Consider the following 72,089-nt stretch of genomic DNA (forward strand, 5'->3'; position numbering starts at 1 on the left):
AATTTCATTTATATATATATAGCATCCCATTAAATACAATTGCATAGATTTTACAATCATTTAAGCAATATCAAACATATGTGCTTAATGACTTACCTTGTGTTAGGTAAAACGGTTCCAACTCGGCTACTCGACGTTCTTCCCTTTGCTTTTGCTTGATTCGCCTCCTCTAACTCCTTGAGCTAAATCAATAAATTAACTAGTTTAACCATCTTGCCAAATATTAATATCAAAATACTAATGATTTCATAGCATAGGAGACACATGGCAAATTTATATCTTTCTACCTTATGATCTTAAGCTATTCGACTTATAGCCAATTATCTAAGTCAAGATAAAAATCATCGATTTGCCTAACTATAGCCGAATGTGCAACATCAATCTATCATTTCCACTTCATTTAACACTTAACATTTACCACATATCAATTAACCAAACTCTTCATCTAATCATGCTCTCATATTCGGTCATCCATAGCTATACTAACCATATAGCAAATTGATTCTAAGTCTAACACAAGTACCACATTTTTAACACCATGGTCAAGACTTCATGTCTCATCCACAACATCAAAACACCAACCGAATCCTTCCCATCACCGAGACTAAAATTCACACCTTGGGCTTCCTACATTCTTTTCATAACATTCATAGTTCATTCGGCCATTCATCTCTCAACCAACAAAATTTTCTAGCAAACTCTTATGACCAAGCACACACATATACTTACATTTCAAACTCAAAATACCCAAAATCACATATTAACTAAGTCATCCTAAACAATGCCGAATCCTTAAGTGATTAAACATCAATCTCTTTTCTTTTTTTTTTTTTTAGAAAGACCAATTTCTTTCCTCAAGACATTCATCATCAAGGTTTTGACATGGCTAAGTAGGAAACTTAGTAGCTAGCTTAAAGTATGCTAACCTTTCAAGAACCAACATGAACTCACTTACCTTAATTCAAGCTCAAGGGTGACCAAACCTTCTCTTCCTTTCTCCTTCAATTCGGCCAAGCATGAACCAAGGATGAACACTTTCTTTTTTTTTTCAACTCACGGCAACAAGGGGGGGCATGCATGAGACCATTTCTCTTTGTTCATCATTTCCCCTTTTTTCCATTTCTTTAATGCTAGCTTTTTTTTTTAATAGTTTCCTACATACACTATTAACATAACATGTTGGAGACATGTTTTCCACCCATAGCATGGCCGGCCATCATGCTTCATTTTGGCTAATTTGACATGCAAGGACAACACTTTCCCACATGTATTAATAGGCCACCTTACATTTGCCTAGCACATTTCTAAATTTTCTCACATAAGTCCTACTTGATAAAAATTCACTTACAATTAACAAAATCCAAACATGAAATTTTCACACATGCATATATACATATAATGAGCATCAATTATGATGGTTAATTATTATTATGACTCGGTTTAGTGGTCCCGAAACCACTTTCCGACTAGGGTCAATTTAGGGATGTCACACTTTCGTCCAAATCTAAGGACTTTCTTCCATGGAGACACTTTCAAAAATACCTTATCACCAACTTGAAACTCAATGTCCTTTCGCTTTAGGTCTGCATAAGATTTTTGTCTATCTGAAGTAGCTTTCAAACAATCTCGAATTATCTTCACTTTTTCTTCAGTTTCTTTTATTAAATCAACTCCATAAATCTGATTTTCCTTGAGTTCAGTCCAATACAAAGGCGTTTGACACTTGCGACCATACAATGCTTCATAAGGTGCCATTTTCAAGCTCGTCTGATAGCTATTGTTGTAAGCAAATTCTACCAACGGCAAATATCTTTCCCAACTTCCTTGAAATTCCAATACACAACATCGAGCATGTCTTCAAGAATCGAATTACTCTCTCGATTGTCCATCGGTTTGTGGATGAAAAGCGATCGAAATTTAACCTTACCTAACGCGTCTTGCAACTTTTGCCAAAACCGCGAGGTAAACCTTGGATCTCTATCTGAAATAATCGATAATGGTATTCCGTGTAATCTAACAATTTCTTTAATATCTGATTCAGCCAACTTGTTAAGAGAATAATTAAACGCGTCTAGGGATAAAATGAGCCGACTTAGTTAATCATCAACTATTACCCAGATGGCATCTTTCTTTCCCGAGTCAATGGCAATCTGAAACAAAATCCATAGTAATTCGATCCCATTTCCATTCAGGAACCATAATAGGTGGAGTAATCTGAAGGTACTTGGTGTTCACTTTCACCTGTTGACAAATTAAGCATTTGGACACAAACTCGATATATCTCTTTTCATTCCATTCCACCAATACATTTTCTTCAAGTCATTATACATTTTCGTACTACCGGATGAATCGAGAAATAACCACTATGTGCTTCTGAGGATCTTTTGAATCAATTCCTCATTCTTCGTACACAAATCCTATCTTTAAACATTAAGCACCCATCGAACCAATTCAAATCGATCCCGTGTCGACTTCACTAATATTTTCTTTTGGCTAGCAAATCTTGATCATTTTTCCGAGTTTTAGAAATCTCTTGTAAAAACATTGGTTTTGCTCTTAACTCGCTAGAATCGAACCATCATTTGACACTTTCAACCGAGTGTTCATAACTCTCAAAGCAAACAACAACTTTCGCTCAAAGCATCAAGAACCACATTCGCTTTTCCGGATGATAATCAATAACAAGCTCGTAATCTTTCAACAACTCCAACCATCTTCGTTGTCTCAAATTCAAGTCTTTTGTGACATCAAGTACTTAAGACTTTTGTGGTTGGTATATACCCGACATTTTCACCATACAAATAATGTCGCCAAATTTTCAAAGCAAACACCACCATGACCAATTCCAAATCGTGAGTAGGATAATTCCTCTCATGAGGTTTTAAGCGCCTCAAGCATATGCCACCACTTTTCCTTCTTGCATGAGCACACACCCCAAACCATTTAGAGAAGCATCACTATACACCACAAATTCTTTACGATTCGGGCTGTACTAACACCGGTGCCTCTGTTAATAACTTTTTCAATTCTTCAAAACTCGTTGACATTCTTCCGTCTATTCAAATTTAACATCCTTTCTGAGTAATCTAGTTATAGGAGCAGCAATTATAGAAAATCCATTTACAAACCGCCGATAATACCCAGCTAGCCCCAAGAAACTTCTAACTTCGATTCGTTTTTGGTGGTTTCAATCAACAATGGCTGAAATTTTACTAGGATCAACCCGTATACCATCACCGAAACAATATGACCCAAAAATCCAACTTCACGGAGCCAAAATTCACTTTTACTAAACTTAGCATATAGTCGCTTATCTCTCAAAGTTTGCAAAACTATCCTCAAATGCTCAAGATGCTCGTCTCATCTTTTGAATAAATTAAAATATCATCTATAAACACCACAAAAATTTGTACAAGTATGGCGAAATATGCGATTCATTAAATCCATAAACACAAAGAGAGCATTTGTCAATCCGAATGGCATAACTAAAAATTCATAATGACCATACCTTGTTCTAAAAGCGCTTTTAGGTACATCCGACTCCTTTACCCGAGTTGGTAATACCCGGATCTCAAGTCAATCTTTGAAAACCATGTCGCTCCTTTTAGTGATCAAACAAATCATCAATTCTAAAGAAGCGGATACTTGTTTTTGATTGTCACCTTGTTTAACTGCCGATAATCAACACATAATCTCATAGAACCATCCTTCTTTTCACAAATAACACGGAGCACCCCAAGGTGAAAAACTCGGTCTCACAAAACCTTTATCACCAACTCTTGCAATCTGCGACTTTAATTCTTTCAACTCTGTTGGTGCCATTCTATATGGAGCAATCGAGATCGAGTGTTCGGTATCAAATCAATACCAAATTCTACTTCCCATTGGAGGCAAACCCGCAATTCTTCCGAAATACGTCCGCAAATTCACATACAACCAAGACCGATTCAACTTTCTTTTCAACTTCTTTTGTATTAATTACATACGCCAAATAAGCTTCATAACCCTTTCTCAGATATCTTTGAGCCGAACATTGAAGAAATCACACTAGGCAATGCCTCGATTTATCTGATTCAACCCGCAGAGTTTCACCATTTCCACACTTTAATTCTATAACCTTTTCTTTGCAATTTACTATAGCATCATGCAATGTCAACCAATCCATACCCAAAATAACATCAAATTCATCAAACGGCAACAACATCAAGTCGGCCGGAAAGTAATGATCCCGAATCATTAAAGGACATTTCTTACATACTTTATCAACAGTCACACATTTGCCTAACGGATTCGACACTCTAATCATAAATTCTGTATTCTCAACAGGTATATTCATACTAGACACCAATTTCATGCACACATATGAATGAGTAGAACCGGGATCAATCAAAGCAATAACATTAACATTATAGAGAGAAAATGTACCGGTAATCACATCAGGTGAGGAAGCATCTTCACGCGCTTTAATAGCATAAGTTCTAGCCGGAGCCCTTCCTTCAGGTCTAACCGGTGCATCCCTGGCTACATTCTTACTGCTTGTTTCACTTCCAACTTTTCTCGGATACCTTCCCTCGAGTCGCACCACTAGCTTTTACATTCGAAATTTTTCTTTCTCGGCTCAAGCGGGTCTCTAATAAAATGATCCGGAGAACCACATCGAAAACATTCATTTGCTCTGACGGACCAAAATGATTTCTACCACACCACGGCACTCGGGTTTAACAAATCTCGTATTTCCACACTAGCCACGTAGTAGTCTAAGATTTAAGACCCACATTTCGCTTCTTAAAATTTCCATATGATTGCCCAATTGAAACTTGGGAACGAGGATTCATATTTCTTGACTTTCCGGTTTCTTTGTGAGGGTGCATTACTCATTGGTCTTTTCTTCCAATTTCGTGTTTGATTCTACCTTTTCTTTTCCTTCAAGAATTCTTCACCTTGCAAGCTCGATCGACAAGTACCACCATTTCTTTTAGTTCAAGGATCCCAACAAATACCTTAATGTCTTCGTTAAGCCCGTCTTCAAATCGTCGGCACATCTTGGCTTCAGAGGAACATATTCCCGCATACTTACTTAATCGAACAAACTCTCTTTCATATTCGAGACTGTCATATTACCTTGCTTTAGCTCAAGAAACTCTTTACATTTCGATCAATAAATCTTTCACTAATATATTTCTTCCAAACTCTTCTTGAAAGAATTCCTGTGTTACCCTCTCTTTCGGTACCACCGAAATCAAAGTCTTCCACCAACTATAGGCTGAATCTCTCAACAAAGATGTAGCACATTTCAAACATTCTTCGTGTACAAGATAATTCATCAAATACCGGATAGAATTTTCAAGTCGAACTCGCTTTCTCGCATCATCATCAATATTTGCTCTAAATTCTTCAGCCCCTTGTTTACGAATTCTATCAACGGGGTTCTGTGAAATTTTATCATATCCACTCCTTGAGGCATTGGAGGCATAGGTTGAGGAATTGGGGGAGGTGGGGGAGGTCGTACATTTGGGTTCGCATGAACGAACCGAGTGTATCATTTGGAGAAAGGCTTCCGATCCCTTTCCTCCTCCCGACCAACATGAGGGGTGGGTTTTCATCGTATTTGCTCCATCAGCCGGAGTGGCGCATTACTCAGTAATTCATCTCGCCACACCTGGATCGGGATCCATTTACTATATAAAAAATTTCATTTAAAAGGTCAAGTCGTCACACTATCACAATTCATACATATGGCATGTATAGCAAAATCCGTACATACAACACGTAGTCCGAGAACCGACTAAACCTACTCGATACCACTAAATGTAACGCCCCACACCGAGACCATCGCCGAGTCGAGTATGAGGTGTTACTAAGCTTAGTTTAACATTTTTAGAACTTTGAATTATTTGTTTCTACATTCACAGCTTTTAAGCTACTTGCATCATAGTCACAAGAAAAATCATATCTCGAGTTACGAAACTCGAAATTAAGATCCGTAAATTTTCCCTGAATTTAGACTCATAAAAATATCTTCTAATTTTTTTATAGAATTTTTGGTTGGGCCAATTAGTACAGTTTATTAGTTAAAGTTACCCCTGTTTCAAGACTCGACTGGTCTGACCTCTGTTTACTAGGAACCACATTTCTCTCTGTACAAAATTCATATGACTATGAGGTTTGTTTATACTAAAACTAGACTCAATAAGGATTCTTAGGATATAAAATACACCACCTAATTATATCTTTACAATTTATGGTGAATTTCTAAAGTAGGAACAGGGGATTCAGAAACTGCTATGACTCTATTTCACTAAAATTAAAATATCTTCTAATATATACTTCCTTTACTTGTTTCATTTGTTTCATGTGAAACTAGACATAATAAGCTTCAATTTTATATGTATTTCACCACCAAATTCAATTTCTATGATTTTTAGTAAATTTTCAAACTCGCATTAGTGTTGCTGCGGTATTCTGTTTATGGTAAATTTTATCCTTTTTATGAGTTTTATGCACTAAGTATCTTAATAGTTTCCTTAACATCAAACATAATCTAAACTAACCATTTTCATAATTTATCATTATCAAGCATTTCCTCAACCATTTCACAACCATACCATAAGATCATTTACACAAAATGGGTATATTGCTATACATGCCATACTTAAATTTACAAGCCATTTACCAAAAATCTTCGGATAGTGTGGTGAGCCTTCGACCTATCCCGACTCTCGAGCTGGCTTGTCCAAAACTACAATGAGTAAGAAGGAGGAGTAAGCATAAATGCTTAGTAAGTTCATATGCAAATAATGAGTAACATAACAAACAGTTATACCACCAACATTAGCATACATCACTAAAACACATATCACATTTTAATCATTCTTCATCATCTTATTACCTTATCGTGGTTGTATCAATACTCAACCCGAGGGTTAAATACATACCTGTCCAAAATATCCATTTCATATCACTTACCAATACGTCTCTTTACATCTCGAAATTTTCCTCCATTTGAGTAGAACTCTACCCGTTGAACACATCGGAATATAATTGGATACATGGATAACTTGCACATAAGTGCCACATATTCAATCAAGCAATCATGTAACCCGCCCATAAGCGAACTCGGACTCAACTCAACGAGCTCGGGCGTTCAGATCCATAAGTGAACTCGGACTCAACTCAACGAGTTCGGATGCTGGTTACATCTCACGAACTCGGACTCAACTCAACGAGTTCGGACATTTGCATCCATAAGTGAACTCGGACTCAACTCAACGAGTTCGGATGCTCAACCATCCTAGTGACATGTCACTTGTATCCTAATCTATTCCTAAGGTTCAAACGGGCTTTTTCCTCGAACACTTATCCTTGCCGTCTTCCGTAGAATGCCGAAATCAATACTCGGTAACAATTATATTTAACAAGTAGTTCACATAATTTACATATTATGTGAAATTAACCACAAAGCATACATTTCATAATAAAATTCAGCATAACACATAATTAATATCAATACTTAAAAATAACAATTATGCTACATTATTTACACATGAACTTACCTTGGTACCAAAATACAAAGATTTTGCAATTTAGTCCACAATCTTTTCTTTTCCTCGATTGAGGTCGATTCCACGTCTTTCTTGATTATGGAGCTTGGAAGCTTGAAACAAACCCTAGCTATGGAGAACCCTTGAAATTTCGGCCTAATGAAGAAGATGGACAAAAATTGGCTTTTAATTTTGTTTTTAATTCATTTTAATAACTAAATGACCAAAATACCCTTCGCTAAACTTTCCAAAAATTCCTTCCATGTCCTAATTTTGTCCATGAACTTAAAATTGGTAAAATTGCTATTTAAGACCTCCTCATTAATATTCCAAAACAATTTCATATTAAAAACTTCTAGAATGCAAGTTTTGCAACTTATTCGATTTAGTCCCTACTTTCAATTTAAGCACTTTAGGCATAGAATTTCATCACGAAATTTTCACACAATCATGCAATCATATCATAAACATCAAAATCATTGTAAAATAATTATTTCTATCTCGGATTTGTGGTCACAAAACCACTATTCCGATTAAGCCCTAATTTAGGATATTACACAATTGAAATCATGCTCTTTGTGTGTGGCTATTGAGCCGAAATTGGAAAGGTTTGATAAATGTTTTGTGTTTGAGCCTTAGTAACGAAAATGAAATATGGATGTGTCATGATTATTGATATATGTGTGCATGAGCATTTGAATGATACCCGGGCTAAGTCCCGAAGGCATTTATGCTAGTGATTATATTCGGGCTAAGACTCGAAGGCATTTGTGCGAGTTGTTATATCTGGGCTAAGACCCGAAGGCATTCGTGCGAGTTGTTATATCCGGGCTAAGACCCGAAGGCATTTGTGAGTTGTTATATCCGGGCTAAGACCCGAAGGCATTTGTGCGAGTTGTTATATCTGGGCTAAGACCCGAAGGCATTTGTGCGAGTTGCTATACCCGGGTTAAGACCCGAAGGCAATTGTGCTTGTGGTTATATCCGGCTAAATTCCGAAGAAACTTGGTTTGAAGGTGAGCGTTTTGTGCTGTAATAAATTCAATTAATACGCTCAAAAAACCAAAACGATAAGGTATGTTTGCATGTGCATCGGAAAAGTCGATTCGTTTGAAATAGTATTCGTTCAATCGACTAACGAACTTTCGGCTCTTAGATAGGTTGATACCTTGTGTGTGTATATGTTGATGAAGTGTGAAGTAAGTATGATTATGAGAATGTGTATTAATAAAGTGATTCATTTAGCTATGTGAACGTAATACTTTAGTCAAAGCCGATTTCATTACTTGAAACTTACTAAGCATTAAAATGCTTACCCGCTGCTTTGGCTCTTTGTTTTCTAGATTTTGTTCGTTAGCTATCGGATTCGGGATCATCGAAGTCGAAGTCATCCACACTATCAAAGCCCTTTGGTACTCTTTTAGTTGAACTCTGGATGTGGCATGTATAGGACTACCCTTTGTTGTTTTTCAAGTACTTTTTGTGATGTATGTGTGTACAGCCATGCGAAAATGGCTCGTAGAAGTGGAAGTATGGCATTAGACCATTTGTGTTTATGTATATATATGGTTTCATGATGTGACTATGGACTGGAATGGAAGTGTTGGGCAAATGATCAGCCATTGGAATGGCTAAATATGATCATATGTGGACCTATGTATGACAAAACTCTAGTTGGTCCATGGAAACCACGAAATAGGTCAAATTTACCTTGAAAGCAGATCTTGACAAAGAAGAAGTGGTGTGGATTTGAAAAATCACTAAAATTTGTAGAATGGAATTAAATAGTGAATATATTATGTAATCGAACCTTGATGAATCTATTTTCATATGAAAGTAACGAAACGATCATATGAATAGTATATTAAGAGATATTAAAGTTCTCGTGAAACAGGGCCAGAACGGTTTCTGGATCCCCTGTTTCGAATTTAAAAATTTACCATATTATTATGCAGAGACAATTAGAAGTTATGCCTTATATTTATAGATTCCCCTTTGAGTCTAGTTTCATTAGAAACAAACAGCATGAGTATTGAAGCTCTGTACAGGGAGATATCCAAGTCGTAATACATGAAGGTCAGAGTAGTCGAACCCAGAATCAGGGGAGACTTTAACTAATAAAATCTACCAATTGGCCCGACCAAAAATTCTATAAATAAATCCACATATGGATATATGAGTCTAATTTCAGGGAAAATTTACAGAATCAGTTTTCGAGTTTTGTAACTCGAGATATAATTTTTAAGGCGACAGTGACGCAGCTTAGCTAGCTTTATGCGGAATGTTTTTTTTTTAAATGGATGTGAAAACAAAGTAATTAAGTTTGTTAGCACCTCGCGTTCGACTCAAACAGCGGTATCGGGTGCACGGGGTGTTACAATTTTATTGGTATCAGAGCTACGATTTAGTCGATTCTAGGACTACCGTAATACGTTTGGGTCTAGCTATACATGCCATTATGTGATTAATTGATAGTGTGGTGATTTTTGACATTTGAATTTGTGTTTATTTATAGTAATGGATCCCGATCCCAACCGAGCGATAGCTGATGATGTGGAGAGTGTGGCACCTGCTCCCGCACAAGGGACAAGGTGCGGACTCTCAACCTATTGCTCGTAATCCGAATGATGAGGCTAGGCAAGCTTTTTATAGCGTGATGAATGATTGGTTCAACCAATACATTCGAACTAATACTACTGCTCCACAACCTCCATTCCCGACTAATACAACCTCAAGACCTACAATACCTCCCAGAATCGACCAAATAAGGTCAAATAAGCCCCGATTGATGTAATCCGAAAACATGGGGCTCTGAATTTAAAGCTAGGGATAGCGACGATGCCGAGCAAGCTGAATTTTGGTTGGACAACACTATTCGGTACTCGATGAGCTATCTTGTACACCGATGAATGCCTAAAGTGTACTATCTCCTTGCTACGCGATTCGCCTACTATTGGTGGAGTACTCGACTTACATTGTGCCCCGAGAGCAAGTAACTTGGGAGTTTTTCCAAAATGAGTTTGGAAAAGTATATCATCGAGATTTGTTGATCAAAAATGAAGGAATTTCTTGAGCTTAAGCAAGGTTCTATGTCGATTCATCGATTACGAGCGAAAATTTGTTAGACTTAGTAGATACGCCGGAATGTGTTTCGTCCGAGGCTATCATGTGTAAACGCCGAGGATGGGCTGAATGAAGATATAAAATGTCCGTTGGCATTCTTGAAATACGAGAGTTCGTAGTACTTGTCGAGCGAGCTTGTAAAGCCGAAGAGCTTAGAAAAGAAAAACAAAAAGTTGATGTGGGAACTGGAGAGTTTCGTAAAAGATCCTCAGGAAAGTCTCTTCAACAGTCATCGAAGAAATTTTGAGATGATGTGGGCCGGTCTAGAGGTACTTCGAGCCTTTTTAGACGAGATCGTGATCGACCCCCTGTGGGTACACGAGGCACTTTGGTCGCCAGTGTTGGGAATGAACGTCGAGACAGAACAGAGTGTCAGCATTGTGGTAAATGGCATTCGGGGAGTTGTAAGTTCCATGACCGCTCCTGCTATAAGTGTGGATCAGCTGACCACTTTATCAAGGATTGCCCGAGGTTGCCTGAACAAAATGTAAGTCGATCGGGAAACCAGGTGCTACTATCGCCGAGGTAGACCGTCTAGAAACACGGCAATGCTAGTGGCGGTCGAGAGGATCTAGAGGTGCTACAACCAGATCTCGAGGCTCGTATTGCTAGAGCTTATGCTATACGTGCTGCGAGGATGCTTCTTCACCGATGTTATTACCGGTACTTTTACTCTCTTTGATACTAATGTAATTGCTTTGATTGACCCGGTTCTACTCATTCTTATATATGTGAAACCTTAGCATCCAAGAAGACTTTACCTATTGAGTCTCTCGAGTTCGTAATTCGGTGTCAAATCCTTGGGTCGTTACTTGCTTGTCGACAAAGTGTGTAAGAAATGTCCCTAGTAATTCGAGGTTCCTGTTTTCCGGTGGACTTGATGCTTCTGCCGTTTGATGAATTTGATGTTATTCTCGGTTTGGATTGGTTGACCGTGCATGATGCGGTTGTGAATTGCAAAAGCAAGATTATTGATTTGAGGTGCGCAAATAACGAGATAATCCGAGTTGAGTCTACAGACTTGAATGGGTTGCCAACTATAATACCCACAATGTTGGCTCAGAAATATGTAAGAAAGGGGTATGAAGCATACCTTGCATATGTACTTGATAACAAGGAATTAGAAAATAAACTTGAATCGGTACCAGTAATTTGTGAATACCCGGATGTTTTTCCCGAAGAATTACCGGGTTTACCACCTGTTCGGGAAATAGAGTTTGGCATCGAACTGGTACCTGGGGCCACACCAATTTTGATAGCTCCGTATCGTATGGCACCAACGGAATTAAAAGAGTTGAAAGCTCAGTTGCAAGAGTTGGTGGATAGAGGTTTTGCTCGCTCGAGTTTTTCACCTTGGGGTGCACCAGTGTTGTTTGTGAAAAAGAAGGACGGAACCATGAGGTTGTGCATCGACTATCGTCAGCTTAATAAAGTGACAATAAAGAACAAATATCCGTTATCAGCAGATCGATGATTTGTTCGATCAACTGAAGGAGCCTCGGTGTTCTCAAAAATAGATTTGAGATCGGGCCATTATCGATTCATGAATTCGAGATTCGGACATACCCAAAGCGCCTTGAGCGAGATATGGTCACTACGAGTTCTTAGTGATGCCGTTTGGGCTCACTAATGCCCTGCGGTATTTATGGATTTGATGAATCGGATCTTCAGACCATATTTGGATCGGTTCGTAATTGTGTTCATTGATGATATCTTGGTCTATTCAAGAGATGAGACCGAACATGCTGAGCACCTGAGATTAGTGTTACAAATTTTACGGGATAAGCAGTTATATGCCAAGTTCAGTAAATGTGAGTTTTGGTTACGAGAAGTTAGCTTTTGGGTCATGTAGTATCTCAGATCGGGCATTCGAGTTGATCCGAGCAAAATTTCAGCCATACTTAACTCGGAAGCCTCTAAGAAATATTACCTAAGTTCGGAGCTTCACGGGCTCGCGGTTATTACCGACGATTTATAAAAGGTTTCTCGATAATAGCCACACCAATGACGAAGCTACTTCAAAAGGATGTTAAGTTCGAATGGACGGAGAAATATCAGAAAAGTTTCGATCAATCGAAAACTTATTTGATGAAGCTCCAATTTTAGTGCAACCCGAATCGTGCAAAGAGTTTGTCATTTATAGTGACGCATCCCTACTTGGGTTGGGTTGCGTATTGATCTGAGAAGGTCGAGTTGTGGCCTATGCGTCGAGACAATTGAAGCCACACGAGAGAAATTATCCGACCCATGATCTCGAACTAGCTGCCATCGTATTTGCTTTGAAAATATGGCGACATTATTTGTTTGGTGAGAAGTGCCATGTATTTTCGGATCACAAATGTCTCAAATATTTGATGACTCAGCGAGACTTGAATCTGCGACAAAGGCGTTGGCTTGAGTTGTTGAAAGATTATGAGCTTGTCATTAATTATCACCCGGGAAGGGCTAATGTGGTTGCGGACACCTTAAGCCAGAAATCACTGTTTGCTTTGTGAGCGATGAATGTACACTTGTCTGTTCTACCCGACAATGTGTTAGTAGCTGAATTAAAAGCCAAACCATTATTGATTCATCAAATTCGTGAAGCTCAGAAAGTCGATGATGAATTGGTTGCAAAACGGGCTGAGTGTGTTCCGAACAAGGAATCAGAGTTTCAAATTGATGATGATGATTGTTTGAGGTTCAGAAGTCGTTTGTGTGTTCCATGGAATTGAACTCATTTCGATGATTTCGAACGAAGCCCATTGTAGCCGAATGTCAATTCACCCGGGAGTACAAAATGTACAACGATTTGAAACGTCGGTTTTGGTGGCATGGTATGAAACGAGACATCTCCGACTTTGTTTGAGATGTTTAATATGTCAACAAGTGAAAGCGGAACATCAAGTGCCTTCAGGATTACTTCAGCCGATCACGATACCCGAGTGGAAATGGGATCGAGTCACAATGGACTTTGTGTCCGGACTGCCATTGTCAGCATGTAAGAAGGATGCGATTTGGGTTGTTGTTGATAGACTGACTAAGTCGGCTCACTTTATCCCCGTGCGTACGGATTTTTCATTGGATAAACTAGCTAAATTGTACGTTTCTCAAATTGTGAGATTACACGGGGTACCAATTTCTGTTGTGTCGGATAGAGATCCGAGATTCACCTCGCGATTTTGGAAGAAATTGCAAGAAGCCTTGGGTACCAAGCTGCATTTTAGCACCGCTTTTCATCCACAAACCGATGGTCAATCTGAGCGGGTAATTCAGATACTTGAGGATATGTTGAGATGTTGCGTCCTTGAGTTTAATGGTTCATGGGAACGATATTTACCTTTGATTGAATTCGCTTACAACAATAGTTTTCAATCAAGTATTAAGATGGCACCTTATGAGGCTTTGTACGGGCGTAAATGCCGTACACCATTGTTTTGGACTGAGCTCGGTGAAAGCAAAATTTTCGGAGTGGATTTGATTAAAGATGCTAAACAAAAAGTAAAAGTAATCCGTGAAAGTCTGAAGATAGCCTCCGATCGTCAGAAGTCGTACGCGGATCTGAAACGAAAAGACATTGAGTATCAGGTGGGAGATAAAGTGTTTCATAAAGTTTCACCTTGGAAAAAGATACTCAGATTTGGCCGTAAAGGCAAATTGAGTCCGAGGTTCATCGGGCCATATGAAGTATCCGAACGAGTCGGTCTAGTTGCATATCGATTGATTTTGCCTCCTGAACTTGAAAAGATTCACGACATCTTTCATGTTTCGATGCTTCGATGTTATAGATCTGATCCATCGCACATAATTAATCCATCAGAGGTTGGAATTCAACCCGATATGAGTTATGAAGAAGAACCGATTCGTATCCTAGCTCGTGAAGTGAAAGAGTTGCGAAACAAAAGGGTTCCATTAGTGAAAGTGTTATGGCTCAAACACGGGATGGAAGAAGCTACTTGGGAACCTAAGAACTCTATGAAAGAGCGATACCCAAACCTATTTACCGGTAAGATTTTCGGGGACGAAAATTTCTAAAGAGGGGGAGAGTTGTGACAGCCTTAAAATGACCCTAGTCGGAATGTGGTTTCGGGACCACAAAACTGAGGCATAAAAATAATTTAATATTCATTTTGATGCCTATAATATGTGTTAATTCGTGTGTGACATTTTTGATGTTTTGATTTAGAGTTATAAATGTGAATTTCACTAAAAGGACCTAGTAGTAAACTTTGAAAGTAGGATAAGGAAATGTGTGATGACTAATTGAATCATGCATGCAAAACAATGGTTTTGCATGTCAAATACCCTTCTTTTTATAAGTGGTGGCGGCCATGATGGTCACATATATATAATATGTATTAAATCTTAATTAAATGACTATTATTTTATGCAAAAGAAAGGAAATAAATAAAAGAAAGAAAAGAAAAGGGTAATGAAAACAAAGCTTGTATCCTTGGTTCTAGCTTGGCGAAACTTAAAGGAAGAAAGGGATATAGCATTCGGTTGTCTTAAGCTCAAAACAAGGTTAGTAATTCATGTTAGATTTTGGAATTTTAGCTTAATTTAAGTTAATTACTAAGTTCTTTAATTAGCCTATGTTAAAATTTTGGACTTGGGTGGTGAATGAAGCATTCGCCATGGTTGTTAGTGAAGAAATTTGATTACCTTCTTCATGTTTTAATGAGTAAATGTGATATGGGTGTTGCGGAATGATGTTTAAGTACGGATGTGTTTGGATGGATGTGCTTATGAGTATGACTTGAGATAAAATGGTGGTAATGTTGTATACACTTGATAAGTATGTTAGATGGTTTGAGATTTGAACTAGTTATCGTGTTCTTTAGGTAGCCCATGCTAGGAATTTTGATTTTGGCATGACTAGGACTTTCGGCCATAGTAGCTATTGAGGGTTTAGGTTTGTGATTCATGTTAAATTGGATGATAGGAAGAAAATCGCTTGTGTATGTGTAGTTGCGAATGTGAATTTAGGTAACATTTCTTGTAACATTGGCATTTTAAAAGTGATGGAATGGGGATTTAAGCTTGATAAGATTTTGTTAAGGATGAATGAAAAAAATGTGTATTCGGCTAGGGATGATATGATTGATTGGTGAAGTGGCTAATAGGATTTTTAATGAAATTATGCCAAGGCCGAATGTATCATGAAGTAAATAAAATGCTAAATGCGCATTATGTGCTTATACGTATAATCAGCTAGGAGGTTTGATATGAAGCTTTGATAAGTTTGAGAGATGAATGACCGAATGAGCAATAGGTTATGTATGGATGAATTTTATGCATATGTTTGTGTGTAGCATTAGTAATTTAATGGCATTCGACATTGTTTAATTAAAATTTGAAATGAATGCTTGGAAGATTAAATAGGTCGCTCTAATGACCAAATATGCTAAAAGCTAAAATATGGACAAATGACACGAATGAATTGGTTTTTGAATTGTATATGGTAGCCGTATGTATGTGTTTGATTGAGAAGTAAATTTGTTTGAATTAGCTCAAGAGCTTAGAGGACCAAAGTTTGATAAAGGGAAGGAAAAAGTGATCGAATAGCCGTCAAAATCGTTCGACAACATCCGAGGTAAGTCTTCGAGTAATGACCCTACTTGAATTATATTGAAATGATTTGTCATATTATGGCGGATAGCCGAATGTGCGTAGGGACTACGTTATAAAGTCAATTGAAATCATGCTCATTGTGTGTGGCTATTGAGCCGAAATTGGAAAGGTTTGATAAATGTTTTGTGTTTGAGCCTTAGTAACGAAAATGAAATATGGATGTGTCATGATTATTGATATATGTGTGCATGAGCATTTGAATGATACCCGGGCTAAGTCCCGAAGGCATTTATGCTAGTGATTATATCCGGGCTAAGACCCGAAGGCATTTGTGCGAGTTGTTATATCCGGGCTAAGACCCGAAGGCATTCGTGCGAGTTGTTATATCCGGGCTAAGACCCGAAGGCATTTGTGCGAGTTGTTATATCCGGGCTAAGACCCGAAGGCATTTGTGCGAGTTGCTATACCCGGGTTAAGACCCGAAGGCAATTGTGCTTGTGGTTATATCCGGCTAAATTCCGAAGAAACTTGGTTTGAAGGTGAGCGTTTTGTGCTGTAATAAATTCAATTAATACGCTCAAAAAACCCAAACGATAAGGTATGTTTGCATGTATAGGACTACCCTTTGTTGTTTTTCAAGTACTTTTTGTGATGTATGTGTGTACAGCCATGCGAAAATGGCTCGTAGAAGTGGAAGTATGGCATTAGACCATTTGTGTTTATGTATATATATATGGTTTCATGATGTGACTATGGACTGGAATGGAAGTGTTGGGCAAATGATCAGCCATTGGAATGGCTAAATATGATCATATGTGGACCTATGTATGACAAAACTCTAGTTGATCCATGGAAACCACGAAATAGGTAAAATTTACCTTGAAAATAGATGCTGACAGCAGTAGTGGTGTGGATTTGAAAAATCACTAAAATTTGTAGGAATGTAGTTAAATAGTGAATAAATTATGTAATCTAACCTTGATGAATCTATTTTCATATGAAAGTAACAAAACGATCATATGAACAGTATATTAAGAGATATTCAAGTTCTCGTGAAACAGGGCCAGAACGGTTTCTGGATCCCCTGTTTCGACTTTGAAAATTTACCATAAATTATGCAGAGATAATTAGAAGTCATGACTTATATGTATAGATTCCCCTTTGAGTGTAGTTTCATTAGAAACAAACGCCATGAGTATTGAAGCTCTGTACAGGGAGATATCCAAGTCATAATACATGAAGGTCAGAGTAGTCGAACCCAGAATCAGGGGAGACTTTAACTAATAAACTGTACCAATTTGCCCGACCAAAAATTCTAGAAATAAATCCACAGATGGATATATGAGTCTAATTTCAGGGAAAATTTACGGAATCAGTTTTCGAGTTTTGGAACTCAAGATATGATTTTTAAGGCGACAGTGACGCAGTTAGCCAGCCTGTCTGGAATGTTTTTTTTTTTTAAATGGACTGTGAAAACAAAGTAATTAAGTTTGTTAGCACCTCGCGTTCGACTCCGGAAACGGTATCGGGTACGGGGTGTTACATGGTTTGTGAATACCCGGATGTTTTTCCCGAAGAATTACCGGGTTTACCACTTGTTCGGGAGGTAGAGTTTGGCATCGAGCTTGTACCTGGGACTACACCGATTTCGATAGCTCCGTATCGTATGGCACCAACGGAATTAAAGGAATTGAAAGCTCAGTTGCAAGAGTTGACGGATAGAGGTTTCGCTCGACCAAGTTTCTCACCTTGGGGTGCACCAGTATTGTTTGTGAAAAAGAAGGACGAAACCATGGGGTTGTGCATCGACTATCGTCAGCTTAATAAAGTGACAATAAATAACAAATATCCGTTACCGCTTATCGATGATTTGTTCGATCAACTGAAGGGAGCCTCAGTGGTCTCAAAAATAGATTTGAGATCGGGCTATTATCAGTTGCGAATTCGAGATTCGGATATACCCAAAACTGCTTTCAGAACGAGATACGGTCACTACGAGTTCTTAGTGATGCCGTTTGGGCTCACTAATGCCCCTGCGGTATTTATGGATTTGATGAATCGGATCTTTAGACCGTATTTGGATCGGTTTGTAGTTGTGTTTATTGATGACATCTTGGTTTACTCAAGAGATGAAACCGAGCATGCTGAACACCTGAGATTAGTGTTGCAGATTTTACGAGATAAGCAGTTATATGCTAAGTTCAGTAAGTGTGAGCTCTGGTTAAGAGAGGTTAGCTTCCTGGGTCACGTGGTATCTGCATCGGGCATTCGAGTCGATCCGAGCAAAATTTCAGCCATACTTAACTGGAAGCCTCCGAGAAATATTACTAAAGTTCGGAGCTTTTTGGGACTTGCCGGTTACTACCGACGTTTTGTAAAAGGTTTCCCGATGATAGCCACACCAATAACGAAGCTACTTCAGAAAGATGTTAAGTTTGAATAGACGGAAAGGTGTCAGAAAAGTTTCGATCAATTGAAAACCCATTTGACAGAAGCTCCAGTACTAGTGCAGCTCGAATCAGGCAAGGAGTTCGTCATTTACAGTGATGCATCCTTACTTGGGTTGGGTTGTGTATTGATGCAAGAAGGTCAAGTTGTAGCTTATGCGTCGAGGCAACTGAAGCCACATGAGAAAAATTATCCAACCCATGATCTCGAATTAGCTGCCATCGTATTCGCTTTGAAAATATGGCGACATTACTTATTTGGTGAGAAGTGCCATGTATTTTCGGATCACAAAAGTCTCAAATATTTGATGACTCAAAGAGACTTGAATCTGCGACAAAGGCGTTGGCTTGAGTTGTTGAAAGATTATGAGCTTGTCATTGATTATCACCCGGGAAAGGCTAATGTGGTTGCGGATGCCTTAAGTCGTAAATCACTTGTTTGCTTTTCTGAGCGATGAATGTACACTTGTCATTCTATCCGACAATGTGTTAGTGGCAGAATTAAAGGCCAAACCATTATTGATTCATCAAATTCGTGAAGCTCAGAAAGTCGATGAGGAACTGGTTGCAAAACGGGCTGAATGTGTTTCGAATATGGAATCAGAGTTTCAAATTGATGAGGACGATTGTTTGAGGTTCAGAAATCGTTTGTGTGTTCCAAGAAGTTCAGAACTTATTTCGATGATTCTGAACGAAGCTCATTGTAGCCGAATGTCAATTCACCGGGGGAGTACGAAAATGTACAACGATCTGAGACGTCAGTTTTGGTGGCATGGTATGAAACGAGACATTTCCGATTTTGTTTCGAAGTGTTTAATATGTCAGCAAGTGAAGGCAGAACATCAAGTGCCTACGGGTTTACTTCAGCCGATCATGAAACCCGAATAGAAATGGGATCGAGTCACGATGGATTTTGTGTCTGGGTTGCCATTGTCGACAAGTAAGAAAGATGCGATTTGGGCTGTTGTTGATAGACTGACCAAGTCGGCCCATTTTATTCCCGTACGTACGGATTATTCACTGGATAAACTAGCTGAATTGTATGTTTCTCGGATTGTGAGATTACACGGGGTGCCCATTTCTATTGTGTCGGATAGAGATCCGAGATTCACCTCGCGATTTTGGAAGAAATTGCAAGAAGCTTTGGGTACCAAGTTGCATTTTAGCACCGCTTTTCATCCCCAAACCGATGGTCAATCCGGCGGATAATTCGGATACTCGAGGATATGTTGAGATCTGCATCCTTGAGTTTAGTGGTTCATGGAATGGTATCTACCTTTGATTGAGTTCGCCACAACAATAGTTTTCGGTCAAGCATTAAGATGGCGCCTTACGAGGCTTTGTACGATCGAAAATGCAAGACACCATTGTTTTGGACCGAGCTCGGTGAAAGAAAAATTTTCGAGTTGATTTGATTAAAGATCTTTGAGCGAAAGTAAAAATAATTCGTGAAAGTTTGAAGGCGAGATCGGATCGTCGAGAAGTCGTGACGCGGATTTGAAACGAAAGGACATTGAGTATCAGGTGGGAGATAAAGTGTTTCTTAAAGTTTCACATTGGAAAAAGATACTCAGATTTGGGCGTAAGGGCAAGTTGAGTCCGAGATTCATTGGGCCGTATGATATCTCCGAACGAGTTGGTCCAGTTGCATATAGGTTGCTTTTACCCCCTGAACTCGAAAGGATCCACAACGTTTTCATGTTTCGATGCTTGACGTTCTGATCGATCCTTCGCACATAATAAGTCCCTCCGAGGTTGAAATTCAAGCCGATATGAGTTATGAAGAAGAACCAATTCGTATCCTAGCTCGTGAAGTGAAAGAGTTGCGAAACAAAAAGGTTCCTTTAGTAAAAGTGTTATGGCTCAAACATGGGATGGAAGAAGCTACTTGGGAACCCGAGAACTCTATGAAAGAACGATACCCAAACCTGTTTACCGGTAAGATTTTCGGGGACGAAAATTTCCTAAGTGGGGGAGAGTTGTGCAGCCCTAAAGTGACCCTAGTCGGAAAGCAGTTTCGGGACCGCTGAACCGAGTCACCAAATTATTTGAATATGATATTTATTGTCTAAAATATGTTAATATGAATGTGTGAAAGTTTTAAGCTTCGATTTAGTAAATTGCATGTGAATTTAGTCAATAAGACTTATGTGTGACACTTTTGAAATGTGATAGGTTAATCTATAAGGATCTATTAGTGCATGTAATCAAAAGGGTGGACTTTCATGTCAATTTTCCCCCCCTAATTAGTAGTGGCCGGCCATGAGCATGAGGGTGGACAAAATGTTATGGCTAAAAAACATGTCATGAACATGTTGGGTTAATGCTTTATGTTAGGAATAATAAAATAAAGAACATGGGCAATAAAATATTAGTGTTAGTAGGAGGAGAAACAAAAAAAAATGTGTGTAGTTGTTCCTCCATTGTGCCGTACCTAGAAGAAAAAAAGAAAAAAAGAAAAAAAAAGGCTTCATCCTCTTTGTTCTTCTTGACCGAAAAATCAAAGGAAGAAGAAAGGAGTTTTGTTGCTTCATGTTCGATTGGTTGGTGTTTAGGAGGAGGTATGTTTGATGATGTTCCATGAGATGCATGCATGTTTTAGCTGTTAGCTTGAGTTCTACCTAGCCCATGGTCTAAATCTTGCTATGTGATGGAGATGACACTCGGCCATGGATGTATCATTCTTGCTTGGTGTTGATGTTGTGTTGATGAGATATCAAGTTATTTTTGTGACCCAAGTTGAGATTTCGATAATTATAAGGGTGATGGATGTTGTTTCATGCTAAATCTAGATGAACAATGTTAGTGCTTATATCTCGATATTTATGAGTTTCTTTCTTGGTTTTACCTCAAACCCATGAAGTATTTTTAATTGGTGTTGTTAGAGGTTTCGGTCATAGGATTATAAGCTTGTTAGTTTTGATGGTGAAATTTATGCCTTGTAATGGTAAATGGTTCAAAGGAACATTTGGCCATGATGTAAAAATTATGGTGAAGTGATGTTAAATGCTTTGAATATTGAGTATATATATATTGTTATAAGTTGAATTTAAGGTTTGCTAAATTGCCTTTTTCATTGCCGAATGTGTGTATAGTTAAAGAGAATTTGTTTAAGTGCTTAGTTAATTGATATTGAGTTAATGATATGTGTATTCGGTCATAAAGTTGCACATGAGGAAATGTTAGATTAATGGTATTAAATTGCTTAATGTGATTAAAAATGTGTATGACCATTTTGTATTTGAGCTAAAGGTGGCCATATGACCTATCAAATTCATTGTCATATTCGGCCATAAGCTAACATAATGAGACTTTAATAAGTTAAATTTGTCTGAATTAGCTCAAGAGCTTAGAGGACCAAAGTTGGATAAGGGAAAGGAAAAAGTGATCGAATAGCCGTCGAAATCGTTCGACAACATCCGAGGTAAGTTTTCGAGTAATGGAACTTAGATTATGATTCGATTAGATCATGTTTTAAGCAAATCAATATCATGCTCTTGTATGTAGCTATTGAGCCGAAAATGATAATGCTTGATAAGTGACTTGTGTTTGAATTCTAGTTATGAAAATGAAATATAGATGTGTCATGATTTACTGATATGTGCATGGATATTCGGATGATAATCGGGCTAAGTCCCGAAGGCATTTGTGCTAGTGTCTAATTCCGGGCTAAGTCCCGAAGGCATTTGTGCAAGTTACTATATCCGGGCTAAGTCCCGAAGGCATTTGTTCGAGTTACTATATCCGGGCTAAGTCCCGAAGGCATTTGTGCGAGTTACTATAACCGGGCTAAGTCCCAAAGGCATTTGAGCAAGTAGTTATATTCGCTAAATCTCAAGATGCTTGGGTTTGAAGTGAGCAAGCTTGCTGTAAATTTCAAATTAATACGCTCATAAAATCCAAACGATGAGGTATGTTTCGTATATGCATCGGAAAAGTCGATTCGTTTTAAATAGTATTCGTTCAATTGATTAACGAATTTTCGGCCTTTAGTTAGGTTTGATACCTTGTGAATGAATATATTGATTGAAGCGTGAAGTAAATATGTTTATGAGAATGTGCATATATGAAGTTATCCATTTAGCCATATTAATGTTATACCTTAGCCGAAACTAATTTCATTATTCAAAACTTACTAAGCATTAAATGCTTACTCCGTTTCTTTGATTCTCTGTTTTATAGATTTTGGTTCGTCAGCTATCGGGCTCGGGATTGTCGAAGTCGAAGTCGTCCACACTATCAAAGCCCTTTTGGTACACTTTTGGTTGAACTCTGAAAATGGCATGTATAGGACTACCCTTTTTGTTGTTGGTCATGTACCCTTTGGTTTTGTATAAATTTGGATAGCCATGCGAAAATGGCTTATATACACTTTGAGCATAGCATTATAATCATCTTGTATGTTGTTCATTGAGAGGTATGGAAATGTTTGGTAAAGATTAGCCATTGGGAATGGTTAATTATGATTATTTTGATGCTATGTATGACAAACTCTAGTTGATTCATGGAAAACCATGAAATAGGTAAGGTTTACCTTAAAAACTGATGCTGACAGCAGCAGTGGTGTGGATTTAAAAAATCACTAAAAATAGTAAGAATGGAATTAAATAGTAAATAAATTATGTAATTGAACCTTGATGAATATATTTTCATAGGGAAGTAATGAAACGATCATATGAACAGTATTTTATGAGATTTTAAAGTTTTCGTGAAATAGGGCCAGAGCGGTTTCTAGATTCCCTGTTCGGAATTAGGAAATTCATTATAAATTAACCAGAGATAGTTAGAAGTCATTCCATATATGTATAGATTCCTTTTCGAGTATAGTTTCTTTAGAAACAAACGGAATAAGTATTGAAGCCCTGTACAGGGATATATATAAGTCGTAATGCATGAAGGTCAGAGCAGTCAAACCCTGAAATAGGGGAGATTTTAACTAATAAACTGTACTAATTGACCCAACCAAAAATTCTAGAAAAACAATTTGTAGATGGATATATGAGTCTAGTTTCAGGGAAAATTTACGAAACTGATTTTTGAGTTTTGGAACTCAAGATATGATTTTTAAGGTTACAGTGACGCAGTTAGCCAGCTAGTCTGGAAATTTTTAAAATGGACTGTAAAAATAAGGGAATTAAGTCTGTTAACCCCTCGTGTCCGACTCCAGCAACGGTCTCGGGTACGGGGTGTTACAACGTCACCTTGCCACTTCATCACAGGCTCTTTCTGTGTCATATTTTATCCTCAGTTAAATATAAGGTCTATAGGCCAAAGTTCAAGTTCCTTTAAAAGAAAAACCAAAATAAATTGCAAGAGACAAGACTTGAACCCAGGCTCCTTTACAACCTTAATGACACCACAACCACTAGACCACATGCTTCCTTGTGACATTTATTTACCATAATAATTTCAAAGGCCTTCATCCAAGCACCCAGGGTTTTATTCACTTAATTACCAAAATTTTTGCTAAAGCCCGGATTTGAACCCAAGATTTCTCCAACACTTCTCAGGGCCATTAACCACTGAAGCAGACATTTAACTGTGTCATTTCCTTGTACAATTAAATGCTTATATACAACCTCCTTATGGACCCATACTAAAGGCCCAATACTTCTAGGCCCAAATTCTGGGTGTTTCATAGATAATTTTAGACAATTTAAAAACAATTTTTAAAGGGTTGTAATTGGATTTTTTGGTCTATTTCAAATTTTGGGATATTTTAATCTCTGTGTTTGCTTGTTTGGCTGAATTTGATGTTTGAATTATATGATACTGCCTATATGAGCTAACGAGACATTTTGCAGCTAGTACAGCTTGCCAAAATCCAGGTACGCCTTATTTCGCTTATTATATGACTTATAGTTTAATTTAGAAAAGCATGCTCTTAGGAGTAAATGCTTGTATGAAATATTTTTTACATGTATGGTGAGTATGGATGGTTGGTGTGATTTGCAGAGAATAACCTTGGTGGCTAATGTGTCACTCGAAATTTGAGTCAAACCGTCCTGGTCGTGTTTCGGGTGTCATATAGATCTTTACTCGACTAATCCAAATTCGAGCCTGATTTAAATTTTTTTACCATAAAAGGTCATATTAGTTTAAGAACTTGATAGCTTTTCTCAATTTAATACTTAAATTTAGATTCCATTAAAGTAGACTAAAATGATATTATTAAATTCTACTATGCCATCACCTGATTTTTTTAATTAATATTTTAATATATCTCTTGTATATTTTAGATTTTAAAATTTTAGGGGATGGCATCGTAAATTAAAAGTTTTACATCATCCGAATCCAAGTTCATGATAGAATTCCCCAATTTTGTCAAAGAAATATGTGGACCAAGATGAAAAAAAATTTATTTCATTTAAGACTAAATATTGGTTTATCCAATCTTAGTAACCTTAATGAAAATATTGTTGCTTTGTTGATTGCAAATTCGGTTAGATTATCGTGCCTACAATTCAGAAACATGAATTGCACGAGAAACCTTATCATAACAGGATTATCACTCTTCTTAGGGATTTCCATCCCTCAATTCTTCAACCAATATTGGAATCCATCCCATCATGGCCTCGCTCACACCGATGTAGCCTGAGTAAGTGTTTTTATTTAAAAAAAAACTCCAATCCCATAATCTTTAATGTTAAAAGAGGGTAAAACAAAGTGAATGATTTTTCCAATTCAATGTATCCATGAACGCCATGTTCTCACTGCCAATAATGGTTGGATTGGCGGTGGCTGTGATCTTAGACAACACGATAAAAGTGGAGAAATCGAAGAAAGATAGAAGGATGCCATGGGGGGGTTAAGTTTTGATCATTTAGAGGAGATAATAGGATTGAAGAATTTTATACTTTGCCTTTTAATCGTAATAGGTTTTTTCCACCAACCTAATTTTCCCAAAATTAGGCTTGGTAATTGCATATATTTTACCTATTTTTCCTTTGATAAATATAGGTAGTAAGAGAGGACAATTCGTGTAATTTTTCAAAATAATTTATGATTTTTTTATTAATTTATATTATTTAAATTATTAATTTATTTTATAATTTTGTTTTGTATTAGTGGCAAGAGTAATTTAAATGTGAATTTTTAAAGTTGTCAACATTGCTATTAATGTAAGGCCTTTACCTTTCGGCTGGTAAAGTGGTTGTTGACGATTATATGGATGAAAATCAACCCTCTCTTCCCCATTTATCTTCCTTCTCATTAAATTTTGTATTAGCCGGCATAGTACCGGCCTGTGGAAGCCTATGAGATGTAAATGAGCATCCTCTTTTCCAACATAATAATGCATTGCTTGGCTCCTCTGCTAAGGGTTCAATTTCCCATTTTTGGGAGCTCTCGAGCAGCTTTAGTTTGCCTATTTTTGCTCGAGCTTTTTGCATTTATTGGGTGCTTGAGGTGTGTCCATTGTAACAGTAGTGAAGGCATGACAAAACTCTACACGTCAAGGTCTAACCTCCTCAGCCCTAATGACTAAACACCAACATATGATAGAGTTTTCAACTTGATTCAAACAAAGTATGATTTTCTTTTGTAATTCATTTTGTATTTACATCTTATTTTGTACATTTATTCGAAACTTCATCCTCACTTGTAATTTATTTTTCATTCAATAGATACTATTTAAAAAAACCTTACCATTAAATTGAAATAAAATAAAAGCATACTTGCATATTATGTTTATTCTTTACAAAACAAAAAACAAAGATACTTAGTAGCATTATAACTACACTTGTATATCATTGCTGATACATGAAATAATTATATGAAATTGCAATGAGACTTTGAATTCAAGTAATCTACCCAACAGAGTTGGTTCCCCTTGGCTTATGATACCAACTCAGTCAAGGCAGGCTCAGTTTGTTTCATTGAAAATGGTGTCCGAAAAATATTTTCTACATTTTCCTGTGTTTGTTTCATGGAAAACAGTTTGGTCAATGGAAAATAACTTACAAGTCAACGAAAAATAAGCCCTTTTTTTTCCCTCTAGAATGACTTAACCTTTATGGGTGATTTTATTTTTATATAAAAATTAACTTAAGTCAAGCCTAATATTATTATATTATTAATAAATTTTATTTTTAAAAATATTTAAAATTAATAAAATATTATAATTTTCAATATTATTAAACATACATATTTAATTATCTATATCTAACCATATAATAAATTATTAATATAATATAGAAAGGAAATTAATAATGGATAATTTTATTCATCATTTTTTTATACAATGCCTAGAACTACTCATAACTCCTCCCCAACTCTTAATATAGGAGAGCATTAATGCCCTTCAACATGCTCGAACCCATAGTCTCCTGCATGTGCAACAAGGTCGATGCCAATCGAGCTAAGTCGACAATTTTATTCATCATTTTCATTTATATAGAGAAACCTTAAATAGTTATATTAATTCACGTGTTAGTTAATTAATTTTACTATATCAAGTTTGTTGTCAAATTAACGAGTTAATTCCTTCCAAAAAGAAAATAGAAGTGCTAATTATAGTAAGTAAAACTTGGTCATATTATTTAACCACGCTAATTAAAATAGAAAATGTTTAGTTGGTTATAATTTGGCCTTACTCTATCTATATAAGATGGTTTGAAACAAAATAAAAGACAGAAATCATTCTCTCTTTGAAGTAAAAAAAATTAAAGTATGGCTATTCAATTTAATTTTGTTTCATCCATGTTGATACTGGTACTTCTATCCATATCATCTGTTGAAGGTCAAGGAGGAGGAGGTGGTGGTGTTATTGATGTTGTTGCAAAGTTTGGTGCAAAGGCAGACGAGAAAACATATTTGAGTAAGGTAAGCAAAATATCATATAACTTTATAGTCAGTAGATAAAAGTATGCATAACTATTTTCCAAATCTCTTATCTTTATATGTATCTTTTTTATTTTTTATTTGGTTTTAGCAATTGTTGGATGCTTGGAAAGAAGCATGTGCCTCGACATCCCCGTCAAAAATTGTGATTCCTAAAGGGATATATTTTTTAAGTACAACTACCTTAGATGCTCCTTGCAAGGCTCCTATTGAGCTTCAAGTTGAAGGCACTATGAAGGCTCCAGCAGTGTAACAGCCTGATTTAGGGCCAAAACGGAACAGTCGTTTCGAAACCACAAATTTAAGGTTGAAAATTTTATGGCTAGGTGTTTAATTTGATGTTTAGGACTAAATTGAAATAGGTGAAAAATGTGTGTTCTAGTTCATAAAGTACTTGATTGAAATGGGGGCTTTAAGTAGTGGTTCTTAAATGGCAATTAGACCATTATACTTTATATGGACAAAAATGGGCAAGAATAGGACAAAATTTTAAAGAAAAGCCTTAAGGGTATTTTTGTCATTTGGTAATTAAAAGAAATAAAATGGGAAAAATAAGCCAAAATTTTGTCCATCCATCTTTTTCCTTGGCCATAATTGATTATTGGAAGAATGGAAATAAGTAATAGAGAGAAAAATCGCGGTTGAACCTTCAGAAAGATTGGATAATAAAGATTGTACGTAGCTACGTCACATGTATGGTGCTGAGTGCACATCATGTGTACAAGAGAGGTATGAGGTACTATATGGTAGCTAGGTCTCATGTGTGATACGAGATGTATACCATGTAGACAAGAGAGCTACGGGAGAGGATAAATGTAGCTAGGTCGCATGTGTGGTTCCAAGTGAAGGACACCATGTAGACAAGAGAGCTATGAGATAAACTGGCTAGGTCACATGGGTAGTACTAAGGTAGTACTAAGTGTTCACCATGTGTACAAGAGAGCCGAACTATATGAAATATGATGGGTGGATTTATGTGCTGAAACCACCAAGTATCGGGAATTGATCCGAAGTGTTCAACGGGATGATTTTGTGGTGACATTGTAATCATGGACGTATACTTGTGATGTATGAAATGTGGTAAAAATGAATTGTGATATGCATGTTAAAAGGAGGTTAATACAGAGAAAGTGTGAAAGAGTGAATTAGCAATAAAACTGTTTTGGACAGTTGCAGTAATGTGAATTTGAAAAATCACCAAAAATAGTAGGAATTTAATTAGGAGCTGAATAAGATATGAACTTAAATCTTAATGAGCCTATTTTCATGCAAAAGAAACAGAGCAAGTAAAGAAATCCTATATTTTGAGATATTTATATTTTTGTGAGGCTTGTTTAGAATGACTACGTGATCCCCTGTTCTGAATTTGAAAAATCATTAAAAAATTTTCAAAAATAATTGAGAAATATAGTTTATATGCCTAGATTCATAAAATTAGTCTAGATTTAAAGGAAACAAATTTTATGGCTATGTGACTTTTGTACTGGGAGAAAATCAATTCGTAGTGAACAGAGGTCAAACCAGTCGAGCTGTATAATAGGGGAAACTTCAACTAATAAACTGTACTAATTGGCTAAACCAAATATTCTATAACAATTTTAGTAAGAAGTAATATGAGTCTAGTTTTAGGAAAATTTTACGGATTTGAATTTTGAGTTTCGTAACTCAAGTTATGATTTATTCAGTGAACATGATGCAGGAGAGACAGCTTGACCAAATTGGAGTGAATATTGAAATTAAAAATAGATATACTTGATTTTTTTTGTAAACATATTAGATTCTTTAATTATTATTTATATACTTACTTACTAAGTTATAAGCTTACTTTTTTTTTTCTCTTCTGTCATATAGTGTCATCCAACAAGCATAGGAGTTAGAGATCATTGAAGATCTGCCCGCACTATCAATACTTTTGGTATTAGAACTAAATATTTTGAATAATGGCATGTATAGTAGACTTAGTTATTTTGTTACGTGTCATAATTGCCTAGGTATAAAATATTAGTTACAGTATTTGACAGATTATTTTGTATAAAGCCATTGAAATTGGCTAAAATTGTTAAAGGCATATGTTATAATGATTCATGATCTAATTGGATGCCATATTTTTGTCTCAGTTTTATTTAATGGTATGTATTATGATTTGGTAATACCTCATACCTTGTTTCAGCGTCGGATACGGGTAAGGGGTGTTACATTTAGTGGTATCAGAGCTATGGTTTAGTCAGTTCTCGAACTAATATAGTGTGTGTAAAAGTCTAGCTATACATGCCATAAATATACTGTGATAGTGTGGTGACTCCTGATCATTCTAAGCTGTGTTTTGTTTCAATATAGTAATGGATCCCGATGGAACTGCGGCTGATGCTGCTGCTAGTAATGCGCCGGCTCCCGCGCAAGGGACCGCGACTGTTGAAAGTAGACCTAAAACATTGAGACAGGGAGATGAGGCTCGGGATGCCTTTCTCCAAATGATGAACAATTGGTATACTGAGTTTATTCGAGCGAACCCAAATGCTCAACCTCGTCCACCCCCTATCATACCTCATACGGTTCCTGTAGCTGCTCAAGGCATAGATCTGGTAAGAATAAACAAGCCTCCGGTAAACAAGATTCGAAAACAAGGGGCCAAAGAGTTTAGAGCAAAGATCGATGATGATCCCGAGAAAGCAGAGTTCTAGCTTGAAAATTCTACCCGTGTATTTAATGAGCTCTCATGTACACCCGAGGAGTGTTTAAAGTGTGCTGTATCACTTTTGAGAGATTCGACTTACCATTGGTGGAAGACTTTGGTAGCAGTGGTTCCAAAAAGAAAGGGTTACTTGGGATTTCTTCCAGGAAGAATTCAGAAAGAAATACATAAGTCAGCGATTTATTGATCAAAAACAGAAGGAGCTCCTTGAATTGAAGCAGGGCAAGATGTCTGTGGCAGAGTATGAATGCGAATTTGTTAGACTCAGCAAGTATTCCTAGGAATGTGTGTCCACCGAGGCTATTATGTGCAAAAGATTTGAGGATGGCCTTGATGAGGATATTAAAGTGCTTGTGGGAATTCTAGAGCTGAAGGAATTTGTAGTATTGGTTGACCGAGATCTTAAAGTCGAAGAATTGAACAAGGAAAGAAGAAAAGTTGCTATTGAGGCCCAAGATGCCAGAAAGAGGCCGATAAGCAAGTCATTTCAATCTCAATCAAAGAGGTCCAAAGAGACAAACCCTCGAATGACAGTTTCAGCTGGGGATTCACACAGAGATCGTGGTAAGGCATATTCGGGGTCTAAAGCTCAAGCTACTTCAGTGGCAAGTATGGGTAATGTGCGGTCTAAAAAGGCCCAATGTCAGCAATGTGGCAGGCAACTTTTTGGTGAGTGTTGGGGAAATGAGCGAGCTTGTTTCAGGTGTGGTTCTCACGAGCATTTTATCAGAGACTATCCGGAGAAAGTTAAAGAAGAAAAATTTCAGGGTGTTAGACAGAGTACTACCGCCAGCAGAGGTAGACCACCGAGAAACACTGGAAGTGGGGCTAGCAGTAAAACTGTGATGAAAGATTCAGCGGCAAGATCAGAAGCTAGAGCGCCTGCTAGAGCTTATACCATACGTGCCCGAGAGGATGCATCATCTCCCGATGTGATTACTGGTACATTTTTTCTCTATGATACTATTGTTATTGCATTGATTGATCCTGGGTCTACTCATTCCTATATTTGTATGAATTTAGTGTCAAATAAGAAGTTTCCTATTGAGTTTACTGAGTTTACGATTAAAGTGTCGAACCCCTTAGGCCAATATGTGCTAGTTGATAAGGTTTGCAAGAATTGCCCATTAATGATTCAAGGTCACTGTTTTCCGGCTAATCTGATGCTGTTACCATTTGATGAGTTTGACGTTATCTTGGGAATGGACTGGTTGACATTGTATGATGCCAAGGTAAATTGTAAACAGAAAACACTAGAGTTGAAATGTGAAAATGGTGAAATTCTGTGGGTTGAAACAGATGAATCAAATAAATTGCCTATGGTGATTTCGCACATGTCTACACAGAAATACACAAGGAAAAGGTGTGAAGCTTATCTTGCCTATGTAATGAATACTGAGATGTCTGAAATGAAGCTTGAATTAGTACCGATAGTCTGTGAATTTCCAGATGTATTTCCAGAGGAATTGCTTGGGTTGCCTCCGAACTAAGAGATAGAGTTTGCCATTGATTTGTTACCGGGGACTGCACCGATCTCGATTGCTCCATATAGAATCGCTCTGACTGAATTAAAAGAATTGAAGGCTTAGTTGTATGAGTTAACAGACAAGGGATTTTTGAGACCGAGTTTTTCTCCTTGGTGTGCTCTTGTATTGTTCATAAAGAAGAAAGATGGCTCAATGAGGCTTTTCATTGATTACCTTCAACTAAATAAGGTGACTATAAAGAACAAGTACCCATTACCGAGGATTGACGATTTATTCGACCAGTTGAAGGGGGAATAGTGTTTTCAAAGATCGATTTGAGATCCGAATACTACCAATTAAGAGTTAAAGAGTCAGATGTGCTGAAAACTGCCTTTAGGACAAGGTATGGACATTATGAGTTCCTTGTGATGCCTTTCGGCTTAACTAATGCTCCAGCTATATTCATGGACTTGATGAACTGAATCTTTCAACCATATTTGGATAAGTTTGTGGTAGTGTTCATAGATGACATCCTAATTTATTCTCGGGATGAGTCTGAGCACGCCGGACACTTGAGAACCATATTACAGATCTTAAGAGAAAAGAAACTGTTTGCTAAGTTTAGCAAAAGTGAGTTCTAGCTTCGTGAAGTCAGATTTTTGGGACATATAGTCTCAGGTGATGGTATCCGGGTGGATCCGAGCAAAATTTCCTCCATCGTTGATTGGAAATCGCTAAAGAATGTATCCAAGGTTAGAAGCTTTTTAGGCTTGGCCGGGTATTATAGACATTTTGTCGAGGGATTTTCGATGATTGCCTCTCCTATGACTAAGTTGCTGCAAAAGAATGTTAAGTTTGAATGGACTGATAAATGTCAGCAGAGTTTTGAAAAGCTGAAAGCACGATTGACTGAAGCACCGATTTTAGTACAGCCCGAGCCGAGGAAGGAGTTCGTAATTTATAATGATGCATCATTGACAGGCCTTGGATGTGTGTTGATGCAAGAGGGTAAAGTGGTAGCTTATGCCTCGAGACAGTTAAAACCGCATGATCCTACACATGATTTGGAATTGGCAGCTATTGTCTTTGCCTCGAAGATCTGGCGTCATTATTTGTATTGTGAAAAATGCCGAATTTTTACTGATCACAAAAGTTTGAATTACTTGATGAATCAAAAGGATTTGAATCTGTGATAGCGGAGATGGCTTGAATTATTGAAAGATTATGAGCTAGTGATTGATTATCATCCAGGGAAGGTTAATATAGTTACTGACGCCTTGAGCAGGAAATCTCTTTTTACTTTAAGAGCCATGAATACGAGGTTAGCATTGTCTAATGATGGGTCAATCTTGGCAGAGATGAAGGCTAAACCGTTATTTCTCCAGCTAATTTGTGATGCTTAAAAGAATGATAGTGAGTTGCGAACCAAGAGAACTCAGTGCGAATCGGGTTACGACTCAGATTTTCGAGTTGGACCAAATGACTGTTTGATGTTTCGAGGCAGGATATGTGTACCAAAAAATGATGAATTGATTCAGAAGATATTACATAAGGCGCACAGTGGTTGTTTGTCAGTTCACCCTGGTAGCACAAAAATGTATAATGATTTAAAGAATTTATATTGGTGGCCATGCATGAAAAGGGACATTTCTGAATTTGTAACCAAGTGTTTGATCTGTCAACAAGTAAAACCTGAGCATCAAGTGCCTTCAAGATTACTCCAACCGGTGATGGTACCTGAGTGGAAATGGGATAGGGTTACCATGGATTTTGTAACCGGTTTGCCTTTAACTCCTAAAAAGAAGAATGTTGTCTGGGTAGTGGTTGATAGGTTAACAAAGTCGGCTCACTTTATATCGGTACTTACTGATTACTCACTTGATAAATTAGCTGAATTATATATTGTTGAAATTGTGAGGTTGCACGGGGTACCTATGTCTATAATATCAGATAGAGATCTGTAACACCCCATACCCGAGACCGCTGCCGGAGTCGGACACGAGGGGTTAACGGCTTAAACCATTCATTTTCACAGTCCATTTTAATATTTTCCAGACGACTGGCTAACTGCGTCACTGTCACCTTAAAAGTCATAACTTGAGTTCCACAACTTGAAAATCAGATTCGTAATTTTTCCCTGAAACTAGACTCATATATCCATCTACAGATTTTTTTCTAGAATTTTTGGTCAAGCAAATTAGTACAGTTTATTAGTTAAAATCTCCCCTATTCCAGGGTTCGACTACACTGACCTTCATGCATTACGAATTGTATATCTCCCTGTACAGGGCTTCAATATTGATGCCATTTCTTTCTATAGAAACTAGACTCAAAGAGGAATCTATACATATATGGAATGGCACCTAATTATCTCTGGTTAATTTACAATGAATTTCCAAAGTCGGAACAGGGACTCCAGAAACCGTTCTGGCCCTGTCTCACTAAAACTTAAATATCTCTTAACATACTATTCATATGATCGTTTCGTTACTCTCCTATGAAAATAGACTCGTCAAGGTTCGCTTACATAATTTATTCACTGTTTAATTCCATTCCTACTATTTTTAGTGAGTTTTCATATCCACGTCACTGCAGCTGACAGCATCCGCCTTTGAGGTAGACTTTACCTATTTCATAGTTTCCATGATTCCATTAGTCCTTTTGCATACACAGCACAAATCATGATCATGATTAACCATTCCAATGGCTAATCGTTTCCAAACACTTCCATACTTCTTAATGATCAACATACAACACGATTATAGTACTATGCTAAAAACGTATATAAGCCATTTTCGCATGGCTATCCAAATTTACACAAAATCCATGGGTACATGACCAAATATCCTCTCACTACTAGTCTATTCTATACATGCCATAAGATATTCCAAAACATAGCAGTACCAAACAGTGGATAGTGATAGTGTGACTAGTTGCTGACGATCCCCGAGCCTGTAGCTTCCAAATGAGATCTATAAAACAGAGAAAACAAAGTAAACGGAGTAAGCATTTCAATGCTTAGTAAGTTTCAAGCAGTGTCAACAGATAACAATCAAATTATAACATAGTTATTCGTATTTTTATCTCACTCTTCCTTCGGGCATACCATCCCTTTATCAAATATGCTCATCTCATCATATACAATAGGCAGATAAACTTTCACATCAAAGTGAGCTCATGGGACATAGATATATTGTATGATTTCACATAACCTCTCACACTGATCCGATGTCACATACTCATAGGAATAGTCTCATGGATTGCTCTCGTATGCATCACATAACTACCTTATGATTTAGTTCAAATCAAGCTCACATATAAACTTGGAGTACATACCTGTTTAACCTTTCGCATTGCGTATATTTATAAGCAATTCTTATTGCAAGTCTTACCCGGACATAATCTCCACATCGTAGTCATCGGGTCGTGCCGGACATAATCTCCACACGTAGTCATCGGGTCTCACCGGAACATATTTCAAGTTTCATGTACACTTAATCACATGTTTCAACATTCACATTAGCCATTCGGCTTTGCCACATATATATATACACTTTCACATTCATCACGTCGGCCATTAGGCCTTATCACATATATACACACTTTCACATTCATCACGTCGACCATTAGGCCTTATCACATATATACACACTTTCACATTCATCACGTCGGCCATTAGGCCTTATCACACATATACACACTTTCACATTCATCACATCGGCCATTAGGCCTTATCACATATATACATCTCATACATATTTCATATTTTTCTTGTGCATCAATTTCAGCAATAGCTTATAAGCAACTCAAATAGTTTCATCAAAGTTTACAACAAAATCACATATTCACTACATGCAGTTTTCCTGAGCAACAGTCACTAAATTGTTTATAACTGGAGCTACAAAACTCAAAATCAATTGCCGTTAATTTTCCCCGAATGTAGACTCATGTATCTTTCATCCATAAAATTTTCAGAATTTTAGGTGTGGCCAATCAATACCAGATTTTTCTTAAAGTTTTCCCCTGTTTCACTGTTTGACTAATCTGACCACTCCTCACTACGAATCAGATTTTTCATTGTACAGAATTCATAATGTGTTCTATTTGATTCCATTTGAAACTAGACTCGTTAAGGAGTCTAAGCATATAAATCTTATCTTATAACCATTTTTGTACAAATTATAATGATTTTCCAAAACAAATCAGGGAATTTCGAGTCAATCCGACATTGTCTCACAAAACTTTAAATATACCTTTATAGGAAATTCCTTTGCTTACATAGTTTCTTTTATAAGACACTAGATTCAATAAGCTTCATTTTCATATTTTATTCAACTTCAAACTCGCCTTCTACAATTTTTGGTGTATTTTCAAAGTTACAACACTGCAGTAACTCAAATCTGTCAAGACTAGTTCGGCACTTAAACTATATAAATTCATCCTTCTCGCTACTAAGTTTATACAATCTTTAAGTATACTAAAGTAAAGTTCAAACACTTGAAACTTACCTCGGATACTGTTGATCAATTTCAAAATGGCTATTCAATTATATTCGCCTTCCCACTATGCAAGATTGATTCCTTGAGCTCGTGAACTAAATCAACCAATTTAACAACTCAATTTACATTCGGCAATGTCATCACATACATAACAAAATTAGATTCATTTCTTAAACCATCCCTGACAATTCACCTTCCAAGAACCTTGATTCACTTTAAGCTAAACCACTTCATGGTATACATTTACACATTCGGCTAATATAAACAAGGTTAGCACTTAGCCGAAATAATTTCTTTAACATTTTAAATTTCATTCGGTCTAATCTCCATATCAACTACTAATTCACAATAAGAATCAAATCCAAAATCAGCTACTATAATATATATCTAAATGCCATGTAGCTACTTAGTTGATTATCAATTATCACTTAATTCACATATTAATACATAACATCTCACATTAGCAATTCATTTGTATTATTAGAATACAAGCTCAACATGTAACCTCATCCCTTTAGTTTTCCATTCAATAATCGAACACAAAGATCACATGCCTAACTCACTATCCAATCTTGATTTCTAACACAAATACTCTCCCTTAACCGAATGTCCATAACCAATTTGCAAAACATTTTCACTTCAACATAGCCGATTGTCATTAAGCAATTAAGCCACATCTATTCAATTTTTTACCAAGCTCAACTTATCTATAATCAACCTTCAATACACTAAAGCATCAAAAATAACAAAAAAGTACAACCATCCATGACCGAATGTCATCTTCATAAATTTACAAAAACATTTGCCATGAGCTAGCTTCTATACTTGATGACCACTCCAAATATACAAAGATTTTCAATGAAAGAGCATTAACATACCTTAATCCCAAGAATCACCTTGGCCGAACTTCCCCTCTTCTTAGCCCGGATTTAGTAACTTAGCACAAAAGCCTTCGGGACTTAGCCCGGACACCATTCGAATAATCATGCACATTTAACACTAAATTATGACACATTCGTATTTCATTTTCATTAGCAAAACTCAAATACAATACACTTATCACTCTTGCACATTTCGGTTCAATATTCACACACAAAGAGCATGATTTCGATTTACTTGAGACATGATCTAATCAAATCATAATTTAAGCTCTATTACTCAAGAACTTACTTCACCTTACCAACCCTTATGTTCATACACAAAAGATCAACTTAGCCAAAGGCCGGTAGCTCGTTTATCAACTGAGCGAATACTTACTTGCAAGGGCTCAACTAATTCAAGCACATATAGCTCTTACAATGCCATATCCTAGATATGGTCTTACATATTCTCACATCTCGAGCCGACGCCATGTCCCAGGCATGGTCTTACACATTATCTCAAATCAATGCCTTCGTCCTGCACGAGGTCTTACATGAATTCCACTTCACACACTTAGTGCCCACTGACCGATCTCGCACTCATAGTGCTCGGTTAAAGGGATTTACACACGCACAGTGCCTCTAATCATTCACACACATAGTGCTCTTATTCATTTGTTATTACTCATTGAAATGACTTACCCAAGTCTATAAACATCACGTATGTACACTTTTAAACATATCGTCTCATATAAATTTGAATTCGTATAATAATGAACACTTAAACTTTGCTCAATTTACCGGCACGAAGCCTACTAGGCACGGAGGCCCGAATACACGTCACCAGCGCGATTGCTCTTCGGGACCTAGCCCGGATACATCACTAGCACGAATGCTCTTCGGAACTTAGTCCGGATACATCACTAGCACGAATGCTCCTCGGAACTTAGTCCGGATACATCACTAGCACGAATGCTCCTCGGAACTTAGTCCGGATAAATCACTAGCACGAATGCTCCTCGGAACTTAGTCCGGATACATCACTAGCACGAATGCTCCTCGAAACTTAGTCCGGATACATCACTAGCACGAATGCTCTTCGGAACTTAGCCCGGATACATCATTATACATGTACATATACACATATAGCAATACACATTAGTATATCATTTATATTACTTGAATACAACACAACATACTTATCGACCATTCAACTTCCAGTTCCATAGCCATATACAAAAATCACATTTATAGTCATAACACTCTTTCAAAATTGCATCACTTATACTCTTAATTCAATCCAAATTGAAATTCAAATACGAGTACATGATACGTACCTGATCAACTCAATAATCTAGGCATATCTAAGTGAAATTATATCGCAAATTCCCATAGTCAGAAGCTTGCTACAGCTCGATCGGGATCAAGATTCATTACAATACAACAACCACATTTTAATAGTCAAAAATCATCACACTATCGTTTTATCACTTTATGGCATGTATAAATAGACTCACGCGTGCTACGTTAGTCCTAGAATCGACTAAACCGTAGCTCTGATACCAATAAAATTGTAACACCCCGTACCCGAGACCGCTGCCGGAGTCGGACACGAGGGGTTAACGGCTTAAACCATTCATTTTCACAGTCCATTTTAATATTTTCCAGACGACTGGCTAACTGCGTCACTGTCACCTTAAAAGTCATAACTTGAGTTCCACAACTCGAAAATCAGATTCGTAATTTTTCCCTGAAACTAGACTCATATATCCATCTACAGATTTTTTTCTAGAATTTTTGGTCGAGCCAATTAGTACAGTTTATTAGTTAAAGTCTCCCCTATTCCAGGGTTCGACTACACTGACCTTCATGCATTACGAATTGGATATCTCCCTGTACAGGGCTTCAATATTGATGCCATTTGTTTCTATAGAAACTAGACTCAAAGAGGAATCTATACATATATGGCATGGCACCTAATTATCTCTGGTTAATTTACAATGAATTTCCAAAGTCGGAACAGGGACTCCAGAAACCGTTCTGGCCCTGTCTCACTAAAACTTAAATATCTCTTAACATACTATTCATATGATTGTTTCGTTACTCTCCTATGAAAATAGACTCGTCAAGGTTCACTTACATAATTTATTCACTGTTTAATTCCATTCCTACTATTTTTAGTGAGTTTTCATATCCACGTCACTGCAGCTGACAGCATCCGCCTTTGAGGTAGACTTTACCTATTTCATAGTTTCCATGATTCCATTAGTCCTTTTTGCATACACAGCACAAATCATGATCATGATTAACCATTCCAATGGCTAATCGTTTCCAAACACTTCCATACTTCTTAATGATCAACATACAACACGATTATAGTACTATGCTAAAAACGTATATAAGCCATTTTCGCATGGCTATCCAAATTTACACAAAATCCATGGGTACATGACCAAATATCCTCTCACTACTAGTCTATTCTATACATGCCATAAGATATTCCAAAACATAGCAGTACCAAACAGTGGATAGTGATAGTGTGACTAGTTCTTGACGATCCCGAGCCTGTAGCTTCCAAATGAGATCTATAAAACAGAGAAAACAAAGTAAACGGAGTAAGCATTTCAATGCTTAGTAAGTTTCAAGCAGTGTCAACAGATAACAATCAAATTATAACATAGTTATTCGTATTTTTATCTCACTCTTCCTTGGGCATACCATCCCTTTACCAAATATGCACATCTCATCATATACAATAGGCGATAAACTTTCACATCAAAGTGAGCTCATGGGACATAGATATATTGTATGATTTCACATAACCTCTCACACCGATCCGATGTCACATACTCATAGGAATAGTCTCATGGATTGCTCTCGTATGCATCACATAACTACCTTATGATTTAGTTCAAATCAAGCTCACATATAAACTTGGAGTACATACCTGTTTAACCTTTCGCATTGCGTATATTTATAAGCAATTCTTATTGCGAAGTCTTACCCGGACATAATCTCCACACGTAGTCATCGGGTCGTACCCGGACATAATCTCCACACGTAGTCATCGGGTCTCACCCGGAACATATTTCCAAGTTTCATGTACACTTAATCACATGTTTCAACATTCACATTAGCCATTCGGCTTTGCCACATATATATATATACTTTCACATTCATCACGTCGGCCATTAGGCCTTATCACATATATACACACTTTCACATTCATCACGTCGGCCATTAGGCCTTATCACATATATACACACTTTCACATTCATCACGTCGGCCATTAGGCCTTATCACACATATACACACTTTCACATTCATCACATCGGCCATTAGGCCTTATCACACATATACACACTTTCACATTCATCACATCGGCCATTAGGCCTTATCACATATATACATCTCATACATATTTCATATTTTTCTTGTGCATCAATTTCAGCAATAGCTTATAAGCAACTCAAATAGTTTCATCAAAGTTTACAACAAAATCACATATTCACTACATGCAGTTTTCCTGAGCAACAGTCACTAAATTGTTTATAACTGGAGCTACAAAACTCAAAATCAATTGCCGTTAATTTTCCCCGAATGTAGACTCATGTATCTTTCATCCATAAAATTTTCAGAATTTTAGATGTGGCCAATAAATACCAGATTTTTCTTAAAGTTTTCCCTTGTTTCACTGTTTGACTAATCTGACCACTCCTCACTACGAATCAGATTTTTCATTGTACAGAATTCATAATGTGTTCTATTTGATTCCATTTGAAACTAGACTCGTTAAGGAGTCTAAGCATATAAATCTTATCTTATAACCATTTTTGTACAAATTATAATGATTTTCCAAAACAAATCAGGGAATTTCGAGTCAATCCGACATTGTCTCACAAAACTTTAAATATACCTTTATAGGAAATTCCTTTGCTTACATAGTTTCTTTTATAAGACACTAGATTCAATAAGCTTCATTTTCATATTTTATTCAACTTCGAACTCGCCTTCTACAATTTTTGGTGTATTTTCAAAGTTACAACACTGCAGTAACTCAAATCTGTCAAGACTAGTTCGGCACTTAAACTATATAAATTCATCCTTCTCGCTACTAAGTTTATACAATCTTTAAGTATACTAAAGTAAAGTTCAAACACTTGAGAACTTACCTCGGATACTGTTGATCAATTTCAAAATGGCTATTCAATTATATTCGCCTTTCCGCTATGCAAGATTGATTCCTTGAGCTCGTGAACTAAATCAACCAATTTAACAACTCAATTTACATTCGCAATGTCATCACATACATAACAAAATTAGATTCATTTCTTAAACCATCCCCGGCAATTCACCTTCCAAGAACCTTGATTCACTTTAAGCTAAACCACTTCATGGTATACATTTACACATTCGGCTAATATAAACAAGGTTAGCACTTAGCCGAAATAATTTCTTTAACATTTTAAATTTCATTCGGTCTAATCTCCATATCAACTACTAATTCACAATAAGAATCAAATCCAAAATCAGCTACTATAATATATATCTAAATGCCATGTAGCTACTTAGTTGATTATCAATTATCACTTAATTCACATATTAATACATAACATCTCACATTAGCAATTCATTTGTATTATTCGAATACAAGCTCAACATGTAACCTCATCCCTTTAGTTTTCCATTCAATAATCGAACACAAAGATCACATGCCTAACTCACTATCCAATCTTGATTTCTAACACAAATACTCTCCCTTAACCGAATGTCCATAACCAATTTGCAAAACATTTTCACTTCAACATAGCCGATTGTCATTAAGCAATTAAGCCACATCTATTCAATTTTTACCAAGCTCAACTTATCTATAATCAACCTTCAATACACTAAAGCATCAAAAACAACAAAAAAATACAACCATCCATGACCGAATGTCATCTTCATAAATTTACAAAACATTTGCCATGAGCTAGCTTCTATACTTGATGACCACTCCAAATATACAAAGATTTTCAATGAAAGAGCATTAACATACCTTAATCCCAAGAATCACCTTGGCGAACTTCCCTCTTCTTCCTCCTTCAATTCACGGCCAAGAAGAACCAACTTCTTCTTTTCTTTCTTTCTCAAGTCACGGCTAAAAGGGGGAAAGAACATGGATGAGACAACTTTTTTTTTTTTTCTCATCACCCTTCCCATTCAATTCTTTATTACAAACCCTTTATTATTTTCTTTCTCCCATAACCCACTAACACAACATGTTTCCAACATGTTTCACCCCATAACATTTTGTCCATCCTCATGCTCATGGCGGCCACTACTAGTTAGGGGGAAAATTGACATGCAAGTCCTCCCTTTTGACTACATGCACTATTAGATCCTTGTAGATTAGCCTATCACATTTCAAAAGTGTCACACAAGTCCTTTTGACTAAATTCACATGCAATTTACTAAATCAAAGCTTAAAATTTTTGCACATTCATATTCACATATTTTAGACCATAAATATCACATCCAAATAATTTGGTGACTCGGTTTAGCGGTCCCGAAACCGCTTTCCGACTAGGGTCACTTTAGGGCTGTCACAAGATCCGAGGTTTACCTCGAGATTTTGGAAAAAATTACAAGAAGCTTTGGGTACAAAATTGAATTTTAGTACCGCATTTCATCCACAATCAGATGGTCAGTCAGAAAGAATAATCCAAGTACTCAAGGATATGCTTAGATGCCGTGTTTTAGAATTTGAAGGCAGTTGGAAGAAATATCTACCTTTGGTTGAATTTGCCTACAATAATAGTTTTCAGTCGAGTATACAGATGGCACCGTACGAAGCCTTGTATGGTCACAAGTGTCGGAATCCTTTATATTGGACTGAACTTAGTGAGAAATAGATTCACGGAGTTGATTTAGTTAAAGAAACCAAAGAGAAAGTAAAAGTAATCCGTGATTGCTTGAATGCTGCTTCAGATCGAAAAAAGACATATGCAGATTTAAAAAGAAAAGAGATTGAATTTCAGGTGGGTGATAAAATGTTCTTGAAGGTATCACCATGGAAGAAGATTCTGAGATTTAGCCGAAAAGGCAAGTTGAGTCCGCGTTTTATTAGGTCGTACAAGATTATTGAAAGGATTGGACTAGTGGCATATTGGTTGGCCTTATCGGCAGAGCTAGAAAGAATTCATAACGTGTTTTATGTATCAATGTTTCGATGTTATCGTTCTGATCCTTTACATGCGATTTCTCCAATAGAAATTGAGATTCAATCGGACTTGACCTATGATGAGGAACCGATTAAGATTTTGGCTCGAGAAGTGAAACAGTTGAGGAAGAAAAGTATAGCTTTAGTGGAAGTGTTATGGCAAAGACATGGGGTAGAAGAAGCTACGTGGGAACCGGAGGAAGCCATGAGAAAACAGTACCCAAACCCCTTTACCGGTAAGATTTTCAGGGATGAAAATCCCTAAAGGGGGGAGAGTTGTAACAGCCCAATTTAGGGCCAAAACGGAACAGTGGTTTCGAAACCACGAATCCGAGGTTGAAAATTTTATGGCTAGGTGTTTAATTTGATGTTTAGGACTAAATTGAAATAGGTGAAAAATGTGTATTCTAGTTCATAAAGTACTCGATTAAAATGGGGGTTTTAAGTAGAGGTCCTTAAATGGCAATTAGACCATTATACTTTATATGGACAAAAATGGGCATGAATAGGACAATTTTAAAGAAAGGCCTTAAGGGTATTTTTGTCATTTGGTAATTAAAAGAAATAAAATGAGAAAAATAAGCCAAAATTTTGTCCATCCATCTTCTTCCTTGGCCGAACCTTGTAGGTCCACCATAGCTAGGGTTTTTTCCAAGCTTTCAAGCTCAATAGTAAGTGAATTCAAGCTCCATTTTTAATGTTCTTTACATTTTTGAAATCCTCGTAGCTCGGTTTACCTATTTCTACCATTATTTCGAGTTAGGGTTTGTGTTTAAAAATTTACCCATGAAATATATGCATGTATTTTGATGTTTGATGGTAGAATATGAATGTTTGAATTTAGGAGAACGATCTTTTCTAAACGATTTTTAGCGAAAACGAGCAAAACGACTTAATCGGTAAAAATACCTATTGTTCATAACTATGTGTTAGAGTGAGAATTTGATGTTGCCATAGAAGGGAAAAATGATCAGCATGTCATAAAACATAAGAATACGGGCTGAAATTAAATTTTCGAGCCTAGGGGCAAAATTCTAATTTTCTAAAAGTTAGGGAGCAAAAACATAATTTTTCCATAATGTGATTTTTGGATTGAAATAGATAGTATAAGTGTTAAATGAGCTAAATGTGTTGTTATAGATCAAGAAAGGCGTGGAATCGACCTCGAACGGGGGAAGGAAAAGATTTTAGACTAAAGTGGAAAATTTCCATATTTTGCACCGAGGTAAGTTTGTATGTAAATAATGCATTATCTTTATTTATGTTTTTATATTTCAGCATATTTTATATATTTTAGCTGATTTTGAACCATAATTGATTATTGGGAGAATGGAAATAAGTAATAGAGAGAAAAATCACGGTTGAACCTTCGAAAAGATTGGATAATAAAGATGGTACGTAGCTAGGTCACATGTATGGTGCTGAGTGCACATCATGTGTACAAGTGAGGTACGAGGAACTATATGGTAGCTAGGTCTCATGTGTGATACGAGATGTATACCATGTAGACAAGAGAGCTATGGGAGAGGAAAAATGTAGCTAGGTCGCATGTGTGGTTCCAAGTGAAGGACACCATGTAGACAAGAGAGCTATGAGATAAACTGGCTAGGTCACATAGGTAGTACTAAGTGTTCACCATGTATACAAGAGAGCCGAACTATATGAAATATGATGGGTGGAGCTATGTGATGAAACCACTGAGTATCGAGAATTGATCCGAAGTGTTCAACGGGATGATTTTATGGTGACATTGTAATCATGGACCTATACTTGTGATGTATGAAATGTGGTGAAAATGAATTGTGATATGTGTCGAAACCATTTTTTTGAAAAAATGGGAATCGACTTTGTTTGAAAGTGAAAATTAAAATGGGAGTCGCCACCGATCTTTATTTGGTGTGATCGAATCACCTTTGTTTTAATAAAACAATTTTAGTTTACTAAAACGACATTTTGGTCTACGAAATTCAAGAGAACAAGTTCGGGAGTCTGTTACGTGTGGGGAAGGATTAGCACCCTCGACACGCCCAAAAATTGGTACCGAATTGATTAGTTAGTGTCTTAATGTCAAAAATTAAAAATTGGGAATGGATTTGAAATACGATCTTTTTTATTAACATCGACTTTAAAATTCTTGAATTAGCTCAAAACGATTGCTTAAAGATTTCCTTATCCCGAGATATCGGAGTATCACATCCCGTAAGTTAGGACACAATACCATGAATTCCTGAGTGCAAGGTCGTCTTTAATTTAAATTGAAATCCCGTGTATTTTAAAACTCGAAAAGGATATTTAGATATTTTAGAAACAACGAGAAAATCAAAACCCTGTAAGTTAGGGCACAATTTCTCGATATTTCAAAATGCAAAACATTGCCTTATTTGGAAAATTTCATTTTTGAATAGTAGCGAATACAATATTTAAAAGACGTGTATTATTTATTTAGGTTAAAATAAAGCGATTTGTTGGATAAATGTATTGGGGTTTAATTTATGATATGACTTAGACTAGATGAAACAAAATATAGCCTAGAGCATGGAATAATACAACATGAATACCATATTATACAAGTAAATGACAATAAAGAAAATACGCATAAACTAAATCTAATACACACAATGGTAATAATCATATAACATATGTCACTTAAATTCTAATCTTAACAATCAAAAGATGAAATAAAATAAAATAACATAGAGCAATTTCAAGTAAATAATAGTTTCAAACAATGTATAAGAATAATTCAAAATGAATAAATAAAAGAAATCTCAAATAAATAATATAGACAAACTTAAAGTAAATAATAGTAAAACAATTTGAAATAAACTATATATAAAACTTTGAATAAATAACATATAAAATAATTTTAACTACATGATATATAAAAATTTAAAATATGTAAAACTTTAAAATACATGGTATATAATAAAAACATAAAATAAATAATATACAAGATAATTAAAAAAATGATATGTAATAAGACCATTTAAAGTGACTAATTAAGAAAATGTATATTCATAACCTAGAATAATGTACAATAAAACAATTTGAAAAGAATACCATAACTCAATTTTAAATAAATGATACATAGAATGTACCTTTTTAAGAACTAAAAAATATATATATAATTATTTAATAGAATACATGTTCTTCTAAAAAATAAATAAGTAAAATATACAAAATAGTTTGATATTAGTAGGTTAGGGATTAAATTAAAAATAAAATACAACTAGAGTGATGAATTTTAAAAGAAAGAGGGTCTGAATGGAACGTATGCAGAGAAAGAGGGACTTATTAGGAGAATATCCCAGCCCTTATGCGCTTTAAATCATGCAGGACCAAAATGCGACTAGCGTAAAATCCATGGGGCTAAATTAAAGTGCAAAATTAAGAACCAAAGGGGGATATTGAAAACGAGTAGCAAAACTGAAGGACCCATAGTGCAAATGACCCACTTTAGCCTTGAAAACAATGCTGCCATTTCATTTTTTTATTAAGGCCAATTTTTTTCATTTCTGCATTCCCCTTTTTTTAAAAAAAACAGAGAGTTCTTTTTACTCTCTCCCTCTACCTTTTCCTTTGGTCACCGAGGGTGCGATTCACCACCGCACCGATCGCCATAAGCGGTGGTCGGAGGTGCGATAATGGGCTCTTTAGCCCCTATTTAAACACGCCTAAAGGCCCCCCTTTTTAGCCTTGAAAATATTAAGAAAAGAAGACTCCTCTCCCCCCTTTTTGGACTCGAGTCTGGCGAAAGAGAAGAAGGCTCCGTTGGCGCGATCACGGAGTAAATCGGGTAAGTTCCCATTTCTTATTTTATTTTTGTCTATTTCGTATAAAAATAAATAACAAAAAAGAATCAATGAACTCAGAACATAAAACGAGAATGGAAATAAAATCAACCTCTTTGTTTTTTTTGCTATTGTGATTGCTTAATGTGTGTAAACCATTACAAAAGGCCATATTTTGATTTTTATAGCCGGATAGTAAACTGTTTGTTTTTATTTCTTTGTCGTTTCTGCGTTGTTTTCTTTCTTGTTGTCTTGCTACCGTTTTTGTCTCTTTGTTTGTTATTTTCTTTTGTTTGCGTGCTGGTATCACTTTGCAGGTGACGTGAGCGTGTGAGGCTAGTGGTTGGTGCCCCGAATGGTGGTGGCGCACGTGGCAGAGGAGGCATGCGGCGGCTGAGGCTGAAGGAGGCTAGAGTTGCTGAAGTGTTTTTGGTAGTTGGGCTAGGGTTTCTAAACTTTTGGGCTTGTTGGGTTTAGTAATTGGGTTATCTGTAAATGGACTATAAATTGAACTTTTATTACTTGTTATTTAGGTTTATTGTCTTGGGCCAAAAATTGGCCATTACAATATGCATGTTAAAAGGAGGTTAATACAAAGAAAGTGTGAAAGAGTGAATTAACAATAAAACTGTTTTGGACAGTTGCACTAATGTGAATTTGAAAAATCACCAAAAATAGTAGGAATTTAATTAGGGGCTGAATGAGATATGAAATTAAAGCTTAATGAGTCTATTTTCATGCAAAAGAAACATAGCAAGTAAAGAAATCCTATATTTTGAGATATTTATATTTTTGTGGGGCTTGTTCAGAATGACTACGTGATCCCCTGTTCTGACTTTGAAAAATCATTAAAAATTTTTCAAAAATAATTGAGAAATATAGTTTATATGCCTACATTTCTAAAATTGGTATAGATTTAAAGGAAACAAATTTTATGGCTATGTGACTTTTGTACTAGGAGAAAATCAATTCGTAGTGAACAAAGGTCAGATTAGTCGAGCTGTATAACAGGGGAAACTTTAACTAATAAAATGTACTAATTGGCTGAACCAAAAATTCTAGAACAATTTTAGAAAGAATTAATATGAGTCTAGTTTTAGGAAAATTTTACGGATTTGAATTTTGAGTTTTGTAACTCAAGTTATGATTTATTCAGTGAACATGACGCAGGAGAGACAGCTTGACCAAATTGGAGTGAATAGTGAAATTAAAAATAGATATACTTGAGTTATTTTGTAAACATATTAGATTCCTTAATTATTATTTATATACTTACTTACTAAGTTATAATCTTACTTTCTTTTCACTCTTCTGTCTTATAGTGTCATCCAGCAAGCACAGGAGTTAGAGATCATTGAAGACCTTCCCGCACTATCAGTACTTTTGGTATTAGAACTAAACATTTTGAATTGTGGCATGTATAGTAGACTTAGTTATTTTGTTACGTGCCATAATTGCCTAGGTACAAAATATTAGTTATAGTATTTGACAGATTATTTTGTACAAAGCCATTGAAATTGGCTAATATTGTTAAAGGCATATGTTATAATGATTCATGATCTAATTGGATGCCATATTTTTGTCTCGGTTTTATTTAATGGTATGTATTATGATTTGGTAATACCTCGTACCGTATTCCAGCGTCGGATATGGGTAAGGGGTGTTACAGGCAGACCCTGGTGCTTTCAAGGATCCTAAATGGATTGCCTTCAATAGAATTGAAAATTTCAAATTGTCTGGCGGAGGAGGTTTCGATGGCCAAGGAACCACTGCTTATAAAAGGGAAGGTTGCAAAGGTCATGATTATTGTGGTTCACTTCCTATTGTAAGTTATTTTCTTATTGAGAAGTTATGACTTTTGTTTTTATAAATAGAATTAAGTAATAATTATTTTTGGTTTCGTTCTGGAATTAAACAGAACCTAAGGTTTGATTTTTTAACCAACGCAATGATACAAGATATAACTACCAAAGACAGCAACTAGTTCCATGCTAATGTTCTAGGATGCAAAAACATTACTTTCGAACGTTTCACCGTATCTGCACCTAACGAAAGCCCAAACACAGATGGGATTCACATTGGGAGATCAGATGGGGTCAATGTTCTTAACTCGAAGATAAAAACTGGTGATGATTGTGTTTCAATAGGGGTGGTTCCAAAAATTTGGTTATCAATGGTGTAACTTGTGGACCAAGACATGCTATCAGTATTAGCAGTCTCGGATTGTTTAAAAAAGAAGAACCCATTGATGGAGTTACAGTAAAAAACTGCACCATGACTAATACTTCCAACGGTGTTAGAATCAAAACTTGGCCAGGTGCTGAACCTGGCACTTGTTCGAACATTCACTTTGAGGATATTACCGTGGCCAATGTCAGTTCTCCTATTATAATTGATCAAAAATATTGCCCATGGAACAAATGCAAAATAAATGTATGTACATATTTATCAAAATCGTAAGAGAGTAAAAAAAGTTAATCGGTCATTGAATCATTATTTTGTTGATGCAGGAAGAATCAAAAGTTAAACTAAGCTACATTAGCTTCAAAAACATTCACGGCACTTCTACGCGTCCAGAAGCTGTCAAGATTATTTGTAGTGATACTTTGCCTTGTGAAAATGTGGAACTTGCAGACATTGAAATTACGCACAGTGGACCGAATGGACCTTCAGTATCACAATGTTCGAATGTAAAGCCTAAAGTTAGTGGCAAACAAAATCCAGCTGCATGTTCCACCCCTATCCAGGCAAAACCTACCCTGACCGCTTAATCAGTAGCATAGGTATAAATATTTTTGATGACGTTGTAACTCCTATAATTATATTTATTTTTGCAATCAAATTTTGTTTTATTTTATATTCTATGTTATTAAGAATATTTTTCTTAAACTTAATGATTTTTAAAAATACACATCAACAAAAAATATTGCAATGTGATAACATTTTATGCGATTAGGCTTATGATATAATTATTTTAGAATCTTCTTGAGCCAAATACTATTTAATTACTTTTTATTTATAAAATTAGCATAATAAAATTTTAATAATCAATATTTATACATTGTATCAATTTAGTTTTGATTCTAAAATAACCTTTAACTTTTACACGTTGTATAATTTGATTTTCTTTTTAGTTTTTTTATGACTCTTCCGCCTTAAAAGCTAAAAAATAAATTTATCAATTAATTTTGATCCAAAATATATTAAAATTAAAAATAAAAAATTAATATAATAATTTTATTTTTTATTATTTTAAATTTAACCTTGAATGTTACAAATAAAAGCAAAAGTGTAAAAATACAAAATTGCACTATATAAATGTTAGGGAGTTGAATTTTTTAGAATAAAGATTGAGTTGACACAATGTATAAACGATGAGAGCTAAAATTACTATTATGCCAATACTAAAAGCTGTCAAAGTTTTATAAAATGTTCGGCGATGGAATCCATGAAACTGGTTGAATAAAAAATGATGCTTTAACCCAATAGCCTATATACTAAACGACCTGTCATTGCAACGAACTAATGACTCCTCCTTCGGCTTAAGTACTAAGCTGTGGCTTTAGCTAGTAGGTATGATAGTTTAATATAACTATCAATCAAACAAGCCCTTCTCGAGAAAAAACCAGGAACAAGTTACCTAAAAACCATTGTATAACCAAAGAAAATCCTCCTTAGAATAAACTCAAACATTATGAAACTCCAACTTAAGGCCTCGTTGGCCTTACAATAAGGACCAAACCCTTATTGGCGCTATCATAGTTATGTTTTAGGGAAAACGTCAGACTCCTAGGATTAACCCGAGTTGGAAGTCGCCGAGTTGATAAGATAACTATTGGCTTCATGTTGTTTTTCTCTATATTTGGTATAAGTTCAACATTGATACGCTCAATCTTTTTATATATATATTTGAACAATCATACTTATATTCATATATGAATATATGTTGGAAAGAAATAAAAATTTAGGTAATATAAAAGGTTAAATTACTTTTTGAGATCTAAACTTAACAAATTTTCCCATATTGTGGAACCCTAAACCTTAAATTTTACAATTGATTCTACTTTGGTGCTTGGATTTTTTTATCTAAATTAAACTTTGAATTTTGTAGTTGTTCTCACAATGGGGTTTGAATTTTTTTTAGTTCAAGTCAGTCCTTAAAAACACTAGAGTTTTGTGGGAACAATTGTCAAGTTCAAGGACTAACTTGGACAAAAATAAGTTCAAGCCCCAAAGTGAGAACGATTACCTAATTCAAGTCTCAAAGTGAGAATAATTTACTAAGCTTAAAAACTAAGCAAAAAAAAGTTCAGACTCCAATGTAAAAAAGTTACTAAATTAGATCCAAATAGTAATTTAATCTTAACATATATGATATTTTGTGTAGGAAAATTTGGAGCAGTGTTTGCATCCATACCTTTCCCCATCTTTGCAACACTTTATTTTATACTTTTCGGCCTTGTAGGTATGCATTGATTTTAACTATACCTAACCATTTTTATCCCAACCTTAGATTGTCACATCTTAGAAACTGGACCGATGGTATTGGCATTAAATTATAGACTAAAAATAGAGTAAATAGAAATCACGTTAGTAATTAGGACTACTTAGGAATAATAGAAAAGTAGAGAACTTAAATAGGTAAATTAGGAAAAATGGTTAGTGGGGGATTTATTAAAACAAGGGTAGAATTAGAAGGGATCTATAGGATAAATAAACCAAGTTTATAAATGAATTTGGCTATATAAGCTATCACTCCTATTTGCTTCTCATGTTTTAATTTCCTTTTTTATTATTTTCTTTCTTTTTACACTTTCTTCATTTCAAAAGCTGTTGCATTTGGTAGTTAATTTTCCTTCAAAATTTTATTGCGTGTTACATTTCTAAGCAACAAAGCACTATTTTCTTTTTTAAATTCTCAAGTAAAACACCAACTTTTCTTCTTAAACTTTGGTTAGGTTATTGAGGGAACCACTCGAAAGTCACGAAGGGTAGCATGACCAAAGGTAAACAATCTCTTTTCATATCAAATATGCATGAAATGCTTTTGACTAAAGTATCAATGGTTTAGTTAGAAAATATAAATAATCTTTGATTTTTATATTATTTGGCTTCATGAAAATGGTGGATTGAAGTTGGAGAAGCTAAGAAATGTTGTTTAAAATGGTTTTGTTCTTGAGGAAGACGATGAACAGTATTCTTAAAGGAAAGAGTCAGGTGAGATTAACATTTAATTTACAGTCTAGATTTACAAATATATGTACGTTAAGAGGGTTAAAAATTATGAAATGGGGTAAGTATTAGAATAATAAAAATCTGCAGGAGATAAGGAAAGTAGTGGTCTATTTTTGAATAGAGAATGAATTAAATTGTTTTAGACAATATGTTGTGTGTGGTTTTTCATGCGAAGCTGAAAAATATTGGAGGAGCATTGACTAGCAGAGACAAAGGGAAGGAAAAGATCACATAATTGACATTGTGGTGAACAAGGTGAGTACACTCTATACTGCATTTGAAAACGAGGTTGCACTATACTGAAAGCAAGTAAGACGTGTGAGCCCTATCTTCATGTCGTGAATTGAACATGTGCATGTGCGAACCTCTTCCATGCATTGTGCAAACCTCATCTATGCATTGTGTGAACTCTTAGCTTGAATCTATGTCTGTGTGTTTTTACATGCTATACGAACCTTGAGTAAAATGTATCATGCGTCCAAGGTTAGGTTAAATATATGGTATATATATGCCTCTAGAATTTGTTATATAATATAATTTGTGTGTACCGTTATATATTATATATAGGTTTGTGGCTTTTTAATTTATGTAATATATATACATTGATGTAAAAGGGAATTGTTATATATAATGAATGCATGCGTAAAGGTTATTATAAATAATATATGTACATAACTTTGCAATAAAAGGGTTTTGTATTATATGTATGCATGCGTGGGTTTTAATATAAAAACATATTTACATACATTTGCATTAAAAATTTTTGTTCTATCTATTATATATAAATGTATATATATGCAGTGTGCGAACCCTAAGTCTACTATGTTGTTGTTTTACGCTTAATTTTCTATTTTGCAAACTATTCTATGATGTGTTGTGGTACTGTGAGCTCTATTAAAAAATTTTAGCCTAAAATGACGTGATCTGTAAATGTGTATTCCTACGATATGTTGGCATTGTGAATTTTTGGAACTATTATATATAGTTGGCATGTCATAGGATCGTGAGTGCTCACATATGTAATGTGATAGGGCATTACGGCCCAATAATTTGATGGAGAAATAAGGGAATGTTGAGTAATGCTTTATTCACCGAGGATCATAAAGTTGTGTTTTTCAGAGAGCGTGAGCATTCGTGCAACACTTATATGGCGATTTGAGTGTCTGTGAGAGTCTTAGGGTGTGTTGTAGGAGAATTGTTTATCCAATAAGTATATTATTTAATTATGTTTCATTTTCACGAATTGATAATATGTAACTAAACTAAGCGAGGTTGATTATATGTGAATTAATGACATGTCAACCAATTGTATGCAAACCAACTACGCGTACTACAGTTTATGTGCAAACTGTTTTATGCTATCTGTCTATAAGTGAGTTGTTTAGTTTGTGAATTATTGTTGTGTTTTCTTGTGTTGTGTAAATGTGTATTCACAGAGCTTTTGCAAGCTCATCTCTTTTAGCAGTGGAAAAGTGATAATAGTATATATTTTTAATAAAAATCAAGGGTTTATACTTAACAATATAGTGGCATCCTTAAATTCTATTTACGTGTCATGCAATATAAAAAACAAACCCTAAATTTCATGCCATAGTTCAAAATAAAATATATTCAAACTTTGAATAATTAAATAAATTGATTAATAATCCAAAATAATTCAATAAATAAAAAACTAAGCCGAGACCCTTTGGATGTCACGTCCATGTTTTAACTTGGTGGGTTATCTGTAAGGATGGAAATAAAAAGGGGATTGAGCTATGATGCTTAGTGTGAGTCACTTCATAAGAAAATCAGAGCAAACAGTCGTTCATATTAAATAATAACACAGAATAATCGCATTCAACTAACAATTCCAAGTATCGATGATGCATGATATTCGTAATAGGTTTTAAAGATTTATAAATGAAACGTTCTTGAGACTAACTTATTATCACAATTAAGGCAAGTGTACCTATCGAACAGTAGTATAGTTTAGCAAGATCGGATTGTCGAACCCAAAGGAACTTCGAGTACTAGTATTTACTTCCTTTTTATTATCTAGACTAAAATTTAAGAGGTTTGGTTTTCTAAACTAATTACTAACTAAGAATGCACAGAAAGAAAAACTTGGGAAAATACTTTTGGGAAAATTCGATTGATTGAGACAATACCTAAGGACAAATCGACCTAGACTTCACTTGTTATTTTGACTCTGAATCAGACGATTTATTCATTTGACTTGATCCGTAGAAATCCCTAAGTTATATTATTATCTCTCTCGAGACTAATAACGTCTAACCCCAGGTTGAGTAATTGAAATCTCTTTCTAATTAACACCCTAGAATTGCATTAACTCAATCTATGGATTCCCCCTTATTAGGTTTCACCCTAATCTGGCAAAATCTTGTCACCCTATCTCTAGGCGCGCAATCAACTCTACTTAATTATGACAAATTTACTCTTAGACAGGGTCTATTCCTCCTCTAAATAAGAGCTTAACTTGAATCAATATCCTAGAATATCAAAACAAGAATTAAGAACACATAATTAAGAACAAGTCAAATATTTATCATACAATTCAGATAATAATAACAAGATCTGTCTTAGGTTTCATTCCCCTTAGGTATTTAGGGGTTTAGTCCATACATATGAAAGAAAACATCTCAAAAGCATAAAGATAACAAAACATAAGAAAACCCAAAACTCCTGAAGGAACTTGAAGGGAGATCTCCAGTCTTGATGATGAATCCAGCTCTTGAGATGGATCAATCGGCTTTCTTTAAGTAATTCCTTGCTTCATACTCTCCATCCCCCTTCCTAAGTGCCTCCTCAAGTGTTTAAATAGGTTTTGGAATGCCTAAGAGCCCTCAAAATTGACCTTTTCCGAATTAGACTAAACTTGGGTTCGGCAGGGACATGCCTGTGTGACACGCCCGTGTGCGATTACTGAAGGCCGTGGTCAAGGATGTTAAGTGGGCACGGGCGTGTAATCCACCCATGTAAGTCGTGCTTCGATCTTACCAAATTGACACGGTCGTGTGACACGCCCGTGTGAGGAAGTCCAGGCCATGTTGTTTTCCCAAGTGGGTCTATTTTCTCCGTTTTTGGCCCGTTTATCACTCTTTTTACTTTCCCATGCTTTCCTAAGTATAAAACACGAAATTAAAGGATTAGAAGAATTGAATTCACCAAATCTAATGAGAAACCATCCATAAATCCATTAGGCATGGGTAAAAATATGTATAAGTTATGGTTTATCAATCGATTTTTCAAATTAACCATCAATAGTACCACACATTTCACATTAGCAATTTCAAAATATCAACATCACAGTTTAATTGTAACATCCTGATTTTTGGGTTTTTTCGTGATTCTTGATATTTTGGTAAAGTTTTTAAAATTTGGTATTTGGTTGTGAAATTCATAATTTGAGTATGTAAATGGGCTTATGGAAGGCCCATGTGTTGGCCAAAACCCGGTTGAATTTTTGAATTTTGGACTTAAGAAGTTAGGGGCCTTGGATAGGTGGTCTTATTAAAATTTGTGGGTAAAATGTATCACAAATGAGCCTCTGGTAAAGTGGCTAAGTGGCGCCACTAAGGAGCTAAGAAGGTGGTGTGTAAGTGGTTGGGGGAAGACCTGGGTTCGATTCCCTGTGATGGCAAATGTGATGCTAATTTTTATGCTTTGAGCATATAGAAGTTGTAGCCGAATGGAACACTGTGGGGGGGAGTTTGAATCAGTCAAATGCATGGATTAAGGAGGGATAAGGGGAGAGATTTTAGGGATTGAGAAGGAGATAGAGCTTAGCCGGTTTGGAGGGTATGGAGAGGGGATTTCGGCAGAGGGGTTTTAGTTAGGGATTTTCGGCACTTGGGTACTTGTTGTGCCATTTTCTTCTTTGTAAACATAGGACTTGTAACACCCCGTACCCGAGACCGTTGGCGGAGTCGAACACAAGGTGTAAACGGGTTTAATTTATTACTTAAACAGCTCATGCAATTCATTTTAAAATTTTCTATACAAGCTGGCTAACTGCATCCCAGTTGCTTTAAAAATCATATCTCGAGTTCTGAAACTCAAAATCCAATTCCGTAAATTTTTCCTAAAACTAGACTCATCTATCTATCTACTAAAATTTTTCCAGAATTTTTGGTCAGTCCAATTAGTACAGTTTATTAGTTAAAGTCTCCCCTGTTTCAGGGTTTGACTACTCTGACCTCTGTGTATTACGAATCAGATATCTCCCTGTACAGAGATTCAATGACTATAACGTTTGTCTCAAATAAAACTAGACTCAATAAGGAATCTTTACATATAAAGCATGACTTCTAATTATCTTTGTAAAATTTATGGTGAATTTCCAAAGTCAGAACAGGGGATCCAGAAATCGTTCTGGCCCTGTTTCAAAAAATTTTAAATATCTCATGCAATATAGCTCATATATCTGTTTTACTTCTTCCATATGAAAATAGACTCATCAATCTTCGATTCCATAATTTATTCATTATTTAATTCCATTTCTACTATCTTTAGTGATTTTTCAAATTCACACCACTACTGCTGTCTGAATCTATTTTATGGTAAAATTTACCTATTTCATGGTTTCCATGGATTAGCTAGTAATTTGACATACATAACACCAAATATGATCAGCCATGGCACACGGCATAATAATCAAATAGACTTAGACTATTACTCCATCAAAACCGAATTATCAAGACCAAATCTACTGAACCTTATAACTAAGCACCCATAAGGCTAAATTCAAACTAAGCATTTAAGCCATATTCGCATGGCTAAAAGTTTACATATTGTGGTTCAAACAAAACATAATAGCCTATACATGCCGTAATGTTCACCTATATAACTAAGAAAAGATACCAAAACATTCCAAGCTGGTGTGATGACTTTGACGATGATCCAAACACGCAAAATGGGTCAAGGAAATCTAAATAGAAAACAAACAAACACAAACAAACAAAAAAAAAGAGTATTCAACCCAGTAAGTCATAAGCAATAATATACATACCGTTGATATGAGATTACGAGAAAAATAATATAAAATCAATCAATTTCAGTCATGCCGAATTATGTTACATTCACATATTTTACTGACCCAACCACAGGCCAAGGCTTACTATCAAATCAACTATCAACCAACCAAATGCTTCAAAACCTTCTCTCAATGTATAAAACAATGTCAAATTATATACACTCATGCATATTCATTTCAGGCCTCATTTTGATATTTTGATTAATAGCACAAACACTATATGCTTTCCATATGCTACTTAAACCATCAACCGAATTCGCACACATAGTGCACAAGGATTTTCGCACACATAGTGCCAAGATACACCGCACACTTAGTGCCCCGAAAATTCAATCACGAATTTAACATTCAAATCAGCACACATAGTGCCTTTCAACTACGCACACGTAGTGCTAGTATCGATTCCTTATAGTAAGGTAATTTAATTAACTCAATTGGCACATACGGCCACAATTATAAATGCATATATATATATATATATGTATAATCAATCTCATGAAAGCTTATGGACTTACCTTATATAGTTCGAAATGATTTCCAACCGTCTACTCAATATTCTTTGTTTTTGCCTTTGCTTGACTCCCCTCCTTTGGGTTCTTGATCTAGGATAATTAAATTCGGTAGTTTAATCACTTTGCTAAATACTTATACATATAATTCAAGGATTTTTACATCATCTTACAATCACCATTATTCAAGAATTTGAAATTTCCACAAATGTTCATCTAATGCCTCTAGGTCGAATGTAATATTACATCCAAATTTACATAGTTTCTGTTATATCTAATTCTAATGTACATAATCATAATTCAATTCAACATTATAAACCATTATCACCCATTTAGCCGATTATAGGGAATTAAATATAATATCTCTAGGATATACTCTACATGGCCGAATATACCACATTAATTTTTTTAACATTACCTATGTAATTACCTATAGGTTCTTATACCTTAAATTTCACCCATTTAACCTTTTAGTGCCTATTTATCATTCGTTTGATCTTAACCTAAATGACAACTCCCATTCTCCATATGTCAACCGGATTATTCATAACATCAAGACTAAAATTTTGCACCTTGAACTTCATACATTTATAAAAACTTTCATAACTCATTCGCCCCTATCAAGAACCATTTAACATGCAAGGAAAATAATCATAGAGGAAGAAATTAACATTCTAAATAAACTCAAAATTTTTTTTGACCGAATGTACAAGGTGCCTCTAAACTACTCATCCAAAAATCTTTACCCCATTCTAGTCATTCCCCTATTGTTCCATACAATATGAAAATAACCACTAATTCTAACACTTAATCATTCAGCATATTGCCCAAATCACCATAAGAAATCTCAACTTTCTTGACATTACCAAGAGTGCATCCACAATTTAACTTAGCATATTATAAAACCAAATCAACAAATTCAAAGCTTACCTCCTATTAGCTAAAGATGAATGCCGAATTGCTCTAGGTAAATTTTCCCTTATTTTTCATCTTTGTTTTGGCTTTGAGAGAGGTAGGAGAAGAAGATGAACACCATCCTCTTTCTTCTCTTTTATTTAATTCATTTTATTACAATTATTAAATCATTTGTTAATATAAAATTATTTTAAATTTGAATTAGTGAAGCATTATCATTTCTTGGCCGGCCACTATGTTTATTATGGGTAAATTGACATGCAAAACCACTCTTTTCAATGCATGTACTAATAGACCATTGTAAGATTAACCTATCACTTTCCAACAATTTTTCATATAAGTCTATTTTAATAAATTCACATAAAAATGATCAAATTAATGCATGAAACGTTCACACATGCATTTACTCACATCATAAACACAGAATATAACTTTTAATTAATTATAAGAATCGGTTTCGTGGTCCCGAAACCACTTTCCGACTAGAGTCAATTTAAGGCTGTCACAGGATTAGTCTTCTTTTTCTTCTTTCTTTTTCCCTAGCCGAATCTACCACCCTTCCTTTTAATCTTTTCTTCCTTTTCCTTCTTCCAAACCAGCCCACTACTTCCCTCTATTCATTTATTGGTTCTTTCCCTTATTTTCACTTTTGCCGAAAAAATTCGCAAAAGTCGAAACCTGTGAGGCTAAGTGGTGTCGAAACCTTGTTGACCAGCAACTCTCTGTTTTCTCTTCACTTTTTGGTGGTCAATTCCCTTATCTTCTAGGCATAAACGGATTCAAGAAGAGAGACTGTGGTAAGTACCCAAACTCTAAACGATTCCTATAGTAACTGTTGGCAAAAGCTGAAACCCCTATAGTTTAGGGAGGTGGCCGAATGTGGGTATAGGCCTGATTGGGTTCTTCTTTTAATATTTTTATGGTTTGTATAGTGGAGGAGCAGCAAGGCGTAGTGTTGACTTGGATTAGCTTGGATCATCGGAGTGACTAGATCTAGTCATCAATTTCGGCAAAGGTATGGATTCTAAGGCCATTATGGATGGTGGCCGAATGTGTAAGTGTGGATAATGGATGGTTCTCGATTTGGTTTAATTATTACAAGCTGATCTATAAGTGGTTGATTATAGGAGAAATTGCATAGGAGATCTCGTCAAGGAATATCGCAAATCAGGTGTGTAACGAACCTTCTTTCGTAGCTTAAGTCGATAAATACCGAAAAGCTGAAATGCTGAAATTCCGGCATTTCGAGGACTTGTGAGTAAGAGAACGCTCATTGGTTAGTTAGATTCGCTAATTTGATGATTGAGATCGTTGGAACAGGTAAGAACACAGTTTTTGGCATCACGGTAAGTTGGGCCTCGAGGGGTTGAAATCGGGCCCAATGGGCTTACGGGCCCATTTGGGTAAATTTGGTAGGAAATGAAATCCTGTTAAATTGCATGTTAAGGCTGGTAATACCATTATGGAATATAGGTTAAATGGGCCTAGATGACTAATTCGGCTATGTAGGGCCCATTAGGGGTTTTTGGCCCAATAACTCGGTTTTGTTAAAAATGGGCCAGAATTACTGTTTAAACACATGAACTGTTAGTAACTGTTAATGAACATGGAAAACCCTAATATTTGGTAAAATTATAAAATTACCTTTATAATATGAAAATGACTGTTTTGCCCCTAGGTAAAAATGACCATTATACCCCCAGGGTTTAATTATAAATATGATACATGGGATTTTGATATACATTATGTATGATATGCACATGATGTATTCATAAATGCATTGGGTTGGGTTATTATATGGATGGAGGAAGTGCAAAAAGGGCTATGCCCCAGTTTACCAAAAAGGGCTTTTGCCCCAGTTTATCAAAAGGGCTTTGCCCCAATTATTAAAAGAGGCTAGGCCTCCAGTTATATGATAAAGCAGCTATGCTGCCAGGGGAGAGTTTTGGTTGGGTGGGTTGAGTTATTCCCCACTTGGAGAGCTTGGTTGGTACAGGTGAAGAGTAGCGGATGGTGGGTCGAGTAGTCTCCCCAAATGGGCTTGCATACTTTCATTGACATTACATGTGATATTGAAATGGGCCTATGGGCCATACCGTTTACAGTGAAGGCTTCGGCCTAGTAATATGAAATATGAAAAGGCTTCGGCCCAGTGTTATGAGATATGAAATATGAAAAGGCTTCGGCCCAGTATATGCTGAGATGGAATTTGGGCTTAAGCCCAGCAGGCTGATATTGTTTTGGGCTCTGAAAGGGGCTTGTTGCACACTAAGTTTCCAAACTCACCCCCTTTCCTTAACCTTGTAGGTGGGTCTTGATATGGGGACTTGGAGCCGGAGGGGATTCAGAGTGGCCACAATGTTCGCTTTTGGGCTTTTAAAATAAATGACTGGTTTCTTTAGGTTACTTTATTTATTATTTATTTTTGGATTGTAATAAGGCCATTTTAACTTTATTTTTTTCCTGGGTTTATTCTATTTATTTTTGTTTTTTTTATAACTCTAAACTGGTTGATAATAATTCAAATGGGCTAGACTTAGGACGCGTTTTTAAAATGATACTTGTTTTCAAAATAACACTACGTCACGATTAATCGATTTATCAAAGAAATTTCAACTCGTTGTAACCAAGTGTGGCAATGGTTGTGGGCATGTCTAGGATTGGATCCAATCGAAGAGCTTGGTACTTAAGCAGCCTTTATGGCTCACCTCCTCTGTTACGGATTCCTACCTGGTGCCCAGCTTCCATTCACTTTGTTAGCTCAACAAAAGTTGGTTTATAAAACACTAAAATGAAACATGGATTTTTAACTTCAATGTGGCACTTCAGATTCGGCCATAACGTCTGGGCCAAGTTTGGGGTGTTACACATGTGGTTGGATTATCTGAAGTTGAGATTCAATCGGAAACATATTTTAACCAACCAGAATACACACAAATTTTAAAAAAAACACAGAAACATAGAAAACCCAAAAATTGGGGCGTTACATCAATATTGACACACTTATAACCAATAATAGAGTGAGTAAGAAAAGTGTATGCTCTAAAAGCTTAAAATCTCATAAAAATTATGGTTTTTATGTCAATCTTGCAAATTTCAAACTTTAAGGTAATACCTCAATTTAGTGAAACAACCTAAAAATTTTAAATTTTGAAAATAGACTTATCATGCTTGATTCTCTTGTGTCTTAAAGTTTAAACAATCAATGCACAATTACCTATGAATTTAATCTAAAACACATCAATGAAAATCACAAATCAATAAGAGTTCATTCTAAAAGTAATATGAGAAAATTACTTAAATACTAGGCATAATTCAGGGGTAAATAACCTCTCGACACTTAAGATTTTCATTGTCCTCAATGTGCAAACAAACATAAATCATAATAAAAACATAATATCATAAGATAGGGAGATAATTGAAACTACCTTGAATGGTGGATGACTTTCCCAGAATAGTGAAAAGCAGAATTGCAGATAAGTGTAGGTGTGCGTAAGATTCTGAGCAACTGATAAGAAAATAAACACAATTCTAAAGAAGGTTAAAGGGTTGCTCGTTAAGAAACAACCATAATAAAAAAAAAGGATAGTCTAAACTATAAAAGTGAAAGAAGTTTAATAACAATAAAAAAAAGATAGAAATAAAACTAAAAAGAAAGTAAGAATAAAAATAAAATAAAATGAAATGAAAATAAAAGAGATGGACTCAATGGTCCTAATCGTCAGATACGTACGTTGTCGATGCTGGATGAGTAATATGTAATTGCTAACAGATCTACTGCAAAGTCGCATCAACACTGTTGAACCACTCAGTACAGTACTGATAGAAACTCATGAACTCCTCATAGGACACTCCTTGAGAGCTAGCAGCAGAATGGACTGGTCTATGACTCGAATGTGGTGGCTGAGGTGGATCCTCGTGATAGGGAGGAACATCATTAGTGAAGCCCTCTGTGTCATGTTTAACGTTAGATTGAAATAGTCTATACTAAGGAGGGTCCACTCCATGTCACCGCTCGATCATCCTCATATGGATCATGCTCGAGATGCCCTGAGGGGACATCTGGCCAACAAGTGTAAGTGTCGAGGATCGTTCCGGTGTGTTGAGAAAACCAAAGTGTCGAGGGATTCAAGTCACGTAAGGGCCTAGACAAAGGGCCCTTCTTGTGGCGTTCAGTTTGATGGCGACAAGCGAGCGCGATGAAGTATGTTAAATTAAAAACATGTCCGGTAGCCATGCTCCACAGCAAATAGGTGTGTAACACCCTGAATTTTGAGCCTAGAAGTAATGCACCTTGAGTTTGGGATCGGTTAGAAGGTGACTTAAATGAATGAAATGTGTTTAAATATTTTATAATTGCATGTTCAGTTTAATTGTTAAGTGATTTAGGAGGGGTTGGTAGTGTAGAAAAAAGTCCTGGGTTTGATCCAGGGCTTTAGCAAAATTTTGCATTTTTTTCAAAAAAAGTCCTTGAGCATTAGGTGGAAGGCTCATTAATAAGGCCTGGTAAAATCTGACACAAGGAAACGCTTGGCCTAGTGTCAAGAGGCATTGGTAGCAAGCAGGAAGTCTAGGGTTCGAGTCCTGGCCTTGGCGAAAATTTTTATTGCGCACATGAGTAGTAGGGGAACTAGCGTTTAGGCCTTGTAAATGTGTTTGGTGGAAATTCGATACAAAGGATGCGCTTGGCCCAGTGGTATGATGGCATTGGGAGTAAGGAGAGGTGCTGGGTTCTAGTTGCAGCATGAGCAGACGTTGTGGGTTTTTTTTAGACAACCTGGAGGTCAGCAGAAAGGTTTTATAAATAATTGGGGAGGAAGAACGACACAAATAAGGTAGGTGTCATGGTGGCAAGGGACGTATAGTACAGCCAAGAGATTGGGGGTTTGAATCTGAATGGTAGCAAATATTTTTAGGATAACCTGGTTATGGGTTAATAGGCCTTAAAAATAGTTAGGGATGGAATATGGCACAAGAGCGCCTGTGGTTTAGTGGTGAGAAGCATGTTATAGATATGAGAGGTTATAGGTTCGAATCCTAGGCCTGGCAAAGTTTAAATTTTTATTCCTTAAGAGAATTGAGGCTTAGGAACGTAAGCCTTACAGTTAATTGTGACCAAATGTTAGAACAAGACAGGTAGCGGTGCAGTGGCCAATAGCGTGTTGGGAAGTTGGAGGACAGGAGTTCGAGTCGTTCCATGTGCAAAAAGGGGATTTAATTTTGCTACTCAACGCAGGGAAGGATGGCCAGTCGGTGGAAGCAATTTGAATGCAATTCAAATTGGAATTTTTGGCTAAAATCAAGGAGATAAGGATGAGGATTAAGTGTGGATATGATGAGGATAAAAATTGGAGAAATTGAAGGGAATTTAACTAGTTTAAGTTGATTGGGGAGTGTAGGTTTTTATTTTTATTTATTTGTTTTTTCTTTTAGTATATATATATATGTTGTATGAGCAAGTAAGGGCATTTGTTGATTTTGTGTGCTTCAGTCGTGTGCCATCTCCTCTTTTTTTAAACCTCTTTTCTTCCATATTTTAATCGAATCAACCTCTTCCCTCTTCAACTTAGCCGACTGTTTCTTTTTAATTTAAAAGTCGAGTCATACACTTTGGGGGTTTGATTTCTTGTTGGCAAGCGATCTCGCAATCGGTAACTGAATTAGAACTTCTTCGGCTTTTGTTAAATATTTCTAAGTTCTTTCGTTTCTACACTCTTAAAAGTTGATTTTTCTTTATTCTTTCCAATACTTTTGTTAACCTATGGTTTCTCCATTTATTTCTCTTTCTCCCTCTAATTCAAGAGTGTGATCGCTGGCTAAGTATTAGTTGATGGAAAAAGGGGGTTTTAGCAGAGAAGTTGGGATAGAGGCCCCCAAGTTTAAGCGATGTAAGGTGTCAGCCATTTGGGACTTTCCGCCTGGATGCAGAAGGGGGACTACGTCAGATTTCGGGTTACATAGGCAAATCGCAGTCGATCAATCTAGTCAAGGCAAGTATAGGTTGTTCTTTGGTAAGTAGTGGATTTGTTTTGAATTAATAGAATGTGACTAATGGAGTATAATGTTGAATATAGATTTGGGAAATTATGAATACTTAGTACTCCAGGTGATAAGGTGTGTACTTCTACCCTATGATAGCTTGATATAAAGCCAAAGGTGTGTACATACACTACACACACACAGTAGATCGGCAAATCCCGAAATGCCGAAAAGCTGAAAGTTTGGCTACAACAAACTCACAAGTGCATGAACACTCGTATGGGGAAAATTGATAGGTTTTCTAAGGCCCATGGGCGATTCCATGGACTTGGGCTATGAATTGGCCAATCGGGCCTAAATGGGCTAAATGGGTCCGATGGGCTGTTGGGCCCATAATAGGCAAAAATTGATAATTGATGCTATGTGATGGAAAATTGTATGTGAGTATGTCTGTAAATGTGTTTTGGGCCTAATGGCCATATGAATTTTATTTGGGCCTAATGGGCCATATAAATGTAATTTAGGCCTCATGGGCCATATGAAAGAGATTGGGCCTAGTGGGCTATACACAGGTATGTGGATTTGTCTGGGCTTTGTAAGGGGTTTTAGGCCTAGTAGTTAGTAACTGCTTAAACAGACATAAAACTTAATTAATTAATTAAAGACCGTGGACAAGTCATAGGGTTAAGGTGTGTTAACGGTTATATGCATGTCTAGGATTGGATCTAGGGAGAGCTTGGTACTTAAGCGGTCTTAATGACTCACCTCCTCTTCTCTAGAATCCTACCTAGTGCATAGTATCCGTTCATCTTAGCCAACAGGGATTTGTTAATGGGCCAAGGCAATTGAAAAACCCGCAATAAAGGAAAATTATCAAAATGCCCCTAAGGGCGAAAATGACTAAAATACCCCTATGTGTTAAAGGTAAGATTTATGGATGTTATATGTATACCTGCTGCATTCATACGCACTCATATGATATTCTATTTAGGTTGCATATGGGTTGGAAATTATGTAACGAAGGAAGTATATGAGGATCGCATGGTTGCTTGATGACCGTGGATCCACTGATGGCTATTAAGCCCAATATTTGAGTAGCAGCTGGCTGCAATGAAGGTAGTACTGCAACCGGGCTGCCATTGATGTGTATCAGATGGGAGGGTCGATATTTATATCCTTACATGATGTGTACAAGGGGACAGAGTTGGTGTGTAGTGGTTGGATTATTGGGGTGGGTTGCACAGCATTGCATGTATGATATTATTGTGATATTATTGCGATCTGGGCTTCGGCCCAACTGAGGCTAACATGGGCTAAGGCCCAAAGGCCATCGTTATTGAATTGGGCTCAGGCCCAAAATGACTGATGATTACTTTATACTTATTGAGGGTTGTACACACTGAGTTATCAAAACTCACCCCCTCCTTCTAAATTTTTCACGTGACTCTTAGTAGGCGGTTCGACGGATGGAGGGACTCGAAGGTGGCCAACTAGCATAAAAAGTTTAGACTTAGTCTTTATGTAATTTTTAATATTTTTATTTTCAATTATTTCTATTTGATTTGGGTTGTAACAAGGTCTTTCCTCTGGCTAATAATTCAAATTGGGTTTATTATTATTTTTATGTGTTGTAATTATGAGTAGTTGAACATGGATTTTCTAAACCATAGTTTTTATTTACTATGTTTCCGCAACTAAAGTTTTAAACAATAAGTTTTCATAAATCATATGTTTTAAACAAGTTTTTACGATTGAAAAGAGAGATTTTATAAAGTAACTAAGGTTTTTCATTTTAAAGAAGTGTTTCCAATGGAAACAAGGTTTTCGCTAAAACACTTCAATGTGACACGCCAAATTTGGCCATAATGTCTGGGTCGGGTTTGGGTGTTACAAGGCCTCACAAGTACTAACCAATCCTGTGCTCTCTCTTCGACCTATCACATATGAGCTAGGATGGCGTGAAGGTATCGTGGAGCCGGTAGGAGAGATATTGCCTTCGAGTGACTCGCGTCATAGTTTGTCAGGCCACTCGTAAGATCTATCCAACAACGCGAAGGTAAGTGATGAATATGGAGACGAAGATGAAGAAAGTCCTTAGCACTCATGAACTCCTTTGTGTAGAGCCCCAAAGCAGCACCAAACTTTGGGATGCTCATATGTCGCACCAACCCACCAAGGCGAAAGGTGATGGTGCTTGGATCGTCATGGATCGACATAACCTGTTGGACCAAAAATGTGGCACTGAACTCTAAGGTGACCGAGTAGGTGCGTTTAATAATGGCGAAGAACCTATCCCATGAGGCCGTAGTAATGAAGGCGCGAACCTCGTCAGCTAAGTGGACCTACTCCTACGTGGCCCAATCAATGCAGCGACCTAGACCAAGTGGTCGCACTTGATGAAGCTGGTATAGATCCTCCTGGTGGCTCATTGAGAATCGGAGATAGCGATGGCGAGCCTCGGTAGATGCACTCAAAGAGAAGGTCCCACCGGGGCCTTTTTGATTTTTCGAAGCAGGGACGGCTACCTTAGATTTGCCACACATGTTCATCATACTGCCTGAAATAATCAAGGAAAGCATCACCAAATAAAATCCACGTCATCCTAAATAATAATGTACTCCCTAAAAGATTACGTTCTAATAGCAAAGCATCCAAAATCCAGAGAAGAAGTTATCATGAGTAAAAGTGGTGAAAATATTAAAAAGAATGAATCAACTCACAAATCCATAACTAAAAAATAAATCATGACATTCAGAAAGCAAATTAACCAATAATGAAATAAGTCTATTACCCGAGCAGAGAACAATATAAAGATAAACAGTGACCAAAAACCAAAACAATAATAATAATCATAATAATGGTAGTGACAAATATAAATAGAAAAATAAAGTAAAGATACTAGAATATAGAATAATAAATAATAAACAATGAAAATAACAAATAATAATAATACTAATAATAATAAAAATAATAAATGTGAAAGTAAAAGGGGAAAACCAACAGTGGTGAGGTGGTGGTTGGAGAGACAGGTGATGATAGTGTAGGAAATAGCTCTGGTTGGGGTTGGATGGCGAGGAGAGGGGGATGAAAAAGAGAAGAGAGGCTGAGGGAGATGGGGGTTCTAGGCTGGCGATGGCACACGAGGTTGGGGGGTTTGAGGGACTAGGGGGTCAGGTTGGTCGTGGAGGTGGCGTGGGTGAAGGCCGACGGGGGTGTGAAGGAAGTCGATGGCTTGGGGGAGAAGGGGGTTAAGGTGCGATGGGGCTGGTTTTGGTTGTGGCGGTGGTTTTAGGAGGGTTGCGCGAGGTTGTGTGAAATGAGGTGAAGGAACAGTGAGGGGAAAAGGTGAGGGAGTGGTGGTCAGACGATGGTTAGTCAGACTGTGAGCAGGGAATGGAAGCGGCGGCTAGGGGCTTTTGGTGAAGAAGAAGACAAAAGAAAAAATAATTTAGGGTTTTGGGGTTAATAAAAAGGGCACGGTCGTGTAATGGTCTGTGTTGGGCCACACGGTGTCACACGCCCATGTGGCATATGTATAGCCCGTGTGTGATTAAATTTCTAAGCCCAGTCTTTACACGACCTTGGAGACAACCGTGTGTCCAGGTCGTGTGGTCCACACAACCGTATCGCATGGCCCCGTGCAATGTTGTTTGCTTCACCGACTCTCGTGTGTCCTAACATATGGCCATTTGTTTCGGCCGTGTAGCTTTCTGACTTGTTTTAAATTCAAAAAATTATGCCCGTGTGTCCAGGCCGTGTGGTCCACACAGCCGTGTCGTACGCCCATGTGGATTCTTTTAGCCCGTGTCTCTGTCGAGTTTTTAGGGGATTTAAGCTTCAGGCCTCACGTGGTCGAGGACACGCTCGTGTGTTCTGGCCGTCTAGGGTACACGGCCATGTCGCAGGCCATGTAACTCTCTGTTGATTTTCTTAAAATTTAAAAACTAAGTCTCAAAGTCCACACGGCCAAAGATACGCCGTGTGTCAAGGCCGTGTCGGGTACACGGCCATATCGTATGGTCGTGTAACTTGTTATTGCACCCATGTTAAGTCACATGGCCTAGGACAAGCCAGTGTGTCCTGGCCGTGTGGGTCAAAAACCTACATTTTAATGTTTTGTTAATTTTAAAGAAGAAAAATATGAAGTAAAAATTAGGAAATTAGCAATGTTAGTGCTCGAGTTGCCTCCCAAGAAGCGCTTATTTAGAGTCTATGTAACGCCCCATTCCCGATACCGTCGCCGGAGTCGGACACGAGGGGTTCTCAGACCAACTCTCATGTGTCACACAGACTATTTTTCACATTTCCAGTCCAGCTGGCAAACTGCGTCACTGTCACCTTAAAAATCATATCTCGAGTTCCAGAGCTCGAAATCCAGTTCCGCAAATTTTCCCCGAATTTAGACTCATATATCCATCCATGGAGTTATTTCTAGAATTTTTGGTTATGCCAATTGGTACAGTTTATTAGTTAAAGTCACCCCTGTTTCAGGGTTCGACTACACTGACCTTTGCGCATTACAACCTAGATATCATCTCGTACAGAGCTCCAATGCTCATGCCGTTTGTTTCTAATGAAACTAGACTCAAAGGGGAATCTATGAATATAAGGCATGACTCCTAATTGTTTCTGGATAAGTTATGGTAAATTTTCAATGTCGAAACAGAGGATCCAGAAACCGTTCTGGACCTGTCTCACGAAAACCTGAATATCTCTTAAAATACAGCTCACATGGTCATTTCGTTTCATCCATATGAAAATAGATTCATCAAGGTTCAATTTCATAATTTATTCACTATTTAATTCTACTTCTACTATTTTTGGTGATTTTTCGATCTCATATCACTGCTGCTGTCCGCGACAGTTACTGCAGTAGACTATGCCAATTTCATGAATCTTTCCTTGGCCTTACTAATCATTCACATACATGACACAAACTATGGCCACCTTATCAAAATTAAGGTTTCTAAGACCCGTGGCTATATGTTCTAGCATCCCACTCAAACGACCACATAGGCCATTTTCACATGGCTTAAAGTTTACAACCCAAAATTCAACAAAACAAAATAACCCATACATGCCAAATGTTCTCCTAGGTTGACTAAGAAGACAATACCAAAATTTCTCGCCGGTGTGATGACTTCAACGACGGTTCCGAGCACGCAAACGAGACGAATCCAAGGGACCTAAAATGGGTGACAAGAAAACACAGAGTGAGTTTATAACTCAGTAAGTCCTAAGCATTCGACAATCATCCATCAATAAAATTATCACAACATGAAATAATGTACGAGGCTAGGTACTCCATCCATATCGAAAATATACCATAGTTCCTCGGACCTTTCGGTTCATTCTCATACCAATTCACCCAATGACATTTTATATACTGTTCAATAGAATAATAGAGGCATTTCCATACATCATCTCATTTCCGCAATAATCATGCAATCAAATGAACTTTCATCTATTCCACGATACTTTATTTACGGGAATGCAATTGAAATCATTACATAGATTTAAAACTTACCAACTCAACCCCGAGCATGAACATAGCATCTATTAGCCATGAACTCAAGGTACTTACTTTTTCCGCTGTCCGTAGTCAACTCGATAAAGTCACCCTTTCTGTATAAATATTCAATCGGAAATATATATATAGAGTTTGCACACATAGTGCTTAATACTCGATCACGCACACTTAGTGCCATATATTCAGCTCGCACACTTAGTGCTATATAATCAAACTCGCACACTTAGTGCTGTACAAATTTTAAACCTGCAGACTTAGTGCCAATCTTGTCACCATGCCCATTTAGACCCGCACACTTAGTGCCGAAATCAACAACTCAATACATCACACCTCTTTTCTTTTCATTCAATACCTTCATCACCACATACATACATGTATATAAATTTATCATTTCTTTCGGCATAATTACATAGACATTATGTCTATTTAAATCAATACCAAATACATGCTTAGTGACTTACCTCGGATGTTGTCGAACGCCTTCAACGGCTATTCAATTACTTTTTCTTTCCCCTTATCCAACTACGATCCTTTAAGCTCTTGAGCTTGTTTAAGAACAATTGAATTCATTTAATTCCAATTCAAATAGACGATTTAATATAACACATGTATATTATAAGGTTGAGGTACATATGACTTATTGGTTAACTATCAAACACCATACGCATATATACATATATTCTCTAGTCATGCACAACCCAACATCTTACTTGGGCATTAACAACTTTATAGATATATGCATATCTATGTTAAGGCCGAATATATATATTTAACACATTCTACAATTATGGTTATTTATAATGACTAACACCGTTTTATCTCAAGTCATACTCATAAACACATCCATCCAAATACATTCGTACTTAAACATTATTCTGACTTAACACTCATATCACATTTATAAAACTACAAGTCGAATATACCTATACTTACATTACTTAAACATCAACCCTCAATTTCTTTGACAAAGCACATTCCGAAAATGATAAGACAATATAACAGCCTTTAATCCAACTTATAATTCATTTACATCACATTCCAAGCATTCACTCTATTCTATCACTTAAAATACAAACATTACTCAATAACTTCCTAGTTCAAATTCGCAATTTCACATACACACACAAGCCGATTTCTTTTCCTACCACCCAAACCACCTATATGAACATTTAACTAACTCATACTTCACCCATCCATAATTACTCATTCAAACATGAAGAAGGTAATCAAATTTCTTCACTATCAACCATGGTCGAATGCTTCATTCACCACCCAAAACCAAAATTTTAGCATGGGCTAATTGAAGAACTTAGTAAATAACTTAAGTTAAGCTAAAATCCCAAAATCTAACAAGAATTACTAACCTTGTTTTTGATCTTAAGATGACCGAATGCCATATCCCCTTCCTTCTTTAACTTTCGGCTCCTAAGGTAGAAGATGAACACCAATATTTTTTTTTCAATTTCCTTTCTTCTATTCGCCAAGGCACCCAAGGATGAGCAACAAATTTTCTTCCCTTTTTTTTCTTTGTTTCTCACGGCAAAAGAGCATCCACACCCATTTTTTTTCATCATTATCTTTTTTTTTCCATTTCTTTATTCTCCTTACATCATGCACTAGGCCAACATGTCTAGGACATGTTTTCCTTGCCCATCACCTAGTCATGGCGGCCACTCACCTTAGGAAAAGGGGTTATTTGACATGCAAGGACAACCCTTTTCCCACATGTATTAATAGGCCACCTTACATTTGCCTAGCACATTTCTAAATTTTCTCACATAAGTCCTAATCACTAAAATTCACCTATAATTAAGCAAAATTCAATAAAGAAATTATCACACATGCATATTCACATATTCAGACAAGAACTA

The 72,089-nt window shown here is 36.3% G+C and overlaps 1 pseudogene; it reads left to right on the top strand.

The window, feature by feature from the left end:
- The first annotated feature begins 27,299 nt into the window (after positions 1 to 27,299).
- Positions 27,300 to 49,786, top strand: LOC108466136 (polygalacturonase-like; annotated as a pseudogene).
- The last annotated feature ends 22,303 nt before the right edge of the window (positions 49,787 to 72,089 follow it).

Source organism: Gossypium arboreum, chromosome 2 (genome assembly GCF_025698485.1).
Source record: "Gossypium arboreum isolate Shixiya-1 chromosome 2, ASM2569848v2, whole genome shotgun sequence".
Lineage (NCBI taxonomy): Eukaryota > Viridiplantae > Streptophyta > Magnoliopsida > Malvales > Malvaceae > Gossypium > Gossypium arboreum.